Source organism: Bufo gargarizans, chromosome 3, assembly GCF_014858855.1.
Source record: "Bufo gargarizans isolate SCDJY-AF-19 chromosome 3, ASM1485885v1, whole genome shotgun sequence".
Taxonomy (NCBI): Eukaryota; Metazoa; Chordata; class Amphibia; order Anura; family Bufonidae; genus Bufo; species Bufo gargarizans.
The window spans coordinates 612,249,637-612,321,725 of NC_058082.1; the positions used below are offsets into that span (position 1 = coordinate 612,249,637).

Here is a 72,089-nt window from a genome sequence, read left to right on the forward strand (position 1 = left end):
GCCCCATAGCCACTGCTATGGTTGCTATGGCGATCCCTACGCCACTGGCTTCCACTCTTCACAAGTGGTGAGTTGGCATTAATGTCTGACCTCTGTGAGGTTTTATGCAATTTTGAGGAATCAACACAGATGGTGAGCGGCTATTATCAGTGTAACCATCCCACTTCTGTGTCTACTCAAACGCTCTGTGATCACAAATAAAGCGGACGCTTTGCATGTGGAAGAGGTGGAAATGGGGGGAAAAAGGTACAGGGTGATAGCCAGACGTCTTCTTCTCAGCGTGAATTGGATGATGAGGAGGAGCAGGAGACCTTGCCTCTGCTACAGAGGGTAGCACCCATGGAAGTTTAATTCCATCAGTTCATCGTGGATTGGTAGAAGAGGAGGAAGAGGATAAGGAGATTGAGAGTCATCCTCCTAATGAGGACTGCGAAGTCTTGTCTGTTGGGACTCTGGCACACATGGCTGACTTTATTTTATGCTGCCTTTCCCGTGACCGTCACGTTGTACACATTTTGGCCAACACCGATTACTGATTGTTCACCCTTCTTGACACCCGCTACAAAGAGAACTTCTCATCTCTCATTCCTGTAGTGGAGAGGACAAGCAAAATGGTGCAATACCAGAAGGTCCTTGTGGAAAAATTGCTCCAAACATTTTCAGCTGACAACGCTGGCTGCAAAGTACGTAGTTCCTTGGCCAACCGAGAAGCGGAGACGACAGGAACACATAGCAGTTCCAACAGAGGCAGGGCAACAATCTCCAAGGCCTGGGACAGTTTTATGACACCCTGCCAGCACCCTCAACCTGATGCGCGGCCTAGTGTCACAAGAAGGGAAACATTTTTGAAGATGGTGAAGGAGTATGTAGCAGACCGTGTCAGCATCCTCAGTGATGCCTGTGTGCCTCACATCTACTGGGTGTCCAAGCTGGACACGTGGCCAGAACTGGCACTCTACGCCTTGGAGGTGCTGGCCTGCCCCGCCGCCAGCGTTTTGTCAGAGCGTGTATTTAGTGCTGCTGGAGGCATAATAACTGATAAGCACATCCGCCTGTCAACTAAAAATGCTGACCGGTTGACTCTTATAAAAATAAACAAGGCCTGGATTGCCCCTGACTTCTCTACTCCACCAGAGGAAAGCGGCTGAACATGAAGGCACTCTAAATATGGCTTTTATGGTGCATTGAATACACTGTATTCCCATGCACTCCTTCCACCACTAAAAGGGTATATGGTGCAATCTCACTTTTCTCGTACTCCTCCTCCTCCTCCATCATATCAACATGCTTATTAGGCGGCCCTCACCCATAATATTTTAGAGGATCACAAGCAGGCCCTCACCATAGGCGTGCGCACAGGGTGTGCCGGGTGTGCCTGGGCACACCCTAATAGCCACCTCCGTGCTCACTGCCCGCCGCTGATTCCCCTGTCTGTTATGCTGGCTGCCGCCGCCCGCCGCCCTGTAAATTAATTTACAATACCTGGCTGTAGGCGGGCGGCGGCTAGTATTCACATAGGGGGTGGAGTCCTGGACCCAGCGAAGGCAGAGAGGGAGCCGTACAGTGCTTGCTGTGCGGCGCAGGCTGAGTTGACGACACATCACGTCACGCTGTGTCTGTGTGTACCTAGCGCGCCTGCAAGTTGGTGAGGTGAGGTGGGGGTGAGGGCTGAGGGCACATAAAAAAAGAAGTATGTACCTTTGTAACCCCCTGTCCCACAGTGCTACACCTCCTCTGTTGTCCCCTGTTTTACCCTGATACCCCTCAGTTATATAATATATCTGAGGGGTATCAGGGTATATTATACAGGGGGTAATATAACTAGGGGTATCCGGGTACATGAGGGGTAATATAACTGAGGAGGGCTAGGCTACTATCAGACATTATACAGGGGTAATATAACTTATCTTACCCCTCACCCCTGTATTATGTCCCTGATAGCCCTCCTCAGTTATATTACCCCTGTATAATGTACCCTGATACCCCTCAGTTATATAATATAACTGAGGCGTATCAGGTTAAATTATACAGGGGTAATATAACTGAGGAGGGCTATCAGGGACATAATACAGGGGTGAGGGCTAAGATAAGTTATATTACCCCTGTATAATGTACCCTGATACCCCTCAGTTATATAATATATCTGAGGGGTATCAGGTTAAATTATACAGGGCAGGGTAATATGACTAAGGGGTATCAGTGGACATTATTATACAGGGGTAACATAACTGAGGAGGGCTATCAGGGGACATTATACAGGGGTAATATAACTTATATTACCCCTGTATAATGTCATTTATAGCCCTCCTCAGTTATGTTACCCATCAGGGGACATTATACAGGGGTAATATAACTTATATTACCCCTGTATAATGTCATTGATAGCCCTCCTCAGTTATATTACCCCATGTATAATTTACCCTGATACTCCTTGGTTATATTACCCCATGTATAATTTACCCTGATACCCCTCAGTTATATTACCCCTTGTATAATATCCACTGATAGCCCTCCTAAGTCATATGTAATCCACAGGTCCCCCATAACAGTGTGTCATACACAGATGCCCCCATATCAGTGTGTCATCCACAGATCCCCCATAACAGTGTGTCATCCATAGATCCCCCATAACAGTGTGTCATTCACAGATGCCCCCATAACAGTGTGTCATCCACAGATCCCCCATAACAGTGTGTCATCCACAGATCCCCCATAACAGTGTGTCATCCACAGATCCCCATAACAGTGTGTCATCCACAGATCCCCCATAACAGTGTGTCATCCACAGATCCCCCATAACAGTGTGTCATCCACAGATCCCCCATAACAGTGCACCTGCGCACTGAGGAGAGACTGAAAGCAGGGGAAGATCCGCGGAAGCAAGCAGAGGAAGGCACAGCAGACGACTGAACAGCTTCTTTTGTAAGTAAATTATTTTATTATAGTAATGAAACTGCTTTAAACTCTAAAGAAAAGTTTTGGAGAGTGTTTCTCTCTTTCTCAGGTCTGAAGCTATACCGAGGAAGAAAGGAAGACTCTTGAAAGCTTGTCTTTTAAGTATTAGGATAGTACAATAAAAAGGTATCCCTGCGTACCGCAATACTCTCGTATTTTGTAATCTTATTTATATATACTTATTTAGTTTTTTTCAGTAGTATGATTAAGTGGTGAAAATAATTAGTGACCCCCCCATTTTTGACTGTGGTATCTTATGTGCCCCCCCCCCCCTATATATTGTTCCTAGGCGCAGAGGCGGAGTCACGACAACACTAGGGTGAGGCCCGGCCTGTGTGTGTATGTATATAATACATATATATATATATATACACGCGGGCGTGTGTGTTTGTGCTTTAGGGTGCACACCCTAATGTAATAGGCTGCGCACGCCTATGGCCCTCACCCATAATGTTTTTGAGGGTCACCAACAGGCCCTCAACCATAATGTTTTAGAGGGTCAGCTCAGCAGCAGACCCTCACCCCTAAGTTTTTAAATGGTCAGCTCAGCAGCAGGCCCTCCCCACAAAATGTTTTAGATGGTCAGCTCGACAGCAGGCCCTCACCCACAGAATTTTTTTAGATGTCAGCTCAGCAGCAGGCCTTCACCCACCAAATTTTTTAGATGGCCAGCTCGGCAGCAGGCCCTCGCACACAAATTTGTTTTAATTGTTCAGCTCGGCAGCAGGCCCTCGCCCACAACATTTTTTAGATGGTCAGCTCGGCAGCTGCCCCTTGTCTACTAAATTTTTTAGATGGTCAGCTCAGCAGCAGGCCCTCACCCCTAATGTTTTAGATGGTCAGCTCAGCAGCAGACCCTCACCCCTAATGTTTTAGATGGTCAGATCAGTAGCAGGCCCTTACCCCTAAGATTTTAAAGGGTCACCAACAGGCCCTTGCTCCTAATGTTTTTGAGGGTCACCAGCAGACCATCAATCATAATTTTTCAAGGGTGTGTATGATGCACTCCTTTTTGTGTAATAAAGGGTATATTGGAGTAACGGTTCCTTGTAATTTTTGGCAGCTCTTTCCCTTAATGCATAGGCTTTATGAGTGTAGGAGTCCCACTGCCTGAGCAATTGTACCACAATGTGAATGAGGCCCTCCTTTATGTGATATACAGGTTGTATCGGCAGCACTTGCACTATATATAAAAGTAAATATACAGGAAAGAATGTTTCCTAACAATTTTTTCTCTAAAATCGATTTTATCTTTGGTTTGGTGCGTATTATTGTCAGTCTGTAAAAGTGGCATACTACTCGGACAACATCGTTCCCAGCAGCGACCTGGGAGTCCAAGATAAATCCAGACATCCTCCCCATGCTGTTCCCAAACCATTTCAGTAGTGTTTCCCTCAATTTCTGACTTATTACTATGAACCAGACACCCTCCCCTCTTCAGACCAGGGGGTGCCTGGTTTAATGCTCAGGTTCTCCCATTGACTTCCATTGTGCTCGGGTGCTTGGTAGAGCACCCAAGCATTCCGAGGTGTTCTACTCGAGCACCCGAGCACTTTGGTGCTTGATCAACACTAGACAGAAGCCCTTTAATTCAGTCAACCCTTTAAATTCCAGTGTAAGGCTCCCTTTAAGTGTATCTCTATATAATATCAAACTGTAGTAATGTAATAGGTTTTCTGGAAAATACATAAGTGGATTCACTGATACCTGTGTGCACTGTAATTATACTGAAACATATATCGAAGGTTAATTATACGTTGTCCAAACCTAAAGTGCATTAAAATAATAGTCTTTTACTCTGAGCTTAACGTCAGGCTGATTTACAAACCTTCTGGGAGCTAATCTGCGCTGCCCAGGCTACAAATTACCCAGATCCAGTTGTTTACTGGTAATTGTCACTCACTGACCATAAATGATGGTATCTGCATCTGCACATCTGCATATCTTACTCTGCTACAAGTAAATTAATACGGTCAGGTATAATCTCTTGTTACCCGTGCGGCAACCTGTGTGTCTGACATAAGTAGGTACTCAAATATATACAGTATAATTGCGGTATATATATTAAAGGGGTTGTCTGGGTCTTTGCCATAGACAGCAGCAGCGTACAGGAAGGGAGAAGGGAGACGGCACGTGCCCTTCTTTCTGATCCCTGGGTTGCCAAGTGTTGGACCCTGCCGATCTGATATTGATTACCTTTCCTGAGGATAGGTGAGCAATAGTAAAAGCCCCGACAACCAGTTTGAGTTTTCGGGCAGACATGTAAGGGATATTGACATGCGTTAAATTTATTGCAGATATTTTTGCAACTAAAAATAAGTTCCATTCATTAGAATACAGTCCTGGCCAAAAGTTTTGAGATTGACACAAATATAAGTTTTCACAAAGTTTGCCGCTAAACAGCTTTTAGATCTGTTTCAGTTGTTTCTGTGATGTAGTGAAATATAATTACACGCACTTCATACGTTTCAAAAGCTTTTATCGACAATTACATGACATTTATGCAAAGAGTCAGTATTTGCAGTGTTGGCCCTTCTTTTTCAGGACCTCTGCAATTCGACTGGGCATGCTCTCGATCAACTTCTGGGCCAATTCCTGACTGACAGCAACCCATTCTTTCATAATCACTTCTTGGAGTTTGTCAGAATTAGTGGGTTTTTGTTTGTCCACCCGCCTCTTGAGGATTGACCACAAGTTCTCAATGGGATTAAGATCTGGGGAGTTTCCAGGCCATGGACCCAAAATGTCAACGTTTTGGTCCCCGAGCCACTTAGTTATCACTTTTGCCTTATGGCACGGTGCTCCATCGTGCTGGAAAATGCATTGTTCTTCACCAAACTGTTGTTGGATTGTTGGAAGAAGTTGCTGTTGGAGGGTGTTTTGGTACCATTCTTTATTCGTGGCTGTGTTTTTGGGCAAAATTGGGAGTGAGCCCACTCCCTTGGATGAGAAGCAACCCCACACATGAATGGTCTCAGGATGCTATACTGTTGGCATGACACAGGACTGATGGTAGCGCTCACCTTTTCTTCTCCAGACAAGCCTTTTTACTGATGCCCCAAACAATCGGAAAGAGGCTTTATCGGAGAATATGACTTTGCCCCAGTCCTCAGCTGTCCATTCACCATATTTTCTGCAGAAGATCAATCTGTCCCTGATGTTTTTTTGGAGAGAAGTGGCTTCTTTGCTGCCCTTCTTGACACCAGGCCATTTTCCAAAAGTCTTCGCCTCACTGTGCGTGCAGATGCGCTCACACCTGCCTGCTGCCATTCCTGAGCAAGCTCTGCACTGGTGGCACTCCGATCCCGCAGCTGAATCCTCTGTAGGAGACGATCCTGGCGCTTGCTCGACTTTCTTGGACGCCCTGAAGCCTTCTTAACAAGAATTGAACCTCTTTCCTTGAAGTTCTTGATGATCCTATAAATTGTTGATTGAGGTGCAATCTTAGTAGCCATAATATCCTTGCCTGTGAAGCCATTTTTATGCAACGCAATGATGGCTGCACGCGTTTCTTTGCAGGTCACCATGGTTAACAATGGAAGAACAATGATTTCAAGCATCACCCTCCTTTTAACAGGTCAAGTCTGCCATTTTAACCCAATCAGCATAATGATCTCCAGCCTTGTGCTCGTCAACATTCTCACCTGAGTTAACAAGACGATTACTGAAATGATCTCAGCAGGTCCTTTAATGACAGCAATGAAATGCAGTGGAAAGTTTTTGGGGGGATTAAGTTAATTTTCATGGCAAAGAAGGACTATGGAATTCATCTGATCACTCTTCATAACATTCTGGAGTATATGCAAATTGCTATTATAAAAACTTAAGCAGCAACTTTTCCAATTTCCAATATTTATGTAATTCTCAAAACTTTTGGCCACGACTGTAGGGTTGTTTTGGTGGCAAGAACATGGATTTCTGCAAGCCCCATTCAGGTAAATGGGACAGTCACAGAAATTTCTGAAGTGTGAATTGAGACAGGTAGTGTGCCGGACTGGACCATGCCTAGTTTAGATCGATAACTTATGATCTGAGGATTAGCAGATTGCTGACACTTGGAATATGTTCTTATAACAGTAACACAAGAAGGGGATGGGAACTGGTTGCTTCTATAAAATCCAGGGGTATAGCTGTAGGGGGTGCAAAAATACACGCAGCACCCAGGCCCTGGTGTCTGCAAGGGAACAAAACCCAAATTAAGTTTTTTGTCCCACATTTTACCTACATCAGCCATAAAAAGTAATGAATCACTTGTATTCATATAGACAAAGCATAAATTGCTGCCAGTGGTGACTCTAATACAAACTGACCAGGGTAGGCACCCGCCTAGGGTGTCACATCACTACCCCTAAAGAGGGGCGCACTTTTACTTTAATTGTAACATACCTTTGGGCTGGATTCATTTTTCCATCACATTATACACTGCTTGTTTCCATGGTTACGACCACCCTACAATCTATCAGCAGTGGTCATGCTTGCAGAATAAAGAAAAAAGCACCCGCCTATGCGGCTCCCACAGTCCCGGCCACCAGAGAGGCTAGCACTTTTTCCTATGGTGTGCAAGTCTTCATAAATGTGCCCCTATGTATCTGAAAGTCCTGCATCCTCAGACTGAGCACCATGCTCACACATAGCAGGCAGCATGTCCACAGGTTTAATTATACAGTAATGGTCGGCCTTACCTCCCTGCATCTGCAGACAGGGTTACCTGCTCAATAAACTGCGCCCTATGTCTTAACATGGTGCTGCGTCTGACGTAGGACAGTGTCCATATTATATCTATCACAGAGCGTTTTTAATTGTGGATTAGTGTCTGTTCTCTAGTTAGCAAATGTTGTGTTGGGCTAGTTTCCCACTAGCGCTTAGGATCCGTCAGGGAACATCCTGCTGGATCTCTCAGCATTCCCGCATTGCCAGAAGACGCTTAAACGTTGCCACCTGGCCTCATTAACTATAAGCACAGTGGTTTTCGCCCGTACAATTCTCTGTATATTTGCCGAAATGCTGCTGCATCTCCGCCAGTCCCCATTATAATCTGGCAGCGCTGCAGTTGTCGGCTCGGTCAGCTACACAATAGATGGAGCTGTGCTGTTCCAGCGCTGACTTCTGGCTTCAGAGCTGCAATGAAACACCTGATCGCTGGGGTGCGGGGTGTCGGGCCCCTGACAACAAGGTAGTGATGGCTTATCCTACAGACAGGCCATCAATATCAAACTCCTAGGCAACCTCTTTAAGCAACATTGCAGTTACTCAAGCCTGATAGCGGTTTTATATTGTGCACAATGCAGGTATTTTCCTTCTGATAGCATGGTCCCAACAGCCAAAGCCAGAAACAGCCATGCGGTCCTTAGGTACTGCGTATGGTGAGACCCAGAGCAGAGGGGGGACCAGACTGAGCGCTCAGCCTCTCAGTCTTATTGTTATTGGTGGTACTGTGATGGGGATACTGTGGCAGGCTCTAATATGAAGATAATGAGTCTGCCACTGTTGTGAGGGCACTTTAGATGTCTACTGTATGTATGCCAGAGCTGCGTCTGTTATAGATCATTATAAATAATTATTTTATTTTTATTTTTATTTAATTTATATTTTATGAGGTCACCATTGCTTTCAATGTTGTGGGGAATCTGTGACTAGATCTGTGATGGCACTGTTATGGCGGCACTTTCACACTTGTCGCTTGCTAATATCACTGTGACTGACTGGGGCTGACTTTGTTACAATGTGGCTAAAACTGTGATGGGGGCACTGCAGCTAATCTGTTGTGACGAAAAATAACATCTGAAAAGGGCTAATGGGAAAAAAACATGGTGCAGGGTAAAGATGTGCTGTACCCATTCCTTTTCTTGTCTGGAATCCCCAGTAATGAGGAAAAGACCATTGAACATTTTCTGTACGGTATAAAAGGTGTTGCAGTACCGCTTGTGTCCAACAGGTGGTGATAATCTTCTTTCTGTACTTAGAAGATTTACAATTTTCCACTGAGTTGTAAAACTTTTTATGGCCAGATTGTCCTGAAGCTGAGATTTCCTGTTCTGTAATATGTGATATTAATGTGGGATTATGTCATATTGTATCACTTTTAACAACATGCAACAAGCCCACCGATTAGCTATTTTGGGCAGGCACTGGAAATTATGCAGTGAATGGAAGACTCCATCCATAGTGTAGTGTCCGGCTCCAGTCTACTGTAGCACAGCTCCCATTCATTTGAATGGGAGCTGAGCTGAAATGCCCTGACACAGCCCTTACATTATGGATGGAACCCTGTGCTCCCAGTGTGCATTTTCTGGCACTGGCAGATTTAAAAAAGAACTAATCGGTGGGGGTGCTAGGTGTTGGACCTCCACCGGTCTGATACTGATGATACACCTTCAATGGCGTCATAAAGACCTCCTGATCCAAGCTCTGGGTCACTGACTTTTTCTTGCAGTACTCGTAAAATCACAATTTATTTCCTACAGTGGAACTTATAATCATGAGTTGCTGGCTCCCGGCCCCTCCACTGTCACTGATTGACAGCTTTTTTATCTATGCATACTGTAGATTTGGGAAGGTGGGGTTAACCTACCGATCACAAATACAAGGACTCTGTACTACATATTCTACATTTTTTCAAACCCAGCACCTAGATCTGAATACTTTAGTATTTGCATGTAATTAAAAAACTAGTATACCCACTGAGTTATTCACTGAAATCTATCTGTATAGCGCCACCTGCTGTTTTCTCCTTTTCTAATTTCTCTGTCCTGCTCACTGCAATGGAAGCACAATTTAAGAGCAGGGACAGACGAAGACAGTGAGTCCCTGTACTAAACCCACCCCACTATCCCTACCTATTTGTAAAATGGCAGAACAGCAACTGGACGACTGTCCCTTCTCTATATACTGTAGGTGCAGAGACAAACTACAGCACACAGACAGACAGAAAGGCAAAGTTGTCAGAAATGGGTCAGAACAGCTTTCTCCCTATGCATAGATTTGGGAAGGTGGGGTTAACCTGCCGATCACAAATACAAGGACTCTGGACTCCACTCTTGTGCAGCTAGCAAAGTGTGATTTAAAGGGGTTGTTTCACAAAAAATATTCTACATTTTTCAAACCCAGCACCTGGATCTAAATACTTTAGTATTTGCATGTAATTAAAAAATGTGTATACCCACTGTGTTATTCACTGAAATCTATCTGTATAGCGCCACCTGCTGTTTTCTCCTTTTCTATTTTCTCTGTCCTGCTCACTGCAATGGAAGCACAATTTAAGAGCAGGGACAGACGAGGACAGTGAGTCCATGTACTAAACCAACCTTACTATCCCTACCTATTTGCAAAACTGCAGAACCGCAACTGGACGACTGTCCCTTCTCTATATAGGTGCAGAGACAAACTACAACACACAGACAGACACAAAGTCATCAGAAATGGGTCAGAACCAGATGGGCTACGCAGCACCAAAACCAAACAACGAAGGGCCAGGGATCAAGAAGCACAGAATATCAATCAGCAAACAAAGAACAGGAAACCAGGAACAACGCTAGTGAGCCGGAAGACCATCACTGGCAATGGTTCCATTATAATAGGGATTTTAAATAGAGGGCCTGATACCCCGACCAGAAACTGATTGGTCCGGTGACCTGACTCTCCAAAAGTCAACCACCAAACAAAAAAGGTAGTAGGACAGATGGGCTGTCATTCTGCCCACTGCGCACGCACGCTGTGGGGAGATAGCAGAGCATTGCGACCAGTAACTAAGGACGCATCCGCGTCACTAGGGATGTGGCTCAGCAGCGCGCCTCTCCCAGCGCAGCCATGCCAAAGTTGAGGATTGAGCCCCTAGAGCCCGGACATATAAGTTTATTACACACATGCTCAGTTCCATCCTTCTACTGCCATCAGCTGCAGCAGAAGGGACACATCCCCTCAGAAAGTGCACACACACTAAGATGCCAGCTTGAAATAAATCTAGCAGAGCAATTGGAGCAATGCATGGGGAGCTCTCTGGATCCATGTGAGGTACAGGGCTGGTTCTAGAGATTGGCGTGCACTATATGATATTGGATATCCATTTTTTACATTAATCACTGGATAACCCCTTTAATGAAGAGTACTGCTAGTACTGTCGTTCTTTATGCTGCACCTGGTGACATCCCCTTCCAGGGAACTTCCATACTCTGGGGTTCTTCGGGCCTTTTTTGGCTTGTGAAAAAAATGGCATTAAATGCATGCATTTTTTTGGGGGGGAAGCAGCTTTTTGGGGATGGTTTATTTAGCCACATGTCTACTTTTTTCAGAATATTTTTATTTTTTTTCCCTATAGCAATGTCTATGGATAAATGACATGAAAAAATATACTTTGGTAGTTGATCATGCTGATTAAAACAATACTTTAGTGATCTTTGTTTGTAGCAGAGTTCCTGAGCATTTTAATTATTACGCTAATGATGGCTGGCAGAGGCTTTGATCACCACTATTCTAACACATATCTCCTTTGTGCGCCCCCCCCCCCCCCCCCCGGTCCTTCCATTTGATTCACAGGGCTAGACACATGTCGTCAAGACACCCCCAATATCATCCTTATGTGCAAAATTCTTGAGCCCCTCAAAAAATAAATAAAGAAAGAAATGCTGGTGGCAGAGTGGTCTTACATTGTAAAATATAGTCACTGGTGGTCCAGCGGTCTGGAACCACTAATAATGCAGATGAAGTCATTGGGAACAGCGTGTGCTATGGATTACATGCAGGTCCCGGCACTCCTTGGTGGTAGCGGAGAGAGGGCTGTTCAGGCAGGAGAGACTACTCACCTCACCATCCTCCCAGCAGCTGTGCTCCTCTGATTTCAGCTAAGCTGCTAGCGCCTCTATTTCCAGATGGACTAACTTTGTCGGCTTCACTGAGAGCGTTTTTTATTTTGAGGGTCTCAAGAAGTTTTTACATGAGGATGATATTGGTGGTGTCTAAATACTGGGCTGGATGACATGTCTAGCCCTGTCAATCTACGGGGAAGGAGATGGGCATTAGAATAGCGGTGCTCCAAGTCTTCTTCCCAGCCCCTTGGTGATCGAAAGAGCTAATTAGCATAATAATATAAATGCTGATATCTCAGGATCGCTGCTATGTGCAAAGATAACAAAGGTATTGTTTTAATCAGCATGATCAACCCTACCAGGCTATATGCTCTTCATATTGTCATTTTATGGGTCTGCTGTGTACTGTATAGTGAGAATGTTGACAGTTTGACAGCTTTATATGGTGGCATTAGTTATGTGTACAGTACGGCAGCAAAACCTATGTACACTTAATTACGCATGCTATAATGAAGGTGACCATTGTCTGTCAAATATGTGCATGCTACATATGTATCCACCTGTAAACTCGATCAACAACATCTTGTATACACCCCTCGTTGTATCTTCATTTGTAGAGATGAGTGAATTTCTTACATTTTAATTCTGGGCGATTTGGCTAAGTTGCCCGTTCTTTTCAATTCAAGTCCGAATAGATTCCACCCAAATCAAAAGTGCTCTAACTGCCTGGAAAAGTCTCTCTTTATCTTTCCAATTTTCCCAAACTGAATCACACAAAATTCCGATCTAAAGAATCTGTTATGAATCGGATCGGGATGCACTGTGTTGCTTGAACAGATATGTCTTGGGGTAGTTCTATGGTCTTCATCTAAATGGCCTCCCTCTAACCACTGTGCAGGGTTCTGAACTTTGCTGTAGAGGAACCACCAGGCTGCTACCTCTTGGAGTAGTCTCTGTTTAAGTGACTGCCTAACCACGGGGGCCAAGAGATACTGTACCAGCTCGGAGCATAGAGGAAACAGATAAAACAGCAGTTAGGGACAGGTTGAGATCAAGACAGACAGAGTTCATGCCATCCTATAAGCATGTTGAGGGTCATGGTGGATGGCTCTTGATCAGAATGAAGAACAGGCAGAGGTCAGGTCAGGCAGCAAAGGGTCAAATCCAGGAAACAAGCAGAAGTAGGTATGTGTACAGACAAATGTAATTAGCACACCTTTGCAGGAACCTAGCATGATAGAACCTTTTGCTCAGGTACTTTCCCATAGATGATGGTTCCTTCGGTACCCCTTGGCTGGGCAAGAGGATGGCACATGCACTGTAAGAACACACATGATCTAGAGGCACAACAAAATCAGGCCTCAACCAGTGGGGCCTGGTGGCCAGGCTCACTGGGTAGTAGGAGGAGAGTCTAAGCCATCGGAACACAGAAGCAACAGAGCAGGTGAGCAGAGCAGTGGCCTTGCCCACTTGGAGGAGTGGAGCGGTAGTTGGCACACACCAGTGCAATTTCTGAATTTCAGAAATTATTCGCTCATCTCTAGTATCTAGGATATGGCAGATCCTATGATCATATCACAATTTGTGTCTTCCCTTAGGACTTAAGAGGGTCTTCAAGGAATAATTACTCTTTATCTAATACCTGCAGCCTGCCTCCGTAAACAGAAGATTCATACTTACCGACTCCCCGCCACTCCGGTCCTCCATGTTGCCTTCACTATCTCCATGTTCCGTTCCCCCTAGTGTTTAAATCCGGTGCTGTATGGATATGGTCACATGCTCCACTGCAGCCAATCATTGGCTTCAGCAGTAATGTGCCACCAGTTTTTGGCTGTGGTTGAGTATGTGACCATGTCCATGCAGTTCTGAATGTAAACAGCAGCGGGGGGCAGGTAAGTGTGAATCTTCTGTTTACAGAGGCAGGCTGTGGGCATTAGATAAAATGTAATTATTCCTGGAAAACCCCTTTAAGGTAAAGCTACTGAGATACATATGACAGGGTGAATCTGGGAAGAAGAGGTTTTGGGGACATGAGACCTAGCGCATGATGCCAGAGCCGGTGCCAAAAAGCTGCTCTGCTTTGTTCAGGGTATTTACTGTAGATACAGGGGGAGGGCAGCACCCTGAATCTAACTACACATCAAAGCTGAGCTGTCTTTTCTCGTTCTTCTGCCTTAGAAATATAGGCACACGTATTATATATTATATTATTTATTATATAGACTGTATTATATGTGCAGTGTCTATGATACAGCGCATGCGCCCTTATTTATATTCTGCTTTTCTTTGCACTTGTTCATATTTAAGTCAGAAGCTCCGTTTGGGGCTTATTTTGCAGATTCAGTCAAAAAGTGAGGATAAAAAAAGTCCTGCATGCAGGATTTCTTTTTTGTTCTGCTTAAACATGGCGCACTCCCGAACAAACCACATCATAGTCAATGGGGTCCATTTGCCTCTGTTTAGTCATTTGCCAAATCCGTTGCATTATACACTTCTTGTATCCAGGGATTACGGCCACTGCTGCAGCGCATATATGAGGTGGCCAGGATGCCCTTGTGTGCCTATGTGCGCTCCACGATTTCACGGTCCAGGCCACCGGAAAGACCACAGTTTTTTCCTATAGTGTGCAAGCACGACCACCGCTGCTGGATTGTAGGGTGGTCATAACCATAGAAATGAGCAGTGTATAATGAGATGGAAACATGAATCTATCCAGAAAAGGAGGCAATATGGACAATCACAATAAGTAAGTGCCTTGTATTAAAGGGGTTATCTGACCCCTGAAATGCCCCCCCCCCCCGTATGCCCGGGGCCCCCTTACACACAATGTACTTACCTCGCTTCCCAGCACCTGCGTCGCTCCTGGTCCTCGCGCGGGTACTGCTCCCCGTGCGTGTATGAAAACATCCAGTGTTGGGGCGGGGGGTTGGTATAGCAGGCATGCTCAACCTGTGGCCCTCCAGCTGTTGCAAAACTACAACTCCCACAATGCCCTGCTGTAGGCTGATAGCTGTAGGCTGTTCGGGCATGCTGGGAGTTGTAGTTTTGCAACAGCTGGAGGGCCGCAGGTTGAGCATGCCTGATATAGAGGATGAAAACATCCAGTGTTGGGGCGGGGGGTTGGTATAGAGGATGAAAACATCCAGTGTCGCGGGTGATGCTATGGAGGCTCGTCCCCGTCCCCCGACACCGGTTGTTTTCATCCTCGCACGGGGAGATGCAGCAGCGGATGTACGGGGACCAGGAACGACACGGGTGCCGCAGAGCAAGGTAAGTACATTGTGTGTGAGGAGCCCGGGCATATGAGGGGGGGGGGGGGCATTTCAGGGGTCAGATAGCCCCTTTAACTTTCTCTAGATGATAAATGTCCCCCCTCATTCCACACTATCCCGCGCACCCCTTCCACCCTAATATACGGAGATACTGGCTCACGCAGCCTTTCATATTCCCCCCCCCCCTTTAGAGTAAAAGATGGCTGGACCATTATACGTAACAAATCCTACTACCTTACAGGTTGCCCCTACTTCCTCCTAGATTGTAAGCTCTTGTGAGCAGAACCCTCATTCCTATTGTATGTTTGATTGACTCGAGCGATCTTGTTTTTACCCTCTGATGTGTAAAGCGCTGCAGAATACGTTGGTGCTATATAAATAAGGATGAGACATTCCTCTGCGGTGTGCGTCTGCCCGTACAGACAGATGGCACTCAGCCTCTGGAAACTTCATCCGGAATCATCAAGTGAAAGCCAGGAGCCCTCCTCTCCTCCCTGGCAGCCAATCACAGCGCAGCCCAATGTCAAACTTTCCTCCAGTGAGATGCAGAGAGAGTGGTCCCTGCCCCCAGCCCCATGCAGTGGTGCAGATGAGCCCCCCGTCCTGTGTGCACAGAGCCGGGCTGCCTATTGGCCGGTGTGTGGCATGTCTATTGTGTGCATGCTAATGCTGCTGCCTGTCTCTTCAGCCGGCTCCTCTATAAGGGACATATGGAGGGAGCATCCAGGAGCAAGGACTCTGCTGGGCTCACCGAGCCGCTCATAGGATAAGACTTCTTCAGGGGGAGTACCTGACTGGCAGTCCTGCAATGAGTTGTCTGGATGTTATGTATCATCACCAAGTGTATGGCATGCACCAGTATCTGCCTGGCACAGCAGCTTGTACATCAGCGTACTACCACCACCATCATAACCAGCAGGTGAGTTGTAGTTTCATGATTCTACTATGATGTATATTAATAAGTCATTGCAGTAACTTAGATTCGGATCAGAATATATTAGGAAGAGTAGTGGACACATGGAAGCGACTTCCAGCTGACGTAGTGCGAACTCCATAGTGTATATCTGCCGTCAGTCGTTTATGAGATTGTGCAGATTTAACGTAGCAGGGCAGAGTTTGTCAGGCGGCACCTTGGGATATTATGTTATCTGTATCTGGAGAAAGTTATCACAATGTACAAATAAGGCCTCCTGCACACGACCGTATGGCTTTTTCAGTATTTTGCAGTCCGCAAAAAACTCATCCGCAATAAATACGGATGACGTCTGTGTGCTTTCCGTTTTTTTGCGGAACGGAACAGCTGGCCCCTGATAGAACAGTACTATCCTTGTCTGTTAGTCCTCTTGCACACAAACGTTTTTTTTTTCCGTTTCCGTTCAGTTGTTTTTTTTCGTTCCGTATACGGACCGTATGTGGAACCATTCATTTCAATGGATCCGCAAAAAATATGGAAGGTACTCCATATGACTTCCGCTTCCGTGTTTTAGTTTTTCCGTTCTGTTAAAAGATAGAACATGTCCTATTATTGTCCGCATAAGGCTACATGCACACGACCGTATGTGTTTTGCGGTCCGTCTTTTTGTCGGATCCATGGTAATAATGCCTATCCTTGTCCGCAAACTACAAAAAAATAGGACATGCACTATGTTTTTTTGCAGAGCAATGGAACGGACATACTGATGCAGAGAGCACACGGTGTGCTGTCCGCGTTTTTTGCGGACGCATTGAAATGAATGGGTCCGCATCCTATCCGCAAAAAAAAACGGAACGGACACGAAAGCAAAATACGTTCATGTGCATGTAGCCTAACGGACAAGGATTGTACTGTTCTATCAGGGGCCAGCTGTTCCGTTCTGCAAAAAACGGAATGTACAAGGACGTCATCTGTATTTTTTGCGGATCCGTTTTTTGCGGACCGCAAAATACTGAAAAATCCTTACGGTCGTGTGCAAGAGGCCTTATGCGGACAAAAATAGGACATGTTCTATCTTTGAACGGAATGGGAAAACGGAAATATGGAAACGGAAGGCATATGGAGCACCTTTCCGTATTTTTTGCGGATCTATTGAAATGAATGGTTCCGTATACGGTCCGTATGCGGAACGCAAAAAAAAAGGAATGTAAACAGAAAAAAAAAATAACTTTGGTGTGCAAGAGGCCTAACGCAGTGCCAAGGAGTTCAATGACAAAGTCCTCTCTGCTACTTCTATTCAACAACACGCAGAACAAATAATAGAAATGCATGAAAATGAGAAGCCCAAAATACCGACTCTCTGGTGGTCGGAGGACTAAGCTGCGGCAAAGATATACTGGGAGGGAACCTAGATTGTGAGCTCCATTGGGGACAGCGAGAGATGGTAATGTCTGTAAAGAGCAGAATATGTCAGCGCTATATAAGTGCGTGAAATCCCCTCTGCGGCAATCTGTTGTATTTATACTTGTGTAACTCCGTCTGGATGTGCAGCGCCAGGGAATTAACGGCTCCTTCAGATAAATAATACTAATAATAGTGTCAATCACTGCTACACGTCTATAATACACAGTAGTGTCAGCTGACAATCATGCCGCCATATGACTGCACCCCTGAATAAAGCCCTGACACCTCAGCAGTTTCCTGGGTGCCGCACTGTGGTTCTGTAGAGGTAATAGGGTCCTGGGCCACGTCTGTTAATGTATTTGTACCTCTTTTCTGGGGACATATCTGTCAGTTTGTAAAAGAGTAAAAAGTAGTGGTGGGGGGAGGGGGGGCGCTCCACATAGTTAGGAATTTACCATTTTATCAGTCAATTTATCTATCTATTATCTATTATCTATCTCTTATCTATCTGTCTCATATCTATCTAGTATCTATCTATCTATCTATTATCTATCTATCTATCTATCTATCTATCTATTATCTATTATCTATCTATCTATTATCTATTATCTATCTATCTATTATCTATTATCTATCTATTATCTATCTATCTATCTATTATCTATCTAGTATCTATCTATCTATTATCTATCTATCTATCTCCTATCTATCTATCTATCTATCTATCTATCTATTATCTATCTATCTATCTAGTATCTATCTATCTATCTCATATCTATCTATATATCTATTATCTATCTATTATCTATCTATCTATTATCTATCTAGTATCTATCTATCTATTATCTATCTATCTATCTATCTATCTATTATCTATCTATCTATCTAATATCTATCTATCTATCTATCTATCTATCTAGTATCTATCTATCTATCTATCTATCTATCTATCGCCTATCTATTTATCTATCTATCTAGTATCTATCTATCTCATATCTATCTATCTATCTATCTATTATCTATCTAGTATCTATCTATCTATTATCTATCTATCATCTATCTATCTATTATCTATTATCTATCTATCTATTATCTATCTATCTATTATCTATCTATTATCTATCTATTATCTATCTATCTATTATCTATCTATCTATTATCTATCTAGTATCTATCTATCTATTATCTATCTATCTATCTATCTATCTATCTAGTATCTATCTATCTATCTATCTATCTAGTATCTATCTATCTATCTATCTATCTATCTATCTATCTATCTATCTATTATCTATCTATCTATCTATTATCTATCTAGTATCTATCTATCTATCTATCTATCTATCTATCTATCTATCTATTATCTATCTATCTATCTATCTATCTAGTATCTATCTATCTATCTATCTATTATCTATCTAGTATCTATCTATCTATCTATCTATCTATCGCCTATCTATTTATCTATCTATCTAGTATCTATCTATCTATCTATTTATCTATCTATCTATCTAGTATCTATCTATCTCATATCTATCTATCTATCTATCTAGTATCTATCTAGTATCTATCTATCTATTATCTATCTATCTATTATCTATCTATCTATCTATCTATCTATCTATCTATCTATCTATCTATCTAGTATCTATCTATCTAGTATCTATCTATCTATCTATCTATCTAGTATCTATCTATCTATCTATCTAGTATCTATCTATCCAATAAATAATATTAATAAGACTTGATTTAAAGTTTAAAAATTCTGTTCCTTATTTGTTCTCCTGGCTTTTCATTAAACCCATAGGACCATGCAATGGGCAACCTTGTCTATCTATTATCTATCTATTATCTATTTTTCATATCTATCTATCTATCTATCTATCTATCTATCTATCTATCTATCTATCTATCTATATATCTATCTATCTATATATCTATCTAATATCTATCTATATCTATCTATCTATCTATCTATCCCATATCTATCTATCTATCTATCCCAGGGGTGCACAACCTTTTCTGGTCGGGGGCCACATTGTCAGCCTGAACCAATTCCAAGGGCCGAATATAAAACTTAAAGGGGTATTACCAACTGAAATAATGTGTTTTTGGCATATTTAACATACAGTATATACTATAAATGTCTAGTTACCGTTCTAGGACTCCCATCTAATAGGAGAATACATGAAAGAAACATGTAAGAAGCCATAAGACATAGACCTACATGTCTTTTTTACCATATGTTTGGGGGCCGCACAGAATGGTATAGAGGGCCGCATGTGGCCCCCGGGCCGCAGGTTGTGCACCCCTGATCTATCCCATATCTATCTATCTATCTATTGATCTATCTATAATCTATCTATATTATGTATTATTTATATAATTTATACTACATCTATCTTATCTATCTGTGTCTATCGTATCTATCTATCTATCTATCTATCAAAAAAGCTTTATTGGCAGGTCTAAATTATACATTAGTATTACCAAAGCATGTGGGAAATAGAGGGTTGAGAAATGGGGACACACCTGGGGTCGGTGTATAGGAGTCCGTGGCTTATTATGATGGAGGGAGGGGGGGGGGGGTGCGGACACACTCCGGTGCGGACACGCTCCTCTCAGTCTGTGGCAGGCACTGATATATTGTGCTGCTATGTCCACAGTCTTCTCTTCCTCTCCCAGCAGGATGTGTAGTTTCTCTTCCTCCTCCATGGAGCTGAAGAAGTATCTCTCTATCTCTATCTATCTATCTATCTATCCCATATTTAACTATCTATCAAATCAAATAAGCTTTATTGGCAGGTCTAAATACATTTTCGCATTGCCAAAGCAAGTGGGAAATAATTGGGTAGGGTTGGGGAATGAGGACACGTCCAGGGTAGGGGTAGAGGGTAAGTTTGGGGGATGGGGACACATCCAGGGTGGAGTGTCCATGATATATCAGGCTCCTCTCAGTCTATGGCAGGCAGTAATATATTGTGCTGCTATGGCCGCTGTGTTCTCCTCTTCCCCCTCTTCCACCAGCAGTATGGTGAGTCTCTCTTCCTCCTCCATGGAGGTGAAGTCTGGGCAGAGATCAGACAGTCTCCTGAAGTGAGAATCCCTCACTGCTGAGTATTTTGGTCATGGTCACCGCAGCAGGAAATGAGCCCCATCCTCCACAGCCTCTTGGTTGCACTGCTGACACAGTCTGCTCTCCCTTGGCTTGTACCTCTGTCGGTGACGCCCGGGTTCCCTGAGCAGGTTGTGGGCGCTCAATCTGTAGCAGCTCAGGATCTGTCGGTCTCTTGGATTGGGGAGTTTCTCCAGATACGAGGCCAGTTTGCACTCCCCGTTTGGCACCCGGGGTGGGTCCTTTCTCTGGCACCTCTTCCCCCCCCCCCCCAATACTTGACCACATACCTCTTACATCCAGGGACATCTCCTGTCATGTAGACCTTCTCTTTCCTCCGCTAGACCGCCATGACAAATTCTTTCAGCCGCATCTCGTCTCTACAGACCTGGTGTCATCCTGCTGCACCCCCAATACTGTGCCCGTTGTTCCCCCCAATGCCCCAGGTACTATACTGCAGAAAAAATAGTGACCCCAGTAGACATAATTGATTTCCAAAAGAGCTGTCAAAATGAAAGGTGGAATCTGATTGGCTTCCATAAGCAACTAAGCCAGTTCTACTTTACACCAGTTTGATAAATTACCCCAAATGTCCCTGGTGTCTACAGCAGCTATAAATGTCCCCTAGAGTGCCCCCAGTAATAACACCCTATATTGTGCTCCAGGTAATAATCCCTGTATAGTGTCTCCAGAAATAATAGAATTGCCCCTACAGTGCCGCCCCAATAGCAACGCCCCCCCCACACTGCCCCCATAGTAATCCCCCATAGTAATTTGCCCTCACACTCAGTAATTCCCCTCACAATGCCCCATATAGTTATTTGCCCCACACTGCCCCCATAGTAATCCCCCCATAGTAATTTGCCCCTACACACAGTAATTTCCCCCACACTGCCCCCATACAGTAATTCCCACCACACTGCCCCATACAGTAATTTCTCCCACACTGCCCCCACACAGGAACTTTCCCACATATTGCCCCATATAGAAATTAGTAATTTTCCCCACACAGTAATTTTCCCCACACTGCCCCCATAGTAATTTCCCCCACACTGCCCCATACAGTAATTTCCCCCACACAGTAATTTCTCCCACACTGCCTTCATATAGTAATTTCCCCCACACAGTAATTTCCCCCACACTGCCCCATACAGCAACTTCCCCCACACTGCCCCATAAAGTAGTTTCCCCCACACTGCCACCACAGTAATTTTCTCACACAGCCCCTACACAGTAATTTACCCCACACTGACCCTATATAGTAATTTGTCCCACACAGTAATTTCCCCCACACTGCCCCCAGAGTAATTTCCCCCACACTGCCCCCACACAGTAGTTTCCCTCACACTGCCACATATAGTAATTTCCCCCACACAGTAATTTCCCCCACACTGCCCCCATACAGTAGTTTCCCCCACACTGCCCCCACAGTAACTTCCCCCACACTGCCCCGACAAAGTCATTTCCCCCACACTGCCCCGACAAAATCATTTCCCCCACACTGCCCCCACACAGTAATTTCCTCCACACAGTAGTTTCCCCCACACTGCCCCCATGCAGTAGTTTCCCCCACACTGCCCCCACGCAGTAGTTTCCCCCACACTGCCCCCACACAGTTGTTTCCCCCACACTGCCCCCACACAGTAATTTCCCCCACACTGCCGCCCATAGTAGTTTCCCCCATACTGCCCCCCACACAGTAATTGTCCCCACACATTAGTTTCCCCCACACTACCCCGACACAGTAGTTTCCCCCACATTGCCCCATATAGTAATTTGCCCCACACATAGTAATACCTCCCATAATTATTATTTCCCCCCACATAGTAATCCCTCCCATAATAATCCCACCATGATATTTTTTCCCCACATGTCCTCCTGTGTGTCCTCCCCCATGTTCCCCAAAGTTGGCACATAAAAACAAAACAAAACAAAATTATAAAAAAAACTAAAAGCTAAATGCTCACCTGCGCCTGCTCGCAGAGGAAGGCGCACACATTTGACTGGGCTGCTGCATCCCGGCACAGGCGTGCGCGATGACGCAGGATTTCACTACCGCATAGGCTTCAGGCCTACTAGGGTTAAAGCCTAGGGCAGTGATCGGCGGAGGGGCAAGGAACTATGTGATTCTGTGCCCCGAGGCAGTATGTGGGCATCAGCGCTCCAGCAATGAGCGCTTCGATCTGTATTGATGGAAGCGCTTACCCCCTGAGAGCCGACACCCAGGGCAGACCGCTTCCCCTAGGCACGCCTCTGATCCCTCTGCAGGTTCTGGTATACTGTCAGCTTCTGTGATGTTCGTATGTCGTTCCTCCAGACGCTGATATACTCCTCTTTGCCCTTGTGTATCGTCCTCTGGATTTGCCCCTTTGCCAGGCTGTATTGTTTGGTGGCTTGGGCAGGCTAGGTTTGGGTGACTTGTTGCAGGGTGCTTTGTTTTTCTGGGGCTTCTTGGTGCAGCAAGGCTTTGTGATGGTAGGAGCTGGGACTGCTGCTATGCAGATGGGCTCTGAATGATAGCACCTGCTTCTGAACAGCAAAGTAGAGTGGGAATCTGCCCAGTTCTGCTCGACAGGTGCTGTTTGAGGTGCTCCTGTGGACCTGGAGAAGGTGTTTGCAGAATTCTAGGTGGAATAGTTCTGTTGGCCCAGAGTCCCACTTTGCCCAGTCTGGGTATGTGTCTGGGCCCCAGACTTCGCTGCCATACAGGAGGATTGGGGCAATGATGGTGTCAAGGATTTTAAGCCAGACGGTCACTGGTACCTTAAGATGATACAGATGCCTACTGATGGCATAGAAGGTTTTGCTTGCCTTGTCTTTCAGTGTTTCCATGGCTTTCTTAAAACTCCCTGATTGACTGATTTCTAGGCCCAGGTAGGTGTAGCTGTCGGTTTCTGAAAGTGGACAGTTGTTTAGCAGGAAGGGAGGACGCCCAAAGTTCAATGACAAGATGAGCTTTCCTACAAAAAGTATATCTATCTATCATATATACAGTACTAAATGTGTATATGAGTGTGTGTATATATATATATATATATATATATATATATATATACTCAGCTCTGCTGCACCCATGTAGTCTTTTAGCCCTAAATTTAAAATTATATCAACTTTTTACAGTCCGAAAAAGGAAAATATCCACGCATATTTTGCACTTGGTGACCCCCCCCCCCCCCCCCGTCCATGTCTATGTAGTAGTAGGGATGGAGTGTGTCCTCTTATCAGCCTGACAGCAGTCTAGAAGCATGCACTGAGCGTGGGTGTGAGGTGGGGCCTGCGAGGACTTGGCTCAGGCCTCGCAGTCATTAGAGACTCCAGAATTTCTGTTGTTGCATTCCATAAAGTTTTATCATTATTACACATGGAGATCATTCTTTACATGGGAAGTGTCTTTGAAGGAAGGAATCTCGCCAGTAATGGAGAAGAATTTCTGAGCTTGTGTGCAACTACATGAATATTTGGCATAGCGGATACAACAGTAATACAGTCAGACGGGCTCCATGCCCCCTGCAGTATTAGAGCTAGTAGTGTGCATTATATAGAGAGAAGTACAGCGCAGCTGGCATGTCCACGTCTCCAGGTGGACGGTGGTCTGCTTTTGGTCTACGGACACGATTGATCAAGTCTAGGCTATGTCCAGCTTGTGTACCTGGAAAATATCTGATATAATGTACAGTGTGCAGGAGGTTCAGCCCCAGACACCAGTCTCAAGAGCTGCATTCCTCATTATACGGCGCTGGACGTAAGCAGAACATACTGGGAGCTGTGCTTCATCCACTGAGAAGGTAAGATGATTACATCTCTCCTGACATGTCTGCTTTAGTCAATACTTGCATTTACCAGGTAATAACATTTTTGGGGAATATTTTCTCAGTTCCTCTGTTATTCCTCTTAGTAAGGCTCCATTCACATGACCGTATTTTTGGTCTTCATCCGATCCGCATTTTTTCCTGATAGGATGTGGACCCATTCGGTATGTCCATTCCGTAGCCCCGCAAAAACAATAGAACATGTCCTATTCTTGTCCATTTTGTGGACAAGGATAGGCATTGTTTTAATGTATCTGCCAAAAAACGGATACAACATGGACCATACACGGATGCCATCCGTATTTTCTGAGTACCCGCAAAATACATATGGTCGTGTGAATGTACCATAACAAAGGAAAAAACGTCACAGCTTTGTATTACCGATAACCTTGTCAGAGGGGTGTGTCCCTACAGAGTCCCACGCGGGCAGCACTGATTGGGCAATATGTCTAGCGATACCACCCCCAACTGTTAATATCCAGTTGTCACCCGATATTCAGAAATTTCTCATACCCACCCTCCGCAGACTCCACTGGGCAACTTGCCATGTGATGTGGTGACATAAATCAGCATGAGGGGCCTCATTTTAATTTTTTTTGCCATACATCTGCTGTTCCTAAATAGGCCCCTTATACTTTGAATTATTTTTAACTTTTGTTTCCATGTTTGAAAAAGCATGGAATAAAATGATGTCACCAAACTCCAAACTATACTATAAGGATGTGAATGTACAGATGACACTTCTAGTCGAGGACTATGGGGGAAGAAGAGTTGTACCAAAACTGTCCAGCAGAAAAAAAGTCTGTGTTGCCCACAGCAACCAATCAGAACTCAGCTTACATTTCTACGTCTGCCCTGGCCAAATGAAAGCTGTGCTGTGATTGGTTGCTATGAGAAACAAGGCCAGTTCTCGTTTGAGACAGCTCCAATGTTTACTGCACTGCTGCAAAATAATGAAAATAATGTTTTTGGTGAAGTTCAAATTTTCTGCAAACAATTACATTTTCACATTGCAGGAAAGACGTGTCAACACCATCGTGAAATAATGTGTGGAAAGATGTGTCTCAGAGCGCAAATGATTGGTGAAACGTTCTGTAACCATTGCCATTTTCCACTGCTTGGACATGGTTTAGTGTATTGCGCTGTAGTGATTGAATAGGGGACATTTATCAAAATTTGTGTAAACTAGAACTGGCTTAGTTGCCTATAGCAACCAATCAGATTCCACCTTTCATTTCTCAGGGCTCATTTGAAAAATAAAAGGTGAAATCTGATTGGTTGCTATAGGCAACTAAGCCAGTTTTTCTTTACACCAGTTTTGATAAATCTACCCGACATGTTAAGGATTCATAGTATGCACAGAGAGAAGCCTCATAGACATGAATGGAGGCAAAAGGTGACAAAAATGTCATGGAAAGGGTCGTACTGAAAAATACAACTAGTGAAAAAGCCAGTATCCAATTAGACCCTCTGCACTTGGTGCACTTTGTCTACTGGGCAATTAAACATGTCTATAACACAATCATATCCCCCCTTTAGGGCTCATTCAGACTGCCGCGCCATGTTTTGTGGTCTGCAAATTGCGGATCTGCAAAACACGGATGGCGCCCGTGTGCGTTCCACAATTAGCGGAATGGAATGGGTGTCTCATTGGGTGTCTCATTATAGAAAAGCAGACAAGAATAGGACATGTTTTATCATTTTTGCTGGGCCACTGAACAGAGCAACACTTGGTGTGCTGTTCGCATCTTTTGGTGCCCCATTGAAATGATTTGGTCCGCAACCGTTCCGCAAAATTACAGAACAGATGCGGAACCATTTATACGGTCGTGGGAATAAGCCCTTAGTCACAACCTCTCAAATAAATACCAGCATTCCTACCTCTTCCCAGCCCCAGGGCGTCTTTCTTCTGTACGACAGTGGCCAGAATGGAGGAACATTTTCAAATTATACGAAACCACCGCCCTCACCTTACCTTTTGTGTACTGGGCATTTACATGTGTCCATATAATGATCCCATCCCCCTACAAGGGTGAGTTCATATCATGTTTTATGCCTCCGTTTGACATATATTGTACATATACACCACATTCTTGTATCCTGCAGAGTTCGGTAAATAAAACGTATACTTTATTTTTTACTATGGTAAAAAGAAGTATAAGTTTTTTTTTTTTACAATGGAACTCTATGGTGAACGGATGCCACTGTCTAGCATTAGTCTGAGGCATCCGTTTAACGCATACTTTTTTTGTATATACGTTAAAAGGAAGGGAAAAACGCAATGTGAACCCACCCTTAGTCATATCTCCTTGAGTAAATTAGCTCACGTCAGCCAAAACAGAGACCCCTCCAAAAGGAAGAGTGAACATTTGGATTAACTGGACTTCCTATGCCAGGCATCCTCAAACTGCGGCCCTCCAGCTGTTGTAAAACTACAACTCCCACAATGCCCTTCTATAGGCTGATACCTGTAGGCTGTTCAGGCATGCTGGGAGTTGTAGTTTTGCAACAGCTGGAGGGCCGCAGTTTGAGGATGCCTGTCCTATGCCATTCCAAACCCAAGGCATCCTTTTTCTTGTCCAAAAGCACCCAGAATGGACACATACTTGCAATGTAAATTTGATAAGGGCCCTTTTAGACTTCACAATTCTTAGGTCAATTATTGGGAATGAGTGTTCGTACGAATGCTCGTTCCCAATAATTGACCTGAGAATTGTGAAGTCTAAAAGGGCCCTTATCAATTGACTTGTAAAATTAAGCAGCCAATGAACGAGTAAATGATCGTTTGTCAGCTGATGGGCATCCATCATGAGCGTGACAGATGGACGATTATTGGCAGCACATCTCCCTGTGTAATCAGGATTGTGCTGCCGATAATCATTAGAAGAGAATGAGGGAGGAATGACTTCACTAGCGATTATTCTTCCAACATTCATTTTTCATTGGTCTGTGTAATCAGGCCGATGCAATCGAACGCCGATGAATGGGCTCATAACCATCGGCTCTTGTCCTGTCTGAGGGCCCTAAGAATATTTTTGAAATTTAGGCAAAATCCCACAAGAACATAAGGAGAAGATCCAAACGCCACACATATGTTTCTCTGAAATCAACAACATACCTCAATGGAGCAATACCTCCATAATGCAACATATGATGACATATGACTTGAAATCACTTTAAATTATCGATTAAAGGGGTTATCTCATGAATAATGTAAAAAAATAATTTACAATCAAAAATTATCTAGTACATGATAACCTGTTTCTAGCAAAGGTAGAACCAGTCCCGTACCTCACATGGATCCAGAGATCTCCCAGTTTTTTGCTCCTATTTTGGATTTATTTCACGCTGTCAGCTTAAGGGACGTGTCCCTTTTCAGGGGTGTGTCCTTTCTGTTGCAGCTGGTGGAAGTTAAAGGATAGAACTGAGCATATGGTCCCGTCTCAGTGAGCAGGACAGACAAATAAGAAAAAGCGCAAACACTAGGTGGTGCTATACAGATAGATTTAATTGAATAACTCAGTAGTTATAATAATACAAAAGTATTCAGATCCAGACGCTGGTTTGAAAACTGCAGAATGTTTTTCATGGGACTATTCCTTTCAGAGTGTTTTTCTTCTAGTTTTCAATATCCGCAGAGGCATTTGCAGATTGTTTTGTTGGATTCAGTCCAGTAGGTAAATTTACCGTGGGTTACTAGGGAAGGGCAACACGTTAAGTTAAATGGTTGCATTCTTTTTTATCTGACGTCTCAGATATGATAAGATTCCTTCTAAGATGAGCGTGTACAGAAGGTGTTGCATAGTGGATGTGCTGTCATTCCCCTGCTGATCGCTGTCAGTCACCCTAGTCATCCTCCCTTTTATATGTAGGTGAGGAGGAAGTCACCTCCTGTGCTTTGGCTAGAAGTGGGTGGACAGGACTCACAATTTGTCTTGCTAAGTAAAAGATACAACTCTACAGAAATGATGAGGGTATTGTGTATACAGATGGATATCAGGGTTTTGATATGTTAAAACAACTTGTTTTTGTTCTTGTGTCCTTAAATCTGCCATGTACATAATGCAGGTACTTCATGTACTGCAGATCATGTGATGGATCCTGAATGATTCCAGCGAATGTATATTCTCATTACTGCATTGTTTTAGTAACAGATTACAGAGGCACCTCTATTGCATATGGTAGTAGAGATGGATCTAATATGCAGCTTATACATTTCTTGGTGTTTCCAAATCTATCTAATATCTATCTATATATCTATCTAATATCTATCTATCTATATATCTATATACAGTCATGTGAAAAAATTAGGACACCCTTTGAAAGCATGTGGTTTTTTGTAACATTTTTAATAAAAGGTTATTTCATCTCCGTTTCAACAATACAGAGAGATTAAAGTAATCCGACTAAACAAAGAAAACTGAAGAAAAGTCTTTTCAAGATCTTCTGTAAATGTCATTCTACAAAAATGCCTATTCTAACTGAGGAAAAAGATAGGACACCCTTGCCCCTAATAGCGAGTGTTACCTCCTTTGGCTGAAATAACTGCAGTGAGACGGTTCTTGTAGCCATCTACCAGTCTTCGACATCGGTCTGAGGAAATTTTACCCCACTCCTCAATGCAGAACTTTTTCAGCTGTGAGATGTTTGAGGGGTTTCTTGCACGTACAGCCCTTTTCAAGTCACCCCACAGCATCTCAATGGGATTCAAATCTGGACTTTGACTTGGCCATTCCAGGACTCTCCATTTCTTCTTTTTCAGCCAATCTTTGGTTGATTTACTAGTATGTTTTGGGTCATTGTCATGTTGCATGGTCCAGTTCCGCTTCAGCTTTAATTTTCTAACTGATGGTCTCACATGTTCTTCAAGCACCTTCTGATACACAGTAGAATTCATCGTGGATTCTATGATGGTGAGCTGACCAGGTCCTGCTGCAGCAAAGCAGCCCCAAACCATGACACTTCCACCTCCATGCTTCACAGTTGGTATGAGGTTCTTTTCTTGGAATGCTGTGTTTGGTTTACGCCAAACATGTCCTCTGCTGTTGTGTCCAAATAATTCAATTTTGGACTCATCTGTCCAAAGAACATTATTCCAGAAGTCCTGGTCTTTGTCAACTTTATCTCTGGCAAATGTCAGTCTGGCCTCGATGTTTCTCTTGGAAAGCAAAGGTTTCCTCCTTGCACACCTCCCATGCAAGTTAAACTTGTACAGTCTCTTTCTGATTGTAGAGGCATGTACTTCTACATCAACAGTAGCCAGAGCCTGCTGTAGTTCTCGAGATGACACTTTAGGGTTTTTGGAGACCTCTTTTAGCATCTTGCGGTCTGCTCTTGGGGTGAACTTGCTGGGGCGACCAGTCCTGGGCATGTTGGCAGTTGTTTTGAAAGCCCTCCACTTGTAGACTATCTTCCGGACAGTGGAATGGCTGATTTCAAAATCTTTTGAGATCTTTTTAAATCCCTTCCCAGACTCATAGGCTGCTACAATCTTTTTTCTGAAGTCCTCTGACAGCTCTTTTGCTCTCACCATGGTGCTCACTCTCACTTCAACAGTCAGGAGCACACCAAACTAAATGTCTGAGGTTTAAATAGGGCAAGCCTCATTCAACATGCAGAGTAACGATCTACTAATTATGTGCACCTGGTGTGATATACCTGTGTGAGATCTGAGCCAATTTAAGAGGGAATACATGTGAGGGTGTCCTATCTTTTTCCTCAGTTAGAATAGGCATTTTTGTAGAATGACATTTACAGAAGATCTGGAAAAGACTTTTCTTCAGTTTTCTTTGTTTAGTTGGATTACTTTAATCTCTCTGTATTGTTGAAACGGAGATGAAATAACCTTTTATTAAAAATGTTACAAAAAACCACATGCTTTCAAAGGGTGTCCTAATTTTTTCACATGACTGTATCTATATATCTATCTATCATCTATCTATCATCTATCTTTATATATATATATATATATTATCTATCTATCATATATCAATATATTTATTATTATTATTATTATCATCATTTATTCAAAAGCGACATTAATTCCCTGGCGCTTTAAATCCAGACGGGGTTGCACAAATATAAAATATAATAAATAAGAAAGTATTAACAGACGGGTACAAAGGGGTAGAGGACCCTGCCCGCAAGAGCTTTTTATCTATTATCTATCTAATTCTATCTATCTATCTATCTATCTATCTATCTATCTATCGTTCTGTCTATAAATCTATCTACAACAGAAGCAGCACTTATCAAAATCTGTTAATCTGGGTACGAAGCCTTCAAGGCTGTGGGTTATGGGCCAGTTAATATAAAAATGAAGAATAAGCACTCCAAAGTAAGGTGAAAGAGTGTTGAATCCGCTTTACTTTAATTTGGGATGAATAAAGCAGGTCCACCACCCTCTCACCTTACTTTGGAGTGCTGCCTCATTCTTCATTTCTATCTATCTATCTATCTATCTATCTATCCATTATCTATCCATCTATCTAGCATCGTATATCTCTTTTTCTCATACAGTATCTTACTATCAATCTACCTGTCAGCTGATTGCTTATGTAGGAAACCCCTCAAGCATCAGGTGCCCCCACTTCTATCCCTAAACTCCTGGTTCTTTTCTGGTATTTTATAGTCCTAGAGGACCCTCATAAATGGTTGTCTATATTATGTATGTGGTTCACAACAGGATAATATCAATCTGAAACCCTGGCAAATTATGATGAAAATAAATGTCATGTTTTGTCTATGTTTGTGCTTGATTTTGAAGTGTCCAAACCATTGTTGCATGTCTTAGAATAGATGGACAGCAGATCATTCTCTCTGCCCGGGGATAGTAAGGTTTAGGTTTCGGATGTGTGCTCTGCAGACTCATGCAATGTACTTACTTTGTTGTTCTGGAATGGAATGGAAACTATTTGCTGTGAGATGTCTGCGGCATGGCTGTTTATTTTATTTTTTTGAGATCCAGGGTCCTTGCTCAGAATTACTCTTATCTGTCACTGGCAAAAAAAAGAAATGTAAAATATATTTTTATATCTTAGTCATATTTTGTGAATTAATTTATTGTTCGGCTTTACATCAGAAAGTGGACATGGTGGCTTTCATCAGTCATTCATCTGGTTGCCAGGGTCAGAATAGACATAGTAATGAAGCGAGTAGCAGAGGAGGAACTGGAAAAAAAATGATTGGGACCCTCACTGTTCACTAAGTCCCTGGTTCCTTCTAACCAGCACAACTGTAGTGAGGATGAAGCAGTATGTTCTCTGCTGCTCCATATAACACCATAGGAGTCTACAATAACCCAGATGGGAGGATAATACAATATTTAGACAGGGCTGTAGCTATTAGTGCAGGGATAGGACCCAGGCTCTGGTGCCAAGGGGCAGCAAAGGCCTCTCTGCTACATCTAGCATTAAAAGTGGTACGTGGCAGGCCCTGTCAGACATTTTGCATTGCACCACAGGTGCTTCAAATCACACCATTGGCCTGAGCTGTAATGCTAGAAGACGACCAATGAACCTTTACCACATAAGAACATACAGTATTGTAAATGGCACATAGTAGGTGGATAGCACTGTTTCAAAAGTTTCTTTGGACCCAGGAGTTTCAATGTATGCTTTTATTCCTTTTTATAACCAGGAACAAACAAACATCACAGAATTTAAAGGCTATGTAAACCTTTGGGGAAAATTTTATGCATTGTACTAATTTTGAGCTAAAAATCATTTATTCATTTGGTCTTTATTAAAAATTTTGAGCCCTTTTCTCTGCACAGCCTTGAGATTCTTAAGTAGCAGGCTCTGTATTTTTATTCTCATCTTACCTTATCTCTGATCTTTAATCTCCTAAACACTCATTATAGCTCAATTCGTATCTTACTGTTAAGAATGTGGCTTAAATAAGTGTTTATGACCTTTTAGTAATTTAGAGATAAGGTTTATTAGATGACTGGCACAAATTGAAAGTGAAAGTACAATTCACCCAGCTAGACCATTAACCGTTTATGAAGAAACATCTGAATATTTTTAATAAAGACCATATAAAAAAAATATTTTAAGCCCAAATTGAGTACAATGCAATCATAAAAAATTACCCCCAAATGGGTACATAGCCTTTAAGTTCTCCTCTGCTCCCTGTAAGAGTTGTGATGCACTTTATGAACCCAGAACTAGTGTATTAAGTCTATAGAGGTTGGGAACTGGTCCCTGAACTTTAAATCCCAAGGGCTCATGTCACTCCCAGTAGCCCCCTACTAATAGCATATGTTTTAATTATGCAAGCAGGATAATAATAAAATGAACCTTTCTGATAGTGTAGGTTTGTGGCTTCATGTTTCTTTGTTTCCTCACAGAAGAAGATTGTCGCCTACAGTAAGATGCAGGAAGCCTTAGAGATGGCCTTTCCGACCAAGCAAGAAGAAGATGAAAAAGAACAGCCCGCAGAAATGGAATATTTGAACTCACGCTGTGTCCTCTTGACCTACTTTCATGGAGACATCGGAGCAGTCGTAGATGAACATTTCTCCAGGGCCTTGAGTCAAATAAGAAATTTCAATCCAGAAAACTCAGCCTCAAAGAGCAAAACAGTAACAAATAGAGGTAAACTTTTTCTATTATCAAAATTACCATGTTATAGAAAATGATACATAAACTTAATCTTGTATTAAAAATAATAGTCATCAAGTTTTTTATTTAATGTAAAACTTTCAAGATATATAAAAAATGCTGCAACTCTCCAGTATCCAGTTAATAAAAAAAACCTGATTAATAACACCTATATAGTATGTATATATGTATGTATATATAGTATGTTTATAACATTTTCAGTGTATTGGAGAACTTTTTTTGTTGGTTTTGGGTACTAATAGCTCAGTGCTCTCATATTCAGTATCAAGTCATGGGATCAGTGATCTACCCCAATTTCATTATTATTTAAAACTTTCAATATACTTCTAAATTCATTTCATACCATCAACAGTATATCAAGCATCAAAACCTTTGGATGAACTCAACAAGAATGCTAAAAAATATTTCTTTTTAACACATTATGGGATAAAATCTATTAAAAAAATCTACAAGTTTTAGAATATTTTTAAATTTTCAATCTTTTAGTACGTCCCTTTATAATATTTCCTGCAGCCCTTACCTTATTACTTTAGTTTCTTCCCATGCTTTGAAATCTCATTGCAAATATACATTTCAGAATTTTCTAATCTGTTTAACAAGGATGTGCCCAGCAACTAGGGATGAGCGAATTGACTTTGGATGAAACATCCAAAGTCGATTTGCATAAAACTTTGTTTTAATACTGTATGGAGCGAGTGCTCCGTACAGTATTAGAATGTCTTGGCTCCGATGAACAGAAGTTATTACTTCACAAAGTCTCATGAGAGTTCGCGCAATAACTTCAAAAATTGATTTCTACTGTAAAAAAACATTTCCTGAACTCGGGTTCGGTTCCCAGTGGTACCTTGGAACCGAACCCAAGTACGGAAAATTTTATTTTACAGTAGAAATCAATTTATGAAGTTATTATGCAAAATCTCGGGAGACTTCGCAAAGTATTAACTTCGGCTCATCAGAGCCAATACATTCTAAAACTGTACAGAGCGCTCGCTCCATAGAGTATTGAAACAAAGTTTTATGCAAATCGACTTCGGATGTTTCATCCAAAGTTGATTCGCTCATCCCTACCAGCAACCTATACATCTCATTTTCTTTACCAAAGACACAAAAGATTGGACTAAATATTGTACCTGCCATTGATATGATTTGGGGCATCTTCCTGAGTTTGGGAGGTGTAGAATCATGTGTCGAATAACAATTATGTATAATTAACAACTTTACGTCATTCTTGGACATGTTAAGAATCTGGACCAAATTTTAGACTCTTGACCTTGGACTTTGGTATGGAATAAAATAAAAAAAAATTAGAGGGCCTAGAGACACAAACAATAACACGAAGCTCCATGATTCTTAATACCCTTACTGTTAGACATGTTAAGGAAAATCTAATCCAGGCATCAGAAACTGTTCCCATGGGATGTTCCCTCTTAAAATAGTTGACATTTTGCTTATAATTAGAAAAATGAGTGAGCTCAGCCCCGAACAAGGGAACAAACTCCAGCAAACTATTATTCAGTAGACAAATTTATCCATTCTTGAATATGCTGCTTCCCTTTTTTCAGTCATGACTATAAAAGGCATTTTTAGTATGTCATGAATTTGCTCAATCGATTTTATCATTCTGTTTGGAGGACCCTTCTTCTTTTTTTTTTTTTGCTTATTGTAGACATCCTTGTACTATGTAAGGTTTACATTTGCCCAATTAGGATAAAATAATAAGGATGATGCTGCAATGAGAATGAAATGAACGGAATCCCGAAGGTCATTTTCTAGGAATGATAATTTACACAGAGCTACAAAAATCCCTTCTTTGCACCCCTCCTCAGGATTGCTGTTTCCAACTTGAGATACAATAAACTGAGATATTGTAACCATGTGGACTTGTTTGATAATCTTTTGATAAGACTGTCCTATTTTTGGATCGTGGTAATGTATTTTTCAAGAATTAGACAACCATGTGTCACAAAATTGTTTGGTGTTCACATTTTTCTACTTTGATGTCGACTTGGCACTGACTGGTAAATCCTAAATTCCAGTTTCTCCTGAAAGAGGTTCTCAGGGACAACACAAATAGATCTGGGGGTTTGTGAATTTAGTTCACACCCATGGACATGGAATTCTTTATAGTGATGTATAATGAAGTATTAAAAAAAATGCTGTCCACAAATATGGCTTCCCCAAATCAATATTTGGGAACTAGATTATAAGAGGGAGTATATTTAATAAATTAGAGCATGGAAGGGGTATTATACAAGTCTGGTGTATGGTAACCCCTCACATGGTAACCCCATCTAAAACAGACACCTTAAGTAGCTTACTGATTTTTGATAATTGATGTTATTGTTCTATTTTTCATTTTCAGAAAGTCTGTCAGTATCCTGCCAAAGGACTAGTTTACCTCCGTCACTGTGGACAAGCTCCTATCAATCATCACCACCAGCTTGCTTGAGTGGAGCTCATCCAGACTTTACAGCTACAGCCACTGGCACTTTCTCCAACCCTGACCCTAGCAGCTGGTCTGGAGATAACGGGCACCAAACTATCCCCCATCCTCCACCAGAATCCTGGCATTATCCACCAACCAGTTCTCCATATGCACACATGCATGATGTTTACATGTATCACCACCATGCACATCCACATATGCATCACCACCATCACCGTCATCATCACCACCCTGGCTCTCATTTAGACCCACGATATGGACCTCTACTAATGCCTTCAATGCGTACAGCCAGGATTCCTGCACCGCAATGTGATGTAGCTAAAACGGAACCAAGTACAACCACAATGGCTACATCAGCTTGGGCTGGGGCAATCCATGGCACTGTGGACATCGTACCAAGTTTTGGCTTTGAGACAGGTAACAGCTTTACAGCCTAAATTTTCATGTTTCTAGGCTTGTAATGAGGATAGTACAACTGCAAAGGAAGTCAAAGCCAGGATATTACTATTCTTCACTTCTGGGAAAGAACCTGTCTTAATAGACCTAAAAGGACTTTATGATTGTACTTTCTTATGTGATACCAAAACTATTTTCCATGTATATGTTTTGTATGTCATGTTTTTTTGCATTTTGACCAAAGCCTTCTGTGAATAATTAAAAAAATAGACTGGTTTTATATTAAATATTAATGATTTCTTAATCCGTTTCCTCCAGCTTGCTCCTATTTCTGTGTGTGGTCTGTGTTCGTGCTTTACAATTTCTTCGCTTAAATGATTGAAACCAGATCATACTGGGTGAACAAAATAAGTGATCTAATCTACTTTATGGTCAAACACAGGTGTGACAATTTTTGCAAAGCCATTGAATTACTGTTAATAGTCTGTATACATCTAGTATAGAAGAAATATAGAGAAAGAGTGGTCCATGATGAATTATGTAAGCTATATAAGGAATTGTTTATAACATTTTTATATGTTTTATTATGCATTTGTAAGCTTTTCATGGCATAATAGGATCACATTGCTTACTTATTGCTTTAAAAGCAAATACAAAAGGTGGCTGAGGTCTCTCTTAAACTAGATTTAAAGTAATAAAGCTAGATTCTTTATAAACTTCACATGACGTTACACCTAAACCTTGCAGTAGAAAAAGCTATAAAATGTTTTAGGTGCAGTATTCTCTGTGCATACGTTTAGTTTATTATATTCCAATACTGTATTATCTTACTTTACTACCACTAGTAAGTCTAGTTAAAGGGGTTTTCCAGGAATTAAATACTGATGACCTATCAGCAGCATAGGTCACCGCTATCAAGATCGGTGGGTTCCAACTCTCAGCATCAGCATCGATTTTATTTTTATTTTTTTGATGAGGCTATGGCTCTGAAACCTCTTGGGGTCCATTCACATGTCCGCAAGTGTTTTTTGGTCCGCACTGATTTTGTGGTAGTACCTGCCATAATTATTATTTTTTTTTTAATCCGAATTTGCCATAGCTGAGCTTAGAGGGACTTATGATGACCTATCAGGATACCCCCCACCCCCACGGATCAGCTGTTTCAGGCAACCATTGGTGTTGGAACAGATGGTTTTGTCTACTGTGCAGTGGCCATACTGAGGTACTGCAGCTCAGCTCCCATTCAAGTGAATGTGAAACTACACAGTAAATAGAGCCTTCCATACACTGTATAGTTTTAGGCATCAGCAGCTGCCTCAAACACTTAATTGGTAGGAGTGCAAGATATCAGACCCCACCGATCTGATATTAATGACTTATGCTAAGGAAAGCTCATCAATATCTAAGTTCCCCAAAACCTCTTTAAGAGGCTAATGTTTTAGTTAATTTGGCACATCTTCTAGTTCCAGAAAACCAAATACTGTATAGGCGAGCTATGAGGTGGTGTAGATTTACTCTATAATAGATGTAATAGATTTACTGTATATTTACTCCAGTTTCTGAAATAAATCACAATAAATCAGTTGGGCCAATGTAGCCCCTCTACTAAGCTCCACCCAGAAGTGGCAAGAGCAGTATAAAAAAAAGGAAAAGTTGCAAATTTTTTGCTCAAAATGCAGCTTGCACAAAATTTGGGTCTTTTATACTAGTTTGAAAATTTCCCCTCATGAATCTATGAGCATGTACATAGTTAATTCCGCCTCTCTGAGGATGGCCAAACACCTAACACCAAACATCTAATAGCTCCGTGCTCAGATGCATTTTCTGTCCCTTCATTCCAGTAATTAAAAGGACTGGTCAAAAGTTTTGTAAACAATAGTGGCACTTAAAATCACTGCCATACTTTACAGACTTATGTTATAGGGTGGTCGGACAATAATGAACCACAATAATGGCTAGCTGCAGAACCAAAGCTTCATTCATTGAAGTAAAGAAAGACAAGTCAGGACAGGATAAATCCAGGATTGTATTCCCAAGTCATGGATTGTATTCCCAAGTCTTGTTTTTCATCAGGGTAGGGAGCCATATAACACACAGTATAGGTTTCAAACTGCTTCTTTGGCACCCCAAACTGCTTCTTTGGCAAGGAATTAGGCTATCCTATTACTGCCACTGTCCCTAACAGCTGCTGCAGGTGTCCACAATAGCTTGCACCTTGCTGCACAGTGAGCTTTGCAATTGTAAACACTTTTTTAGAAAAAAAAAAAAGTACAGCTGGGCATAAGTATGAATGTCACAGAACTGCGCCACCAATACCACAACTAAGTGGTACATCAGCAAGTGCACCACCAACTTGGCCAGGTGGGAATTAAGCTTGCACACAAGGTACTGTAATTGCTAGTCGAGAATAGTTTTTTCATGGCCACACATTCTGCTATGGATGTCTAAAGATGGATTGGTGGACAAGGAGACGAAGAAGTCTGAGCAGAAGAAGAAGTAGCTGCTGATGACAAAGACACTGTACTGCTTGGGGTTTCAGGTTGGCTGCCACAAAGAAGACCAGGAGAAGGAGGACATACTTGTTCTGATTGAGAATGCTGACTAGTTCTATTTTTCCACAGAATCTGGTGATGCCACCTAATGTGTTGCATGAGGCCTGGTACCTCTGTTTATGTTTGAATGCCCACGGCTTATTTTAATCTGGCAGATCTTGAACATGCCTGTGGTTTTATATGCCAGCATTGTGGAGAAAAATTGCCATATAGGAGAAAAAAACACCATATGGTCAGCTCTGGCACATTTTGAGCCTACACCCACACTATCAGCTGCATCACCAGTTTCTAAACAGAACAGATCTGGCCCTGCCAGTGTTTTGGGATGTTTGGTTGTACAGTATGTTGCCTCTTTTCTATATTGCCACTGCAGCCACCACCCTCCTCCTCTGATGTCATCTCCTCAGCACCCTAATCCAGCTCTCAGGTCCTGTCCAACACACACAAATTCATCATAGTCCTCACCCTCCTGGCCAGTTTCATCATACTGTGATATGTCCCTACAAGTACCACCATGGCTACAAGTTCCACTGCTACTACTGGCTGGACGGCTGGTGCTTCTACTGTTGCTACTGAACACATTCTGACTTTCAGATGATGAGGCCTGAGTCTTCTGTTTTCCAGACATTTCATTATGAAGCCTATAAATCAAAAGACACAGGTTTCCTATAAATGAAAAGTAACAATGTTTTTCTGTAATTTAAAGACAGAAGTGCAATTTAATGTCCTGAATCTCTCCCTTTCGACAAACACACTGCATATTGGTATTGACAATTTACAATGGTAATAATGCAATTTTTGCAGTATTTGATATATACTGTTAAATGCAGTAATGGGGGCCTTTCATTAAAACACAGGTGTGATAATACAACATTTTGCAGTGAATAGTGTTTGAACTAGATGCTCTGATGTAGTAATGCCTTCAGTAACTCGGTTAAAAATTGTATAACTAATGTAAAATGTGTTTGCTGTATCCATCTAACCCTTATCTTGCAGCAATGTACAACACATTCAGTAATACAGCTATGATAATGGCATAATGATTGAGGTATTATTGCAGTAAAATATTGAATACTTTTTTTTCAAGTAATCACTCGTTCACTAAAACATAGGTTTGCCAATGCAATATTTTTTTTGCAGTGAAATGTCTTTGAACTACACAATCTGATGCAGTAAGACCTTCAGTAGCACAGCTTTAGCTTGTGTTACTGATGTAAAAAACGTTTGCTGTATCTCCCATTTATATTAGGGCAGTGCACAATGCTTTCAGTAACACAAGGCACTAAGATGCTCTAAATACAAATGGTGAATAGAAAATAGTTTCCAGAAAAAAAGGGCTTGCAAGAATGTAATTTGTATTGACATAAACCTATGAAGTGTAGAAAAACCCCAAAAACTGGCTGTTTTTGCAGGAATCTGCCATGTAGAACTAGTTGGCAGAAGCTGAGCTGCCAGTAGTCTGTCAACAAATATACCTGATAACGATCAGACCAGTCTCTTACTCCCTCATTCTCTTTCGCTGATTAAACTCTCATACAGCACTCGCTCACTGTTGTCAGCCCTTATCAGAAGGTTATATATACAGTATACACATACACTACTATAGTATAGATATACAGTTAGTTGAGGTAAAAAAAATGGCGTGGGCTGTTGTCTGGCACAGTCTCCAGAATTTGATGATTTTTATTTTTCACGTTTTATCTGCCAGTAGCAGGTAGTACACTTTACTAGATAATTGTAAATGGAAAGAACAGTGGAGCAGTTGTCCATAACAACCAATAAAATTACTTCTTTCATTTTCAAAGGGGCCTTGGAAAGATGAGAACTGGAATCTGATTGGTTGCTATAGCCAACTGCCTCATTTTTCTTTGCACCACTTCACAGATCATCCCCTATTGCATTTTAAGCTTTTTTGGCACATGTTAAAGTTTCCATTTATAATCCTTGAAGAAGGGCAGCAATTGCCGTTAATCATCCCGACTTCAATGCAATCCTTCGAACCCACTAAGAAATCTTAAAGGGCTATTGTACTTTCATTAAACTTTTGATGTGTTATAGAGACATATCAAATTTTTAATTGGTGGAGGTCTGAATACTGAGACTCCTGACGATCTCTAGAATGAGGGGAGAGAAGCGCTCACTTAGTGCATTCTCTTACCTCACTGCAGGAGACAGGAGTGAGATGGGCCCTGGGCAAACTGACTATAGAGCCTACGGGGAAACTTCCTAGTGGGCCGATGCCCAGGGCGTCACCTGAGCCTCCTGACTGCCACCAGCCATGGTAAGTAATGATCTGATGCCCCCCCTGACCACTAAATTCAACTGTATTGTCACCCTAAAGCAACTGGAGTAGGAGGATGGGACATGGCTGTTGGCACTGGACACCACAAAGGGCAAGATTTTGGGGAGGTATTTTGTGCTGCTGGGGCAGTATTTTGTGATGCACTGTGGTATTAGGCTCTGCTGGAGTATTGCTGGCCCACATTACTTGTGTTGACCATGTCTTCTCTCAATTTTGGCCCCACTACAAAATTGGACCACTTTAGTTATTTTTTCCCAGGGCCAGTTTAAGTGTCCAGTCTGCCCCTGGATGGAGCAATAGACTTTCTATAGATTTTTTTCTCGCTTCTTGCCCTGCCCCGACAAGAGAGAGCATGCTAAGTGAGTGCTTTTCTTCCGTCATTCTAGAGCCCCACCACTTGTGAATTGTGCCTATAACATATCACATATATAAAACATATAACATATCAAACATATAACAATTGTAAAGTCCATAAACATATAACATTTTAAAAGTCTAATGAAAGCATAGTGACACTTTAAAATGTAAAACCAAATTCAAAGGAGGCTTAAAGCCACTATGACCCCACAAGGGCATGGGTTGGCTTCCTGGGAACCTTTAGAAGAAATCCAATGAACACACAAACAGATAGACCGACACTTGATGTAACACATGGGCGACTCGTCACATGTTGGGACCGGAGGAAGGCAATGACAGCGGGGGAGCGAACAAGCTGAAAAACCAGCAGCAAGAAGCAGGTAAGTATGCATTCCTCTGCAAGCCCAGCCATGTGTGTGTGTATGTGTGTGGAGGGGAGTTTGCTGGCGAGACCACCTGAAGGTGAACCACCCCTTTAAGGCATGCTGTGTAATATTCAGTCTTCATCTTAACATTGTATGAATTATGATGAATGATCACATAACTTATGATGAATTTTACTATTTATTTTCCTTTCCATCCCTTCTCTTATATAATGAACCATTTAAGAGCTCAGAGTAAAATTCTCATGGTGTACAGTAAAAACACGCAAGAGGCTCTGAAAATAAGCAAAGTTACCAGACCTAACTCTCTACAGTATTGTGCTGTAGGTAGGTTAACCGTTAACAAAGAGATTTGCTGAGCACTGCAGTTAAGTTTTAGCACCTCGGGAAACTCACATTCTGGAATAATTACAGTCTGCAAGACGTCTGTCAACAGGAACATGCAAATTATTAAGCTGGAATTTATGGATGGCTGTAGTATTCGAACAAACAGGTTAGCAGATGGCTCCGTCAGACTAGGGAGAAGAAGAATCCGATGATATTATTCGGGATTCTCCCATAAGGACTTTATACTATTATACTCTTCAATTAATTAGTAAAATAGATTACTGTGGGTAAGATACCTGATACTTTATTTCATGGAGCATAACAGGGTTCTCAACCAGAATTTTTTTTTTTTCTGGACAATTTAGCCCCAAATCACGGACAGACAATATTTTTTACGGACAATTTGGAAAACTATAATAACTGATAGAGATTATAAGTAATACATGTCTATAGCTCAATAAACTGATAAGAATTTATTACCTGCATTTACTGTGAACTGCAAAATGCTAAAAATTACCAGCAAAATAGGCAAGTACCACCAGCCTCACAAAATCAAGGACACATCTATTTATTTTTTCACTTACAATTTTTGGGCGGTTGGCAACCCTGGAGCTAGACTGTCCTAAAATATATTGATATATTAAGAGAAGTAAATGGAGACATGGGCTGCAGACATGGCCCATGGACAAGAAGGGTGCAGTTTTTCAAATATCAGCCATTTTTCTTTTAGAGCTCATGCACATGAACGTGGTTTGGTTTCGCATCAAAGCCGCATTTTTTTTAACTCAAATGCGGACCCATTCACTTCAATGCAGTCCATCTACTATCCGCATCTGTAGCTCCGATCCATGGGGCTGCAAAAAAATATATTGAACATGTTCTATTCTTGTCCATTTTGCGGACAAGAATAGGCACATTTCTATTATGGACGACCCGCTCCAATTCGCAAATTGCCGAACGAACATGAGCAGTATCCGTGTTTTGTGGATTCGCAATTTGCGGACCGCAATACATGGCGCAGTCGTGTGCATGAGCCCTTACTTTGCCTTATTCTGTTCCCCCATAAAATAAATACCCCAAAATAACCTTTTGCTTTACAGCAGACACGTACAGGTAGGCCGGAGTACTGTGCAGAACTGTGTTTGTTCTGGGTTAGGTCTGATTGAAAGTATCAGACTGTGTAACGGCATGCGCCCTTGACAAGCAGAATAGTAACACTCATATAAATACCTTCCAAGAATAATAAAAAAGGAACGGCACAACAGAGAGATCTTAAAGATGCTCCATAATTGTTATTTCAGGTATTTTCTAGAGCGGATGGGCCACCACTTTACAAGGCTCTTCCTCATCTATATGTTATCTATCATATATAGATGGCTTGAGGAAGGCTCGTATGAGCTGAAACGTCGCAAGATTTGCCACATTATGGGTGAATAAAATCTATTGCTTTCACCACTATTTTGGAGTGCAGTCCTACTTCTTCTGCTTATATACAGACGTGGACAAAATTGTTGGTACCCTTTGGTCAATGAAAGAAAAAGTCACAATGGTCACAGAAATAACTTTAATCTGACAAAAGTAATAATAAATTAAAATTCTATAAATGTTAACCAATGAAAGTCAGACATTGTTTTTCAACCATGCTTCAACAGAATTATGTAAAAAAATAAACTCATGAAACAGGCATGGACAAAAATGATGGTACCCCTAACTTAATATTTTGTTGCGCAACCTTTTGAGGCAATCACTGCAATCAAACGCTTCCTGTAACTGTCAATGAGACATCTGCACCTCTCAGCAGGTATTTTGGCCCACTCCTCATGAGCAAACTGCTCCAGTTGTGTCCGGTTTGAAGGGTGCCTTTTCCAGACTGCATGTTTCAGCTCCTTCCAAAGATGCTCAATAGGATTGAGGTCAGGGCTCATAGAAGGCCACTTTAGAATAGTCCAATTTTTTCCTCTTAGCCATTCTTGGGTGTTTTTAGCGGTGTGTTTTGGGTCATTGTCCTGTTGCAAGACCCATGACCTGCGACTGAGACCAAGCTTTCTGACACTGGCTAGTACATTTCTCTCTAGAATTCCTTGATAGTCTTGAGATTTCATTGTACCCTGCACAGATTCAAGACACCCTGTGCCAGACGCAGCAAAGCAGCCCCAGAACATAACAGAGCCTCCTCCATGTTTCACAGTAGGGACAGTGTTCTTTTCTTGATATGCTTCATTTTTTCGTCTGTGAACATACAGCTGATGTGCCTTGGCAAAAACTTCGATTTTTGTCTCATCTGTCCACAGGACATTCTCCCAGAAGCTTTGTGGCTTGTCAACATGTAGTTTGGCATATTCCAGTCTTGCTTTTTTATGATTCGTTTTCAACAATGGTGTCCTCCTTGGTCGTCTCCCATGTAGTCCACTTTGGCTCAAACAACGACGGATGGTGCGATCTGACACTGATGTTCCTTGAGCATGAAGTTCACCTTGAATCTCTTTAGAAGTCTTTCTAGGCTCTTTTGTTACCATTCGGATTATCCGTCTCTTAGATTTGTCATCAATTTTCCTCCTGCGGCCACGTCCAGGGAGGTTGGCTACAGTCCCATGGATCTTAAACTTATGAATAATATGTGCAACTGTACTCACAGGAACATCTAGTTGCTTGGAGATGGTCTTATAGCCTTTACCTTTAACATGCTTGTCTATAATTTTCTTTCTGATCTCTTGAGACAGCTCTTTCCTTTGCTTCCTCTGGTCCATGTCGAGTGTGGTACACACCATATCACCAAACAACACAGTGATTACCTGGAGCCATATATATAGGCCCAATGGCTGATTACAAGGTTGTAGACACCTGTGATGCTAATTAGTGGACACACCTTGAATTAACATGTCCCTTTGGTCACATTATGTTCTGTGTTTTCTAGGGGTACCATCATTTTTGTCCATGCCTGTTTCATGAGTTTATTTTTTTACATAATTCTGTTGAAGCATGGTTGAAAAACAATGTCTGACTTTCATTGGTTAACATTTATAGAATTTTAATTTATTATTACTTTTGTCAGATTAAAGTTATTTCTGTGACCATTGTGACTTTTTCTTTCATTGACCAAAGGGTACCAACAATTTTGTCCACGTCTGTATATATAGTATAAACATACAGTCAGGTGCATAAATATTAGGACATCGGCACAATTCTAACATTTTTGGCTCTATATACTACCACAATGGATTTGAAATGAAACGAACAAGATGTGCTTTAACTGCAGACTGTCAGCTTTAATTTGAGGGTATTTACATCCAAATCAGGTGAACGGTGTAGGAATTACAACAGTTTGCATATGTGCCTCCCATTTGTTAAGGAACCAAAAGTAATGGGACAGAATAATAATCATAAATCAAACATTCACTTTTTAATACTTGGTTGCAAATCCTTTGCAGCCTGAAGTCTGGAACGCATAGACATCACCAGTCGCTGGGTTTCATCCCTGGTGATGGTCTGCCAGACCTCTACTGCAACTGTCTTCAGTTCCTGCTTGTTCTTGGGGCATTTTCCCTTCAGTTTTGTCTTCAGCAAGTGAAATGCATGCTCAATCGGATTCAGGTCAGGTGATTGACTTGGCGATTGCATAGCATTCCACTTCTTTCCCTTAAAAAACTCTTTGGTTGCTGTTGCAGTATGCTTTGGGTCATTGTCCATCTGCACTGTGAAGCGCTGTCCAATGAGTTCTGAAGCATTTGGCTGAACATGAGCTATCTAATATTGCCCGAAACACTTCAGAATTCATCCTGCTGCTTTTGTCAGCAGTAAATTCAAGAGAACCAGTTCCATTGGCAGCCATACATGCCCACGCCATGACACTACCACCACCATGCTTCACTGATGAGGTGGTATGCTTAAGATCATGAGCAGTTCCTTTCCTTCTCCGTACTCTTCTCTTCCCATCCCTCTGGTACAAGTTGATCTTGGTCTCATCTGTCCATAGGATGTTGTTCCAGAACTGTGAAGGCTTTTTTAAATGTCGTTTGGCAAACTGTAATCTGGCCTTCCTGTTTTTGAGGCTCACCAATGGTTTATATCTTGTGGTGAACCCTCCGTATTCACTCTGGTGAAGTCTTCTCTTGATTGTTGACTTTGACAAACATACACCTACCTCCTGGAGAGTGTTCTTGATCTGGCCAACTGTCGTGAAGGGTGTTTTCTTCACCAGGGAAAGAATTCTTTGGTCATACACCACAGTTGTTTTCCGTGGTCTTCCGGGTCTTTTGGTGTTGCTGAGCTCACCGTTGCATTCCTTCTTTTTAAGAATGTTCCAAACAGTTGTTTTGGCCACGCCTAATGTTTTTGCTATCTCTCTGATGGGTTTGTTTTGTTCTTTCAGCCTAATGATGGCTTGCTTCACTGATAGTGACAGCTCTTTGGATCTCATCTTGAGAGTTGACAGCAACAGATTCCAAATGCAAATAGCACACTTGAAATGAACTCTGGACCTTTTATCTGCTCATTGTAATTGGGATAATGAGGGAATAACACACCCCTGGCCATGGAACAGCTGAGAAGCCAAGTGTCCCATTACTTTTGGTTCCTTAACAACTGGGAGGCACATATGCAAACTGTTGTAATTCCTACACCATTCACCTGATTTGGATGTAAATACCCTCAAAGCTGACAGTCTGCAGTTAAAGCACATCTTGTTTGTTTCATTTCAAATCCATTGTGGTGGTGTATAGAGCCAAAAATGTTAGAATTGTGTCAGTGTCCCAATATTTATGGACCTGACTGTACATACTGCACATACACTACAGCAGTAACCTTGGATGTACTCATGGTCCTCTCCTATTAATAGACATATTCAGACCTCCCCTGTGTGAAGTTGTCATGGTGGGGAGACAATGGAGGGAGCTTGGTGTTCCTTTAGGGCTGTATAAAAAATGTTGGTGCCTCCCCCAATGGGTGACTGTGACACATCTCTGCTCCTTTTGTTGGGTGTGCTGCTTGGATAATGGCTATGGATCTTGGCTGGCGACAAAAGTGAAGAGGTTACAATTCAGGGATCCCGTGCTGGATCAACGCAATTTTCTTTAGGTGGAAGCAGAGATATGTCTTCCAGAATGTGGAGCGAGTAGAGTACTAGACTCTAGAGAGTACAGCTGTGGCTTAGGCTGGCGTGGTAGGTACGATATATTTAGCAGAAAACTCCCCGCCTTGTGGCATCAGGAATGTAGAAACAGATTACAGAGCAGGACGGAACTTCTTGTCCTGTTCAGTACTGGAGCCAGATGTGATTACCTTTAAAGATGACCTGTCACCACTCCTGACATGCCTGTTTTAATAGCTTTATTCGTTCCCCATGTAATAACAATTCAGGAGCATCTATTCTTATGTCTCTATGTTGTGCCATTACTTTATTATTTCTACTAGAAGTTATGAATGAATTGCTAACAGCCTTCAGTAAGGGAACAGAGGGGGGTAACCAGTTGGGGGGTGTACCTGCACAGTCTGAAAATGGCAGCACTGATTGGATAAAATGAGTTTGTGCAAGTACACCCCCCAACTGGTTACCCCCTTCTGTACCCTTACTGAAGGCAAATAGCAATTCATTCATAACTTCTAGTAGAAATAATAACAGAATGGAGCAACATAGACTCATAAGACTAGATTCTTCAGAACTGTTATTACATGGGGAACGCATGTAGCAATTAAGATAAGGATGTCAGAAGTGGTGAAAGGTCCTCTTTAAGGCACCCTAAGGAAGCATCAGTTAGGAGAATGAAGGCAGCAGCATGGAGAGGATGTCAGAGACCCAGGACAGGAGGGCGGCGGGCACGGACCGCAGACCTAATAAATATGCACGTTATTGACAGATGTAGGGATCGTTACATGGGGGACAGATACTAGTGCACCAGTTGCATGGTGGGTGAATATGAATTATTATTAGTCTCCGCAATTGTTCTTCATGTTAAAGAGGACCCATCCCCTCTCCTGACATGTCTGTTTTAGCAACTACTGACATCCCCCACGTGGTAACAATTCTGGAGCATTTAGTCTTATGACTCTATATGTCGTGCCAATCCTGTGTTATTCCTACTCAAAGTATATGAATTATGGCTCTTTCACACCTGCGTTCTTTTCTTCCAGCATAGAGTTCCGTCGTCGGGGCTCTATGCCGGAAGAATCCTGATCAGTTTTATCCTAATGCATTCTGAATGGAGTGAAATCCATTCAGGATGCATCAGGATGTCTTCAGTTCCGGAACGGAACGTTTTTTGGCCGGAGAAAATACCGCAGCATGCTGCACTTTTTGCTCCGGCCAAAAATCCTGAAGACTTGCCGCAAGGCCGGATCCAGAATTAATGCCCATTGAAAGGCATTGTTCCGGATCCGGCCTTAAGCTAAACGTCATTTCGGCGCATTGCCGGATCCGACGTTTAGCTTTTTCTGAATGGTTACCATGGCTACCAAGACGCTAAAGTCCTGGCAGCCATGGTAAAGTGTAGTGGGGAGCGGAGAGCAGCATACTTACCGTCCGTGCGGCTCCCGTGGCGCTCCAGAGTGACGTCAGGGCGCCCCACGCACATGGATGACGTGATCGCATGGCACGTCATCCATGGGGCGCTCTGACGTCACTCTGGAGCGCCCCGGGAGCCGCTCGGACTGTAAGTATACCGCTCCCCCGCTCCCCGCTCCTACTATGGCAACCAGTACTTTAATAGCGTCCTGGCTGCCATAGTAACACTGAAAGCATTTTGAAGACGGATCCGTCTTCAAATGCTTTCAGTACACTTGCGTGTAATTCCGGCAAGTGGAGTACACGCCGGATCCGGACAACGCAAGTGGGAAAGAGGCCTTAATTCCCTGCATTCTTCAATAAATGTCCCTCTGGCTGCTACTAATGGGGGGGGGGGGGGGTCCCTGCACAGTCTGCCACTGGCAGCACTGATTGTATAGGGTAGAGACTGTGCAGAGACACACCCTCAACTCCACTGGCAGTACTGATTGTATAGTGTAGAGACTGTGCAGAGACACACCCTCAACTCCACTGGCAGCACTGATTGTATAGTGTAGAGACTGTGCAGAGACACACCCTCAACGCCACTGGCAGCACTGATTGTATAGTGTAGAGACACACCCTCAACTCCACTGGCAGCACTGATTGTATAGTGTAGAGACTGTGCAGAGACACACCCTCAACTCCACTGGAAGCACTGATTGTATAGTGTAGAGACTGTGCAGAGACACACCCTCAACTCCACTGGCAGCACTGATTGTATAGTGTAGAGACTGTGCAGAGACACAACCTCAACTCCACTGGAAGCACTGATTGTATAGTGTAGAGACTGTGCAGAGACACACCCTCAACTCCACTGGCAGCACTGATTGTATAGTGTAGAGACTGTGCAGAGACACACCCTCAACTCCACTGGCAGCACTGATTGTATAGTGTAGAGACTGTGCAGAGACACACCCTCAACTCCACTGGCAGCACTGATTGTATAGTGTAGAGGCTGTGCAGAGACACACCCTCAACTCCACTGGAAGCACTGATTGTATAGTGTAGAGACTGTGCAGAGACACACCCTCAACTCCACTGGCAGCACTGATTGTATAGTGTAGAGGCTGTGCAGAGACACACCCTCAACTCCACTGGAAGCACTGATTGTATAGTGTAGAGACTGTGCAGAGACACACCCTCAACTCCACTGGCAGCACTTATTGTATAGTGTAGAGGCTGTGCAGAGACACACCCTCAACTCCACTGGCAGCACTGATTGTATAGTGTAGAGACTGTGCAGAGACACACCCTCAACTCCACTGGCAGCACTGATTGTATAGTGTAGAGACTGTGCAGAGACACACCCTCAACTCCACTGGCAGCACTGATTGTATAGTGTAGAGACTGACCAGAGACACACCCTCAACTCCGCTGGCAGCACTGATTGTATAGTGTAGAGACTGTGCAGAGACACACCCTCAACTCCGCTGGCAGCACTGATTGTATAGTGTAGAGACTGTGCAGAGACACACCCTCAATTCCGCTGGAAGCACTGATTGTATAGTGTAGAGACTGTTCAGAGACACACCCTCAACTCCGCTGGCAGCACTGATTGTATAGTGTAGAGACTGTGCAGAGACACACCCTCAACTCCGCTGGAAGCACTGATTGTATAGTGTAGAGACTGTGCAGAGACACACCCTCAACTTCGCTGGCAGCACTGATTGTATAGTGTAGAGACTGTGCAGAGACACACCCTCAACTCCGCTGGCAGCACTGATTGTATAGTGTAGAGACTGTGCAGAGACACACCCTCAACTCCGCTGGCAGCACTGATTGTATAGTGTAGAGACTGTGCAGAGACACACCCTCAACTCCGCTGGCAGCACTGATTGTATAGTGTAGAGACTGTGCAGAGACACACCCTCAACTCCGCTGGCAGCACTGATTGTATAGTGTAGAGACTGTGCAGAGACACACCCTCAACTCCGCTGGCAGCACTGATTGTATAGTGTAGAGACTGTGCAGAGACACACACTCAACTCCGCTGGCAGCACTGATTGTATAGTGTAGAGACTGTGCAGAGACACACCCTCAACTCCGCTGGAAGCACTGATTGTATAGTGTAGAGACTGTGCAGAGACACACCCTCAACTCCGCTGGCAGCACTGATTGTATAGTGTAGAGACTGTGCAGAGACACACCCTCAACTCCGCTGGCAGCACTGATTGTATAGTGTAGAGACTGTGCAGAGACACACCCTCAACTCCGCTGGCAGCAGTGATTGTATAGTGTAGAGACTGTGCAGAGACACACCCTCAACTCCGCTGGCAGCACTGATTGTATAGTGTAGAGACTGTGCAGAGACACACCCTCAACTCCACTGGCAGCACTGATTGTATAGTGTAGAGACTGTGCAGAGACACACCCTCAACTCCACTGGCAGCCCTGATTGTATAGTGTAGAGACTGTGCAGAGACACACACTCAACGCCACTGGCAGCACTGATTGTATAGTGTAGAGACTGTGCAGAGACACACCCTCAACTCCACTGGCAGCACTGATTGTATAGTGTAGAGACTGTGCAGAGACACACACTCAACGCCACTGGCAGCACTGATTGTATAGTGTAGAGACTGTGCAGAGACACACCCTCAACTCCACTGGCAGCACTGATTGTATAGTGTAGAGACTGTGCAGAGACACACCCTCAACTCCACTGGCAGCACTGATTGTATAGTGTAGAGACTGTGCAGAGACACACCCTCAACGCCACTGGCAGCACTGATTGTATAGTGTAGAGACTGTGCAGAGACACACCCTCAACTCCACTGGCAGCACTGATTGTATAGTGTAGAGACTGTGCAGAGACACACCCTCAACTCCACTGGCAGCACTGATTGTATAGTGTAGAGACTGTGCAGAGACACACCCTCACCTCCACTGGCAGCACTGATTGTATAGTGTAGAGACTGTGCAGAGACACACCCTCAACTCCACTGGCAGCACTGATTGTATAGTGTAGAGACTGTGCAGAGACACACCCTCAACTCCACTGGAAGCACTGATTGTATAGTGTAGAGACTGTGCAGAGACACACCCTCAACGCCACTGGCAGCACTGATTGTATAGTGTAGAGACTGTGCAGAGACACACCCTCAACTCCGCTGGCAGCACTGATTGTATAGTGTAGAGACTGTGCAGAGACACACCCTCAACTCCGCTGGCAGCACTGATTGTATAGTGTAGAGACTGTGCAGAGACACACCCTCAACTCCGCTGGCAGCACTGATTGTATAGTGTAGAGACTGTGCAGAGACACACCCTCAACTCCACTGGCAGCACTGATTGTATAGTGTAGAGACTGTGCAGAGACACACCCTCAACTCCACTGGCAGCACTGATTGTATAGTGTAGAGACTGTGCAGAGACACACCCTCAACTCCACTGGCAGCACTGATTGTATAGTGTAGAGACTGTGCAGAGACACACCCTCAACTCCACTGGCAGCACTGATTGTATAGTGTAGAGACTGTGCAGAGACACACCCTCAACTCCACTGGCAGCACTGATTGTATAGTGTAGAGACTGTGCAGAGACACACCCTCAACTCCACTGGCAGCACTGATTGTATAGTGTAGAGACTGTGAGGAGACACACCCTCAACTCCACTGGCAGCACTGATTGTATAGTGTAGAGACTGTGCAGAGACACACCCTCAACTCCACTGGCAGCACTGATTGTATAGTGTAGAGACTGTGCAGAGACACACCCTCAACTCCACTGGCAGCACTGATTGTATAGTGTAGAGGCTGTGCAGAGACACACCCTCAACTCCACTGGCAGCACTGATTGTATAGTGTAGAGACTGTGCAGAGACACACCCTCAACTGATAACAACCAGATGGACCTTTGTTGAAGACTGAAGGCAATTCATTCATAAACTTTTAGTCAGAATAACAAAGGGATGCCACAACGTAAAATCATAAAAATAAATGACCCAGACATGTTATTGTTTGAGGAATGTAAGTACTTTCTAAAACAGACATGCCAGGAGAGTTTTTGAGTCCTCATTATTGCTTTCATTTTTAGAAGCTAAAAAACTCCACAAATGTAAAAAATGAAAAGTCTAGGTGCCAAGAATCCCATTATTAGCAGTCACAGAATACTTTCATCACAGCCAGCAAGACGTCATTTTTAATCTCAAGAAATTCACAAGTGCTGTTCATTTGCTTCTGTCTAAATGCATATCTGTATAATCACAGAGTACCTTCACCAGTGTAAAAAGTAACCTTTACTGATGATCATTAAAACTCACCCAGATTGTGCCCATACAAAGCCATTGACAATAAGGCTGGGCGGGACAAGGAAAGGAAAAATATCTCACCCTCACACTTGCCTTATCAAACTACAAGCCCTGCCTAGCAAAATGGAATGGCCTCCCCGATAGGGGTGATCCCGTGTCAGGAGCCTCCTGGTAAGCCCTATGTGTCCCTGACAAGAGATAGATACTGCCACCCGAGAAGAGACCTATTATGACTACAGTCAAACAGTAATATCATTGGTCAATGCATGTATTAGAAAATAATAAAGTTACAACACAATTAAATAATCGCACATTATACATATATGCTCCCAAATAACCCAGTGGCGTCTAAATTTGATCACCAGTGGGAAAAAGGAGCACATACCATATGTCCCAGGAATGCAGACTTTGCCCCAACGTGTTTCTCTGAACCCTTTTCTGCGGTCAGTTCATCAGGGGACCACATATAACACAAAAAATTTCTCCACAAAGCTAACAATGCAAAAATGGAGGCAATGATATATGTGAGAATCAAATTAAACTATTGTAATAATGCCCATATGATAATGGTAATTCTACTGGCCAAAAAAAATAACAATTCCAACTAATTTGGGACCAAATATAATGCATCTGCATCACACATCCAATGTCCACAAAGCTGGAACTAATATAAGCCCCTTTTAAAGCATACCGCAGACCAGTTAAATACTGATAGTAATAATATGGCTTTATAAATATAATTCGAAAAACATCAGGAAAGTCTAATCAAAGTAATCGATCAATATAGCAAAGAGGGGGGAGTATATGGTCAGAGAGGGTTTGATAATTTGGTCATTCTGTGTCTGCACAGGAACATTGGTGGTGCAGTCGTGGCCATCTAGATGGAAAGTCCGTTCTCTGTCCATACCTACATGCAGTCAGCATCGCTCTAAATACCCGCCAGCCAAAAACCAAAAGTCACGTCACCGGAAGTGGACGGTGGAACGCATGGTGGAACTCAAATACAGGAATTGAATCGCAAATTTACTGGTAATACAGGAGGAAGGACAAAGAAACCATTGGGCATAACATTTATGGTACAGATGGCAAAGCCACTGTACCCTACTAATACAAGAAGATTGTTTGACTATTAAAAAGTAATATTTTACAATAAACAATTGTCACTTCGTACTAGCTTATAGGACGGGGGATGGGGAGGTAAAACATGGGGAAGGTATACTATCCCACATCTTATAATGTATACAGTATATAATGGGAGCAACATTTGATTAGAAGTAGCACCCTACCTCACCCATAGATAAGAAATAACAATATACTGTATACGGACTAGTCAAAAAAAGTCATTATTTACACTATTTTTCGCCCCATAAGACGCACTTTCCCCCAAAAAAAGTGTGGGGGGGGAATGCCCTTGCGTCTTATGGGGCGAATGCTTCCATTTTAAATCGCAGTCTGCGATGCTCAGCCTGCGATGTATGAGCGGGGAGAGAGGAGGGGCTAGAGTCCGGAACTAGGGTCGGGGTCCGGTGCAGCCACTGTACTCTTACACCGGTGCCCCGCCTCCCACTTTATGAATGAAACAGGCAGAGCAGGCGCGCAACGTCAGTGAGTGGCGTTACTGCTGCCGTCCGCTCTGCCTGCTATGGAAGCTTGATAGTAAGTGCTGTACTGATACAGGGGAACAGGGGAGAGCGCAGCTTTAGTTAAACTTATTAAGAGGTTAAGGATTGATGTCTAGAAATACTGCGGTGAGCGGAGGGCCGGCGTATTGGGGGACACTGTTATGAGGGGGATCTGTGGATGACACATATATAGCAGTGTCATCCACAGATCTCCCCATAACAGTTCCATCCACAGATCCCCCACCCCATAACAATGCCATCCACAGATCTGCCACCCCATAGCAGTGCCATCCACAGATCCCCCACCCCATAACAGTGCCATCCACAGATCCCCCATAACAGTGCCATCCACAGATTCCCCCACATGACAGTGCGTCATCCACAGATCCCCCATAATAGTGTCATGCACAGACCACCATTAGTTCAAAACCAACCAAAAGCACATCTTTTCGTAAAAAAAAAAAAAATTCTCTTATTTTCCTTCTCAATAACTTAGGTGTGTCTTATAGTCCGGTGCGTCTTATAGGGAGAAAAATATGGTAAATGGAACACGCAAAATCAGTATACTCATTATGGCCACAAGAGGTGATAGTATCCCACCTATATGTCCATCTGGCTTCTTTTTGTTTCAAAATGGTGTCAAGATGTCCACCTCTAATACCTGTCCTAATTGTCTCTAACACGCAAAAGGTCAGAACTCTGATATTACCATTATTATTCAAAGTCACATGTCTGGAGATAGGTTTATCATGTTTGTTTCTCACATCCCCCACAAGTTCCAAAATCCGTCTCTTAAATGCACGACATGTTTTGCCTACATACATCAAATTGCACGTGCATTTACAAAGATATATCACACCCTCAGTGTTGCAGTTAGCAAAAAAGCGGGTATGGTATACCCTATGTCCACCAGAATCTGAAAACTGAGACCCTCTATTGTTAAATTGACAAGCTTTACAATGGCCGCAGCAAAAGGTACCAGTCTGTCTATTGGTCAACCATGCCTCTTTTTTGTGAGTTTCAAAGTGGCTGTGAACCAAGGTATCTCTTAAGTTGTGCCCACGTCTATATGCAGCGTCCCACATATGTGTGTAAAAGGGACACTTTAAACATCTGCCTATTTATCTAATATATTTGCAATGTATGATATTTCCTATTTATCAGGCTGGCAATGTAATTATATCCATTTGCCCCTAGGTGGTGCTGGCACCACATTATATATATAGCCAGGGGTTTTGCTAATAAAGTGAGTTAACAGGAAGTGAATTCAGTTAGTTCAGAGCGTAGTGTATTGTAGTGAGAGGAAAGCAAGTGTATGGAGGAGAGAAACAGGCCCTATCCAAGATGTAGCTGCAATTTCTTTCCTTCGGGACCTGATCAATCCTGAAGAGGACAAACTAAGAGTAGTTACAGCAGCTCAGCACTGAACAGTAAGTCTACGTCTAAATATAAAGCAAGCCTAGTCAGGGCCGTCTTTAACGCGGGCCAAAAGGGGCAGCTTCCCCGGGCCTAGTTGCTCCTAAGGGGCCCAAGGCAGCTGCCTCTTGAGCCCCGCTGGCCACTGGAGGACCTATCATGGGGCCATACTTTATTAACTAAGTAGCAGTATGATGTAGGGCATACATGGGGGATGTCCCTGCACTTACTATTATTTCTGGGCGTCGCTCCATTGCGCCGCTGTGGCCCCCGTTACATTCTCCCGCGCTGTATGCTAAGTAACAGCATTGGAACACCAGGGAGGAGACATCTGATTTTCTCCCTGGGCATTCCTTCTGCCTGGCTGTAGCGCTGTCAAATTGTAGCACAGAACGTCACAGCCAGGGAGAAGAAATGCCCACAGAGAAAAGCTGATGTCTCCTCCCTGGTGTTCCGATGATATTACTTAGCATACAGCGTGGGAGAATGTAACGGGGGCCACAGCGACGCAACGGTGCGGTGCCCATAAATAATAGTAAGTGCAGGGAGATCCCCCATATATGCCCTACATGTCCTGCTACATTTTAAAGCTTGTCAATTTAACGATAGAGGGTCTCAGTTTTCAGATTGTGGTGGACATAGGGTATACCATAGTAGGATTTGGAATAAACCGGAAATAAACCGCTCTGCTGTGTGAGGTGGCCCGGATGGGTGCTCTCAGCCCACAGATTCACCCAATCTATAAACTACAACAATATTTCAAAAAAAGGTCTGGACACTCACTATATATGGAATATGTGGTACTTTATTAGATAAAAATGCTATAATACTGATAAAATTAGCAATGACAATAATACTGATAAAAATATACTGCAAACAACAAATAAGTCTGGCCAGACTAAATAGTACCTTCACAGTAAAAACAATTAATTAGTAAAATCACAAAGTTCCAATCAAACGCAATGGTTATCCTTAAATCCAATGTCCAAAAATTTTGCATCAATAGACACAAGTCCAAAATTTTGTATAAATGATCATATGAAAAGAGTGGTATTATATTCAAGATATTCGATCCAATGTCCAAACATCTACATATAATCGTAAGTTATCCGAATTTTTGTATATTGATTAGTCTGTATGAGGACCAAGTTACAACATCAAGAGATAGGACTCTGTGCCGATTATATTCCTCGCAATATGCTTATTCCATCTATGGTTATGTTGTTTACTCACGAAACCGATGTCTGCAGGCAGATCCAATCGACAGTCCGCGGCGTCCCGCGTGGTGATCCAGATGCGATCCTCCGCTACTGCTTTATTCACGTGAGTATCGATTTTGTTTGTGGAATAGTAATGTGCGACTTCCCTCAGCAATTTTCAAAGGATTTCGACAGCTGATGTCCTTTACTTTAACAAGCTTTCACTTACTGGCGCCAGTAGTTTCTTTCACAGTCCACAGCTCCACACATGCATGTGATATGTCCTCAATAAGTTTGCTCCAGAGGAATTCAGAGCTGTAGAAGTTGGTGGTCCTTGTGTTGAATGAGGGGGTCCAGTACCAAACGCGTTTCGGGGCTCTTAGTGGCCCCTTCCTCAGTGGTTCAAACTGAGGAAGGGGCCACTAAGAGCCCCAAAACTCGTTTGGTACTGGACCCCCTCATTCAACACAAGGACCACCAACTTCTACAGCTCTGAATTCCTCTGGAGCAAACTTATTGAGGACATATCACATGCATGTGTGGAGCTGTGGACTGTGAAAGAAACTACTGGCGCCAGTAAGTGAAAGCTTGTTAAAGTAAAGGACATCAGCTGTCGAAATCCTTTGAAAATTGCTGAGGGAAGTCGCACATTACTATTCCACAAACAAAATCGATACTCACGTGAATAAAGCAGTAGCGGAGGATCGCATCTGGATCACCACGCGGGACGCCGCGGACTGTTGATTGGATCCGCCTGCAGACATCGGTTTCGTGAGTAAACAACATAACCATAGATGGAATAAGCATATTGCGAGGAATATAATCGGCACAGAGTCCTATCTCTTGATGTTGTAACTTGGTCCTCATACAGACTAATCAATATACAAAAATTCGGATAACTTAAGTTACGATTATATGTAGATGTTTGGACATTGGATCGAATATCTTGAATATAATACCACTCTTTTCATATGATCATTTATACTCAATTTTGGACTTGTGTCTATTGATGCAAAATTTTTGGACATTAGATTTAAGGATAACCATTGCGTTTGATTGGAACTTTGTGATTTTACTAATTAATTGTTTTTACTGTGAAGGTACTATTTAGTCTGGCCAGACTTATTTGTTGATTGCAGTATATTTTTATCAGTATTATTGTCATTGCTAATTTTATCAGTATTATAGCATTTTTATCTAATAAAGTACCACATACTCCATATATAGTGAGTGCCCAGACCTTTTTTTGAAATAGGGTATACCATACCCGCTTTTTTGCTAACTGCAACACCGAGGGTGTGATATATCTTTGTAAATGCACGTGCAATTTGATGTATGAAGGCAAAACATGCTGTGCATTTAACCCCTTCAGTACCGAGCCACTTTTCACCTTAAATCCCAGGCCGATTTTTGCAAATCTGACATGTGTCACTATATGTGGTAATAGCTTTGGAACGCTTTTACTTATCCAAGCCATTCTGACATTGTTTTCTCATGACATATTGTACTCCATGAAATTTGAGTCAATATATTTCACCTTTATTTATAAAATTTGTTACCAAAAATTTGAAAAAAATTCACAATTTTCTAAATTAGAATATTTCTTTTTTTAAAACAGATAGTAATTCCTCATAAAATAGTTATCAACATTCCCCATATGTCTGCTTTATGTTGGCATAATTTTATAAATGTAATTTTATTTTTTTAAGACGTTAGAAGTCTTAGAAGTTTAGAAGCCATTTTTCAAATTTAAAACAAAAATTCCAAAACCATTTTTTAAGCACCAATTCAGTTATAAAGTGATTTTGAGGGGCTTACGTAATGGAAACCACCTATAAATGACCCCAATATACATTACTCTGATTCAGCAATTTACAGAAATACCCCATATGTGGTGGTAAACTGCCCTATGTGCACGTGGCAGTGGTCAGAAGGAAAGAAGCGCCATATGGATTTTGGAGGCAGAATTTGCTATAATGGTTTTTAGGTACCATTTTGTATTTCAAGAGACCCTGACGTACCCTTACAGTGGAAACCCTCAAAAAGTCACCCCATTTTGGAAACTACACCCCTAAAGAATATATTAAGGGGGGTACTGAGCACTTTGACCCCCTAAGCGTTTCACAGAATTTGGAAACACTTGGCTCTGAAAATGCAAAGTTTTATTTCTTCCAAATAAATGTTGCTTTAACCCAAAAAAAATTATTTTCACAAGGGGCAACAGGAGAAAAAGCACCCCATAATTTGCTACCCATTTTCTCCTGAATACGGCAACACCCCAGGACCCAGAAAGGAAGGAGCACCATATTTGCATCAGATTTTGATGTATTGGTTTACGGGTGCCATTGGTTTTTATTTTTTAATTGATTGTCTTATGTGGGGGCTCATTTTTTGCGGGATGAGGTGATGTTTCCATTGGTAACATTTTGGGGTACATAAAACTTTTTGATCACTTGGTATTACACTTTTTGTAAGGCAAGGTGAAAAAAATGGCTGTTTTGGCATAATTATAAAAAATTTTTTTACCAAATTTACCTGAGGGGGCATATAATGTCATATTTTTTTATAGAGCAGGTTGTTACGGATGCAGCAATACCTAATATATCTATCATTCTTATTTTTGTTAAGTTTTACACAGTGAAAGCCTTTTTGAACAGAATGAAATCTTGTTTTTGTGTTGCCATATTCTGAGAGCCATATTTTTTTTATTTTTTTGGGCGATTGTCTCATTTTTTGCGGAATGAGATGATGGTTTTATTGGTTATTTTGGGCTAAATGTGCCTTTTTGATAACTTGGTATTACACTTTTTGTGAGGCAAGGTGACCAGAAAATGGCTGTTTTGGTGCTGTTTTTATTTTATTTTTTTATGGCGTTCACCTGATGGGGTGGAGTATTTGATATTTAGAGCCGGTCAATACAGACGCGGAAATACCTAATATGTCTACTTTTCTCTTTTTCCCATTTTTTTTTTTACAATTTTTTTTTACTTTATATTGGGAAAAGGTCCTTTTTTTTTTTTACTTGAAACTTTTAATTTCTTTTGTAAAACTTTGGGTTTTTTACTACTTTTTTCACTTTATTTTTTGTCCCACTCTGGGACTTCAACTTTTGGGGATCCTATCCCCTTTGCAATGCATTACAATGCTTCTGTATTGTAATGCATTGGCTGTAAGTGTATTTCTCACTGTAATACACTTACAGCCTTCCTGCCTGTGAGATCCAGGGGGTTGGATCTCACCGACTCACACGGATGGCAGCCACGATACCTAAGGAAGGCATCGGGTTGCCGTCCTAACCATCGGGTCCCCGTCGCAGCAGCCCGGTGACCCGATGGACACTCAGCACCCGGCAGGATACCGCCCATGCCACGGTCAGCGCTGACCGCGGCAATGCAAGGGTTAATGCGCCGGCATCAGTGTTTTCACCGATGCCAGTGCATATAGCAGTGGTCCACCTGATCAGAGTGCCATAGCTGTACGGTGCTGGGATTTGTGACCCTGTTTCCATGTACGGCGCTGGTATACTACGGGTTAAGATATGGATTTTGGAACATGTGAAGGATGTGAGAAACAAACGTGATAAACCTATCTCCACACATGTGACTTAGAGACATTTAGGACAGGTATTAGAGGTGGACATCTTGACACCATTTTGAAACAAAAAGAACCTAGATGGACATATAGGTTGAATACTATCACCCCTTGTGGCCTCAATGAGTATGTTGATTTTGCGTGTTTCATTTAAATAATGATTTTTTTGGACTAGTCCGTTTATTGTTATTTTTTATCTATGGGTGATGTAGAGTGCTACTTATAATCAAATGTTGCACCCATTATATATACATTATAAGATGTGGGATAGTAACCTTCCCCCTATTTTACCTCCCCATCCCCCGTCCTATAAGCTGGTATGAAGTGACACTTGTTTATTGCAAAATATTACTTTTCAATAGTCAAAAAAATGTCTTGTATTAGTAGGGTACAGTGGCTTTGCTATCTGTACCATAAATGTTATGCCCAATGTTTTCTTTGTCCTTCCTTCTGTTTTACCAGTAAATTTGCGATTCAATTCCTGTATTTGAGTTCCACCATGCGTTCCACCGTCCACTTCCGGAGACGTGACTTCCGTTTTTTGGCGAGTGGGTATTTAGAATCCCGGACCACGCTGACACACATGGAGGGGGACGCCGAGGAGTACAGCCATACATTATGCTTTGGCAGGTCTCTGCGTGATCTCCTTCAGCCTGAAGTAAGTGCATACTGAATATAATATTGGCGATGGATTTATTATTACTGTATGTTGGTGATAACATTGTTGTGGGATATATGGGTTAACTTATGTTGGGAAAGAGGGAGGCACCTTAGGGATAGCCCGCCGACCCAATTAACATTAGGGGAAGTGTATAAATTCTGCTCACATATTATAACACACTATGCTTGACAAAGACTCAGTTGAGTCGAAACGTTGCACGATGGGTGAACAATAATCACCGAAGCTTGTTGAGAAGTTGGAGTGCCGTGTTTTTTTCCTGGTTTTCTGCATCGTGGATCTCTAGAGGCTAGGATCTGACATCACAGGAACCGCCACGATATGGACTCTTTGAGATAACTCGAAAGGTAGTGCTGTCCTATATCTTACTTTTCTACTTATGAGAATAAGCTCCACTTATTTAGTTGGGAGATTTTTGCTTGTTTCATGTTTTATTGAGCTGGACAATTGTTTGAATTGCTTAAAAATTGCATGGGCATACTATATAAGTCATCTGCTGCAAAATCGCATTCTCAAAGGTGGAAAAACTGCAGTGAATGGACTTTTGCATTGAACCCAAAATGGCCGCCGGAGGCCCTCTTCATTAATTTGCTGCGCTATTCCTTTGAAGTACACCCCCTTCAGAGCGAAAAATCTATTTTGCCACCCCTCTATGCATAGTAGTTAATAATGTGCCTACCTCCAATGTTGTATTGCCTAAGAGTCCGCGCCTCCCCTATGCAAAGTGAACCCAGAGGGAGGGTCGCGCACCAGAAGAGCGTGACGTACGTGCGCACAATGAGCACGTCAGATGATGTTGAGCACGCCAAGAAGAAAGACGTGCAAGAGAGAGGCAGCATGGCTGAGTGGAGCAGCTTTAACGATGTGGCCAAAACAAGTGCTGCACAAGCACCGGAGGAAAGCGCAGGCCTTATACCTGAGGCCACGATTAAGAGAGCGGAGACAGAAATCCTCACCGCTCCCCTGGTAGTTATTGGGCCGCTCTTAACTGCGGCCTGGAGTGAAGAGAAGCTGCAGGCCCGTGTCTGGGAAATACAGACCTCACTTACCGGACTCGAGGAAGTTCGCCCAGCAGCACCAGTGATTAAGACTCTGTCTTTCCCTGCGGCCGTTCCGCACACTGTGGAACCCCCCATCTAGGCCGCTCCTCAGCTCTAAAGGTCAGTCACCTGCAATGGCGCTCGCTGCTAGCGCCCTCTGTTATAGTCGAAAGGCCCAGTCTAGTTCAAGCTACAGGTGGTTCTGCCTGGCCACACCATCTCATACAGGCCTCTGGGTCAGTTTATCAGCTGAAATTAGGACTGCATGTCTCCCTAGAATCCACCAATGCAAGAAGTATAATGAGGACATCACCTGCAAATTTATGGAAGAGCCCTTAGAGGACTTGCCCATGCCAGTACGGAAACGGGTTTGAGTCCTATCCTTCTGTAAGATCCGGGGATTTATTAGGGACCTTGAACATGGTCGCGATTGTGAATAGTGATGTCGCGAACATAACATTTTCCGTTCGCGAACAGCAAACGCAAATTTCCGCAAATGTTCGCGAACGTGCGAACCGGGCGAACCGCAATAGACATCAATAGGAAGGCAAATTTGAAAACCCACAGGTACTCTTTGTGGCCACAATAGTGATGGAAAAGTTGTTTCAAGGGGACTAACACCTGGACTGTGGCATGCCGTAGGGGGATCCATGGCAAAACTCCCATGGAAAATTACATAGTTGACGCAGAGTGTGGTAAGTTGAAATCGCAATGCGATTTATAGAACTTGAATTAATCGCATTGCGATTTCAACTTAGAGCTTCTGCCGCCTTCCGTGCTCATGGAGCGTCCCCATCACCATGGGAACGGCTCCATGCTAGAATGTACTGTCGGATTTGAGAAAGTTGTAATCGCAATGCGATTAATGTAGGTTATATTAATCGCATTGCGAATTCAACTTAGAGCTGCTGGGTTCCTAATGGTTTTATTGCTAGAATATAATGAAGATTGAGAATATAGTGCTATATTCGTTATATTCGTCAATTCTAGCAATACAACCATTAGGAACTTAGCTCTAAGTTGAATTCGCAATGCGATTAATATAACCTGCATTATTCGCGTTGCGATTACAACTTAGATCTGAGTTCCTAATGGTTGTATTGCTAGAATTGACAACGAATATAGCACTATATTCTCAATCTTCGTTATATTCTATCAATATAACCATTAGGAACCTAGCTTTAAGTTGTAATCGCAATGCGATTAATATAACCTGTATTAATCGCATTGCGATTACAACTTTTTGACACTGCAGCTTCAGAATTAATCTAAGATGGACGCTGTCCTTGCTTTTTGATAGGCGGTGGGAGGGTCTGGGAGGGAGGGTATGCTGATTGGCTGGAATGTGTCTGCTGACTGTGAGGTAAAGGGTCAAAGTTTGCTCAATGATGACATATAGGAGGCGGACCGAACATCGCATATGTTCGCCCGCAGCGGCGAACACGAACAAGCTATGTTCGCCGGGAACTATTCGCCGGCAAATAGTTCGGGACATCTCTAATTGTGAATAGCCGTTCTGTCAAACGAGAAGACTTGCCCAGCAATCTCCACAGTCTGTAATGTGGACGAGGTTGTTGAGTTCACTCCAGCAGAGGGCACTCGTGGGCCATATGCTACTGGAATCACCCGGCCCATTCCAGAATCTGAGTCCTGGGAATCTGCAGAGGATTCTGAGTCCGAAGAGGAAGGATTAGAACCCTTTGCTGCCCCCAAGTGGCCGGGCACTAAATACGCCCCCCATCTATTACCTAGCCAGAACCAATATGCCACTGGCTTTGCAGGGACCAACATTCTGTGGCAACCTGCAATATCTACCAGAGATCCGGGACCTCGCTTCAAGAAGCAACCACGACGTTCTACGATTGTGCCAGAGCCAATATCCACAAGAGACCCCACCTGGGACTGTGTACAGCTTCTGCGGCAACTTAATGTACAGCAATGTCAGGAGACCCATGTTCCTTTGCCCACTGGAAGGCCAAATGAGCAACCCCATACGGAAGTTACTCCTTCAAATGTACTAGGATCTACAGTTATGATTGTTCCAGCTAAAAAGATAATTGCCAAGACACCCAAAATTGGGCTGGAGCCCATTGTTATTAAAGAAAAAGAGGAACTCTCTATTTTTGATGAAATCAGGAGAAAACTACACCTACCAGCTGTGCTTACGAAGCGCTTTATTGAGGGAGCACCAGAAGGCTCATCCCCTGATTCTTGAGACTCTGGAAGCCCTGTACCAACAGATGTAATGTCAAGTCCGGATCTATATCCCTAAGTAGGCCAGTTGGCCAATGCTTAAATGGAGCCAGAGACATTGTTGTCAGAGGAACTCTGTCCATTTGCTGTTACCAAGTGGTAGTTCCCAAAACCACTAAAGAGTCCTCTTTTCATTTGTAAGACTCTATTATTGACGCCACCATTCAGACAAATCCCAGTTGCGCCAAAGTTTGCCCCATTTATTCCCTTTTTACCCCCTTCTCAGGTTGTCTGAGACTTTAACTTGCAATGTTCAAGAACTGTACCCAGAAACACATTTTTCTGTGCCTTAAAAACTTTGCACCTTAGCCTAATGGATTACAAAATATTTATACCCTAAATCAGGGATGGACTTTGTCTAAGGATTATGTCATGGACTTTTATTGCCCCAAATGTGAGATCATCACCCTTTTGTCCCTGTCAAGCACCGAAGATTATAACACCCAATTACCCTTTTTCACCATGAGAGCAGAAACCCAAAAACTGTATATGTGTTGTTGTGCATAACCCTTTATTTATAGGAGGTTATCGAAGTGTCATGATAGTACATTGCAATGAACATATGCATATTTGTGTGTGTGGAGTGTTATTTCGTGTATTTCAGGTGACAGCGTAGAGATCCACAGCTTTAGTCACTGCAAATGTCTAGGACGACTTATCTTTTAGCAGTGTATGCAGCATACCCACATATGTGTGTAGATGGGACACTTTAAACATCTGCCTATGAATTTGCATTGTATGATATTTCCTATTATCAGGCTGGCATTGTCATTGCACCCATTCACGCCTATGTGGTGCTGGCACCACATTTTATATAAAAATAAATATATATATATATATATATAGTTCAAGAAAAATGGTGGCACTGGTGTTTTAAAATGCAGAGAATAGGGTGCACGTCCCAAGGGGAATAGGCTTCTTACCCCAATGTATAAATCCGGAAAAACGAGCGGCACTCCGATAGATGAAAAAATAAGTGAACCTTTATTCACCCAGGTGGTGCAATGTTTCGGCTCTACTCTTGAGCCTTTTTCAAGCATGCTTGAAAAAGGCTCAAGAGTAGACCGAAACGTTGCACCACCTGGGTGAATAAAGGTTCACTTATTTTTTCATCTATCGGAGTGCCGCTCGTTTTTCCGGATATATATATATATATATATATATATATAGCTGGGGTGTGTCTAGTTTAGAGCAGAGTAGAGAGGAAGTGAAGTTAGTTAGTACAGTGTGTATGGAGGAGAGAAACAGGCATCGCCCACCATGTAGTCTGCTATTTCTACCCCTTATTCATGGCCAGACTAAGGGAGTACAGCTAACATTTATCTATAGCAACCAAGCACAAGACCATAAGTCTATGTCTACATATGAAGCAAGCCTAGTGAGGGTTACAGCTGAGTCTAGCCTATGGACCTCACCAGCACAAGTGCCTCAGTGCAACTTTCCAAGTGCCAGGACACGAATGGATAATTAGTGCGCAGAATTGTCCTTATTCACTAGGAGCCTTCCGGGATATAGTGGAAACCTAAAAACCTGATTACTTCAGGAGAGCATCCTGCAAATAATGTAGCAGAAGACTGATGCCTGCACGAGGGAGAACGCCCTTATTGGATAGCTAAAGATAAGTAGAAAACAGCATATTTAGTACCAGAGTGCTATAGTAAATATACTCAGTCTTTGCCTGTCAAACAATAGACTGTAACATCTGCCTTGAGACTATTGATTCAAGTAAATGTTCAATTGTTTTACAACTGACTCTTCATTGCTACTGCTACACTCAACATTTTCACCTTACGGTGGTGGCGTCACGAACACAGGGGCCCAGCCACCAAAGCACCTTAAACATCTACACCATCAAGGGAACCTCAACTTCCATCTGGCTGGTGTTCCCTGCAATAGAGAGTGCCCCAGGGGGTTTAGTGCTGTCTTCCCATCCACTGCACTGCTGGCCCAGGGAGGCTCTGCTAACTGTGAGTACATGAACTACTACCCCCATTGGCCCACAGTGAGCCTCACGTGTTTCCCCTGCGGACCAGGCACGTTCCACAAGTGCTGCTGCTCATTACCCACATCCCCACCCTCTACTTCATGTCTCCTCATGAACTCCATTCTTATAGAGATTCAGCTGAAGATCTTATCATCTGTATCCAGGATCATAATCCCTGACAAGTAGAGCAGATAGGAGAATGAGGCAGCTCTTTACCTCAGTGTTGTAAAGTAACTTGGCCTTCTGTGTGATTAGGACAGGTTTTGTGTGCACTAATAGAACAGCAAACATTTTATTTCCCTAGACAAAAGGAGCCATTATAACTAATGAAAGGTATTTGGGAATATATTTATAATATGGTAATATTTATGTATTTTCATTTTCTTAATTCCTGGAGAACCCCTTTAAGGGAAGTATGACCATATTCTCCCTCTTCTTTGCTATATCGATCGATTACTTTGATTAGCCTTTCCTGCTGTTTTTCCAATTATATTTATAAACCCTTATTATTACTATCAGTATTTAACTGGTCAGTGGTATGCTTAAAAAGGGGCTTATTAGTACCAGCTTTGTGGAAATTGGATGTGTGATGCAAATGCATTATATTTAGTCCCAAATTTGTGGGAATTGTTAATTTTTTTTGGCCATGAGATTCACCATTATCATATGGGCATTATTACAATAGTTTAATTTGATTCACACATATGTGAGTACTTTCACACTAGCGGCAGGGGACTCCGGCAGGCTGTTCTAGCGGGTGAACAGCCTGTCAGATCCGTCTTGCCGCTAGTTCACGTGTGCCCCCGGACTGCCGCTCCGTCCCCATTGACTATAATGGGGGCGGAGATACGGCGGCAGCACGGCAGCACACGCTGAGAGGCAGCAGAACTAAAAGTACTGCCGGAGTCCCCTGCCGCTAGTGTGAAACTAGCCTAAGATTGCCTCCATTTTTGTATTGTTTGCTTTGTGAAGTTTTTGTTGTGTTATATGTGGTCCCCTGATGAACTGACCCCAGAGAACGGTTCAGAGAAACGTGTCGGGACAAAGTCTGCATTCCTGGGACATATGGTATGTGCTTATTTTCCCACTGGTGATCAAACTTAGATGCCACTGGGTTCTTTGGGAGCATATATGTATTATGTGTGATTATTTATTTGTGTTGTAACTTTATTATTTTCTGATACATGCATTAACCAATGATATTACTGTTTGACTGTAGTCAAAATAGGTCTCTTCTCTATCCCTTGTCAGGGACATAAAGGGCTTACCATGAGGTTCCTGACACGGAGAGGCCATTCTGTTTTGCTAGGCAGGGCTTGTAGTTTGATAAGGCAAGTGTGAGGGTGAGATATTTTTCCTTTCCTTGTCCCGCCCAGCCTTATTGTCAATTGCTTTGTATGGGCACAATCTGGGTGAGTTTTAATGATCATCAGTAAAGGTTACTTTTTACACTGGTAAAGGTACTCTGTGATTATATTATAATTAAATTACACGAGTGACTACCTGACATCTGATGTCTATATCTATCAGAACTGTGAAAAATAAATGCATATCTGATATGGTTACTCAAGATTCTTAATATTATTTTACACTGATTGATATATATTAATATCCATTGCTAGATTTTCAAATTTTAATCTTAAATAATTCTAGATTATAAGGGTTTTCCAAGATTTCTTAACCGAAGACCTATCCGCTGGATAGCTAATCCGTATTTGATTGGTGAGGGTCAGACACCCAGGACCCCCGCCAATCAGCTGTTTGAGAAGGCAAAGGTGCTGGCAGTAGTGCCACGGCCTACTCACAGCTTTGCCTAGGCCATTGAATGTCATCATCATCGGCGCACCTCATCCCCCTCAAAGTAAATACCAAGCACAGCTACTATACAATGTACGGCGCTGTGCTTGGTGAGCAGGGAGAAGGCCACGGCACTACTGCGAGCGCTGGTGCTTTCTCAAACAACTATTCAGTGGGGGTATCGGTCATCAGGTAGATCATTAGTTAAAAAATCTCACAAAAAAAACTTTTAAAGCGGATGTTATCTTAATAAACTATCCTATATAAGGGCATCGTATTTCTACAAGTCCATAACCTTAATAGTCATTTACGACCCCTATGGGATTAAAAAGCTTAAAAAAATAAAATAAAATTGAACACATGAAAAAAAAACGGTCTCAAAAATCAGTTAAAAACATAAATATTTTTTATTTTTTTACAACAAATAAGACACTTCGTATCATCACAATTGTAGCAGACCGAACTACAGAGGGTTGGTATATGCTGTAAAGATATAATGAAAAAACAGCAGAGAATTACTTTTTTCCCCGCATTTTTGCCAAAAATAAATATTAATATGTAATGTTAAAGTCACAGCAAATCGAATAAAAAAAAAATGAAAGATTGTTTATGTTCTCAAGTCCAAAATATTAATAAAACACATTTATTATATACATAATACAAAACTCCCCTTTTCAAATCAGCGCTGCTCTTTTACCACCACTGCGATCAGCTGTTGGCAGCTGCAAAAATCGACTGGCTGCTGGGGTCATGGATTACTGGACAAAACATCACAGGGAAACTAGAAATGGCAGGAGATGCCGGTAATGGGATAATGGTGCCATAATCAAGTACATTGAGAATTTCTTTTTTACCTCTGTAGCAACCTAGATATGTTTTTGTGCTTAAAATCAGTTTACTAGTATAGTTTCCACTGTACAATTTGTGCTCTATTCGATAAAAAACGGGCATGTTAAAGAGGTGTTCGCCATTACCTTTCTGCAAATTTCATTAAGAACTCCCAATTGTTCAAGATACAAATTCAATACATTATTGTGAAATGCTACAATACCCTTGAGAAGCTGCAATTCCCATCACAACCACTAGGTGGCCACATATAGACACAAAGAGCATAAGCATCTCTGAACAGAGTATAGCAAAATCCTTATTCTGTTTTTAAAAGCTGGTCATCTAACGTCACTCATATCAGTATGTTGGGCCAATAGGAATGATAACTAGTTTTGTGCTCTCATTAAGATAAACAAAATGAGAAGTATTGCAGCTTTTGATACCTTTTAATGGCTAACAAAAATAGAAGTAATAATTTGAGATGAGCGAATTTAAAAAAAAAATTATTCGCTGTTTTGCCAAATTTTTTGGGGAAAACTGCTATTTCCTGTCTGCAGACAGCCTCTATAGTGGTGTAAAACACTGTGCCTTGCAGTAACACGCATAGGGAGTCTGCTGTGGTAGTGAAACAATACTGTGGGTCAGTATGACATGAAGATAACAGGCTTCGCTCTTAGAATCACTGCACACTTCACTTATTTGGGCAGTTACGGGCCACAACTGACCAAATAACTCAAGTATGAACTCACAGGTCAATGTTAGCACCAAGACGAAGCGCACTCCTTTTACACAGTCGTCAGCTGATTTCACAAAAGAACCTATTCTATTAAACGCTTATACAAGTAGAGCCCCCCGACAGAGTGGAGAGGGTGTCAGCAGTAAGTTTGTGTTGACGTCACTGATTATTTTGCCCTTCCTCTTATCCGTCAGAACAAAAAAAATAACAAAAAAAACGGATCCTGTCTGTAATGCATCCGCCTTCACTCGGTCAGCATTTGGTCAGTAATCCATCAGTATTGCAAATGTCCAAAAAAACAGGAGTGGATCCAAACAGGGATGACACGTGAACGGAATATTTGCATGTCTTCTGTGTTTGTACCCACTCCTGCTTTTGGCTACCAAATCACAAGCCAATTTTTTTATTTTATTTTTAACGGGGAAGAAAAAAAACTTTATTCAACAAATAGGACATTAACACACATAAAATACAACACAGAAGGGGCAAAACCACAAGATTTAAAAGACAAACTGAAAAAAAAAGTGCTTCATCAACAAGAATGGATTAGCGACCAGTGTCGGGCTGACCACAATAGTAATGCATATTGATTATGAAATGTATGGGGTTATGGCTGATAACTGGAGGACAGTCCAGCAAACAAGCCGACTCCAGCTCATTCCTTGATGAGCTGGGTTGCTGATAAGTGGATTCTAAAGTGTCTGAAGAAATGCGAGTAAAGACTTTGAAATAAATTGTCTACTTCCTCCAATGTGACCTCGTCCTTTGATTTATGAATATCATTCCATAAAGTCTTGAAGTCCCCTGCGTGGATGGCATAAGTAATATCCATGCGAGGTTCGACGGGCACAGAGAAAACAAGCTCTGTCGCCGACACTGATCCTGACACTAATAAAAGCATGGCTGCACAACATTTCACATGCAAACAATAGAACTGAGAAGTGAATTAATGTGGTATACCTACTGGAAATGAAAAAATAGAAGCTCTATGCGCACATTTTTAATCAAACGTGTGTAGGGCCCATCTACCAGGTGTCAAAGTGGCTTCCGCAGATGGGTTCCTAACACTAACAGAACTGCCTCTCTTGGACTTACCTAAGCCTACAATATTCAGGGCAATGTAGGAACCAGCTACATTTGTACTCTGCTCAGAAGCCCTAGGCAGATGGGGGTTGCTTAGTCTAAAAGATGCGCTACCCTCAATATATACTGGGGCTTCTGAGCAGAGTACAAATGTAGCTGGTTCCTACCCACTTCAATGTCAAGACCTTTCTGCTTCTCGGTAGCTATGTAGGCAGAGAGGTGCTTGGAATACTCTTTCAGTCTGATGTATGAGAAATTATACATCTGTGTCACGCTGTACAGAGTCCCATGTTTCTGAAGGGGCAAAGCAGCCTGTGCCGGATCAAGAGTTTCCTCCAAGGGGGTGCACTACGGGATTTTTCTTTTAGACAAGCTTCACAATGCAGACCGCAATGCAGAGGTCAAGCTTCTGGGAGGATACCTCGAGCTGTGAAAATGACTGCTCTTTTGTGCAGATGACCTACTTCTGGGGGTTAACACCCCATCGGTTGGTGTTTGCATATCCTTGCAATAAATGATGCTCCCGTTCACTGACTGTAAACAGAGATATTGACAGACAAATGTATCAAACTCTGCCGCCATCTTTCTAGGCGCCACTTCTCCAGTCCCCTGACCCGCCAGATTTACTAGCATCTGTTCCAGGACATGAAGCAGTGGAATGACATCGTTCATCCCATAGTCCTGGCTACTGACAAATAATAAGGCCTTCTCAAAGGGCCTGAGCAAATGGCAGGTGTGACACATGAGCTGCCACTGGCTGACATCAAAGTTATACAGGGGAGCACTCCTGTCCGCTTGGATCATCAAGAAATCGTTGATGGCATTTCTCTGTTCGTACAGTCGAGTCGTTCCAACACATGGAGGGTGGAATTCCAATGGGTGTAAACATCACATATCAGCCTATGTTGGGGGATGCCGTTCTGCCGCTAAAGCTCAAGGAGGGTGTGCTTTGCAGTGTACAAGTGGCTGAAGTGCATGCAAAGTTTACTGGCCATTTTTAGGATGTCTTGCAGATGGGTGGAAGACTTCAGGAACCGCTTGACAACCAGATTAACTTGTGCCATGCAGGGTGCATGGCTCAGTCTTCCTTGACACCACGCCGACACCATGTTATTCCAGTTGTCGGTCACCATGGTTCCAATTTTGAGTTGTCGCGGAGAAAGCCAGGATTCGAATTCTTGATGAAGGACACGGAGCAGTTCCTCCCCTGTGTGACTCCATTAGCCCAGGCAAACAAGGTGCAGAACAGCGTAAGAGTGATGAGAGGGGTCAGACATGGCTTGCATACACTACATGCCTCCAATATAATTCTTGGATCTCTACATGAAAATAATGTATTTGGTGTAAATCACGTGAGGGGCATAGTTGGAGACATTGACTTAACAAGAGATACAGAGCAGCGGAGTTTGCTTTGAAAT

General features: G+C 42.6%; 1 protein-coding gene across 4 annotated transcripts; it reads left to right on the forward strand.

Annotated features, from left to right (window-relative positions):
• The first annotated feature begins 15,639 nt into the window (after positions 1-15,639).
• On the forward strand, positions 15,640-36,033 carry VGLL3 (vestigial like family member 3). Of its 4 annotated transcripts, none has more exons than XM_044287854.1 (3): positions 15,640-15,947; positions 32,620-32,866; positions 35,256-36,033. In XM_044287854.1, the coding sequence occupies exons 1-3, from the start codon at positions 15,837-15,839 to the stop codon at positions 35,774-35,776; spliced, it is 879 nt and encodes a 292-aa protein (XP_044143789.1). In that variant the 5' UTR covers positions 15,640-15,836; the 3' UTR covers positions 35,777-36,033. The 4 variants fall into 4 exon arrangements, with proteins under 4 accessions (XP_044143789.1, XP_044143790.1, XP_044143791.1 ...); XM_044287855.1 differs by having other exon boundaries at positions 32,623-32,866; XM_044287856.1 differs by lacking the exon at positions 15,640-15,947 and adding an exon at positions 23,845-24,245.
• Positions 36,034-72,089: the final 36,056 nt, after the last annotated feature.

Excerpts from the sequence above, each read along its gene's own strand:
- VGLL3 (XM_044287854.1), top strand. The coding sequence starts at position 15,837 with ATGAGTTGTCTGGATGTTATGTATCATCACCAAGTGTATGGCATGCAC. Across the intron at positions 15,948-32,619 it reads ACCACCATCATAACCAGCAG|AAGAAGATTGTCGCCTACAG; the intron begins GTGAGTTGTAGT and ends GTTTCCTCACAG. Across the intron at positions 32,867-35,255 it reads CAAAACAGTAACAAATAGAG|AAAGTCTGTCAGTATCCTGC; the intron begins GTAAACTTTTTC and ends TTTCATTTTCAG.